At 42.2% G+C, this 66,549-nt stretch overlaps 4 protein-coding genes across 6 annotated transcripts; 2 read left to right on the top strand and 2 right to left on the bottom strand.

Moving 5' to 3' along the window:
* Positions 1-9,252: 9,252 nt before the first annotated feature.
* Positions 9,253-12,661, bottom strand: LOC112223796 (endonuclease domain-containing 1 protein). The gene is made up of 2 exons (XM_024387008.2): positions 11,384-12,661; positions 9,253-10,172 (listed from the first exon to the last, which is right to left on the bottom strand). The coding sequence occupies exons 1-2, from the start codon at positions 11,675-11,677 to the stop codon at positions 9,546-9,548; spliced, it is 921 nt and encodes a 306-aa protein (XP_024242776.1). The 5' UTR covers positions 11,678-12,661; the 3' UTR covers positions 9,253-9,545.
* A 5,929-nt stretch (positions 12,662-18,590) lies between these two features.
* LOC112223797 (UDP-glucuronosyltransferase 2A1-like) lies at positions 18,591-22,190 on the top strand. 3 transcript variants are annotated; one of them, XM_042305254.1, is made up of 2 exons: positions 18,591-18,770; positions 20,270-22,190. In XM_042305254.1, exon 2 carries the CDS (start codon positions 20,279-20,281, stop codon positions 21,884-21,886), a length of 1,608 nt encoding a protein of 535 aa, XP_042161188.1. In that variant the 5' UTR covers positions 18,591-18,770; positions 20,270-20,278; the 3' UTR covers positions 21,887-22,190. The 3 variants fall into 3 exon arrangements, with proteins under 3 accessions (XP_042161188.1, XP_042161187.1, XP_042161186.1); XM_042305253.1 differs by having other exon boundaries at positions 18,591-18,775; positions 20,275-22,190; XM_042305252.1 differs by having other exon boundaries at positions 18,591-18,775.
* A 20,481-nt stretch (positions 22,191-42,671) lies between these two features.
* LOC112223799 (receptor activity-modifying protein 1) lies at positions 42,672-45,529 on the bottom strand. Its single transcript, XM_024387009.2, has 4 exons — positions 45,198-45,529; positions 44,665-44,718; positions 44,100-44,253; positions 42,672-43,206 (listed from the first exon to the last, which is right to left on the bottom strand). The coding sequence occupies exons 1-4, from the start codon at positions 45,232-45,234 to the stop codon at positions 42,960-42,962; spliced, it is 492 nt and encodes a 163-aa protein (XP_024242777.1). The 5' UTR covers positions 45,235-45,529; the 3' UTR covers positions 42,672-42,959.
* Positions 45,530-54,622: 9,093 nt separating this feature from the next.
* On the top strand, positions 54,623-56,144 carry ccr10 (chemokine (C-C motif) receptor 10). Its single transcript, XM_024386322.2, has one exon. The coding sequence runs from the start codon at positions 54,677-54,679 to the stop codon at positions 55,961-55,963; it is 1,287 nt and encodes a 428-aa protein (XP_024242090.1). The 5' UTR covers positions 54,623-54,676; the 3' UTR covers positions 55,964-56,144.
* The last annotated feature ends 10,405 nt before the right edge of the window (positions 56,145-66,549 follow it).

The raw sequence follows: 66,549 nt of genomic DNA, 5'->3' as shown, positions 1-66,549 counted from the left end.
GTTTCTATTGGACAAATTCAGGTATGTTTATCCCCGTTTTATTCTGTTTGCTTCCGTTTAAAACATGTTTTTCAACAGGGTCGGCAGAATGAATATAGCCCTGATCACACGTTAACAGAGTTCACTCTCATAACAGCCAGGTTGTATTCCTTCTCTTCCCTTTGCTGGTGGACTTCAATGCACAACAAATCTGCTGCATATGAAGTTTGTGGAAAACACGTTCCATGCCAAACCTCTACAAACAGCCTACATCACTGTCATCATATTAGCTAAAGTAACGTCATAGTCAGCATAGCTAATAGAACTAGTAGACCCGCAACAGTCATGCAGTAACATTAGTGTACAGTCAGTTAACAGTTACACCGGCGGGCTCCGGTGGCAATAAATTAGTAATACCAAAACTTGACTTGACTTGGAAGAGTTCCAGTGTTGTGTTGGAAAGTCATAGTCAGCTAGCTAACATAGCATCCCTCTGTTTCAGCAGGGTGTTTCAGTAGGCTAAACTAGCTAGCTGCATTTGCTAGCTAAGTAAGTGACAGTGAAAAACATTACAACCTCTCTCTCTATTTCTCTCTTGCTTCTCTGTCATTTTGGAAAAAATGAATTTGTTCAAAACTGTTCAACTATTGTCTTTCTCTCTCTTTGAGAGAGAAAGACACCACTCACCACATTTTATGCACTGCAGTGCTAGCTAGCTGTATCTGTGGAGGATGTCCTGCGGAAGTTGTCATAATTACTGAGTAAGTCTATGGAAGGGGGTGAGAACAATGAGCCTCTTAGGTTTTGTATTGAAGTCAGTGTACCCAGAGAAGGACGGAAGCTAGCTGTCCTCCGGCTACAGCATTGTGCTACCCTACAGAGTGTTGTTGAGGCTACTGTAGACCTTTGCCAAATAATATATTTTAATCAGTATAGTTTTATCTACAAATGATAACTTTTTAAATGTTTTACAATTTATATTTTTATGAAATTCACTGAGGAGTATGGTCCTCCCTTTCTTTCTCTGAGGAGCCTCCACTGATGGGCTACTAACTGCTTACTACACAACATACACTTCGTATTACTTTCTTAGATATAGTAGACATATCTCCCTCGCATTTTACATCATTTATGCAGCAGCATACAAGACATTTTTGTACTCACCTTGTTGTGCTGTGCTCACTTGAACAGGAAGGTGGTGTGGCGGTCCTTCGTTGGCAAATTTTATTGTCAAACTTTGTAATCAAAGTCTGTCATTCTCTGGATTTATGGTGCTTTCAAGACAACTGGGAACTCGGAAAAAAACAAGGTTGAATCATGATGACGTCAGTGATCTTCAGGTCGTAGCTCTAGAAAGAGGCCCAAGTTCTCAATGTACAATTCAAATCAAATCAAATGTTATTTGTCACATACACATCGTTAGCAGATGTTAATGCGAGTGTAGCGAAATGCTTGTGCTTCTAGTTCCGACAATGCAGTAATAACCAACGAGTAATCTAACCTAACAATTTCACAACAACTACCTTATACACACACAAGTGTAAAGGGATGAAGAATATGTACATAAAAATATATGAATGAGTGATGGTACAGAACGGCATAGGCAAGATGCAGTAGATGGTATCGAGTACAGTATATGCATATGAGATGAGTAATGTAGGGTATGTAAACATATAAAAGTGGCATTGTTTAAAGTGGCTAGTGATACATGTATTACATAAAGATGGCAAGATGCAGTAGATGGTATCGAGTACAGTATATACATATGAGATGAGTAATGTAGGGTATGTAAACATATAAAAGTGGCATTGTTTAAAGTGGCTAGTGATACATCTATTACATAAAGATGGCAAGATGCAGTAGATGGTATCGAGTACAGTATATACATATGAGATGAGTAATGTAGGGTACTTCCGGCGCCGACAGAGATGGCCGCCTCGCTTCGCGTTCCTAGGAAACTATGCAGTTTTTTGTTTTTTTACGTGTTATTTCTTACACTAGTACCCCAGGTCATCTTAGGTTTCTTTACATACAGCCGAGAAGAACTACTGAATATAAGATCAGCGTCAACTCACCATCAGTACGACCAAGAATATGTTTTTCGCGATGCGGATCCTGTGTTCTGCCTTACAACCAGTGTAACCGAGTGGATCACATGCAGCGACCAAAAAAAAAAAAAAAACGACTCAGAAAAAGAGGGAAACGAAGCGGTCTTCTGGTCAGACTCCGGAGACGGGCACATCGTGCACCACTCCCTAGCATTCTTCTTGCCAATGTCCAGTCTCTTGACAACAAGGTTGATGAAATCCGAGCAAGGGTAGCATTCCAGAGAGGGACATCAGAGACTGTAACGTTCTCTGCTTCACGGAAACATGGCTAACTGGAGAGACGCAATCCGAAGCGGTGCAGCCAACGGGTTTCTCCACGCATCGCGCCGACAGAAACAAACATCTTTCTGGTAAGAAGAGGGGCGGGGGCGTATGCCTTATGACTAACGTGACATGGTGTGATGAAAGAAACATACAGGAACTCAAATCCTTCTGTTCACCTGATTTAGAATTCCTCACAATCAAATGTAGACCGCATTATCTACCAAGAGAATTCTCTTCGATTATAATCACAGCCGTATATATCCCCCCCAAGCAGACACATCGATGGCTCTGAACGAACTTTATTTAACTCTCTGCAAACTGGAAACGATTTATCCGGAGGCTGCATTCATTGTAGCTGGGGATTTTAACAAGGCTAATCTGAAAACAAGACTCCCTAAATTTTATCAGCATATCGATTGCGCAACCAGGGGTGGAAAGACCCTGGATCATTGTTACTCTAACTTCCGCGACGCATATAAGGCCCTGCCCCGCCCCCTTTCGGAAAAGCTGACCACGACTCCATTTTGTTGATCCCTGCCTACAGACAGAAACTAAAACAAGAAGCTCCCACGCTGAGGTCTGTCCAACGCTGGTCCGACCAAGCTGACTCCACACTCCAAGACTGCTTCCATCACGTGGACTGGGAGATGTTTCGTATTGCGTCAGACAACAATATTGACGAATACGCTGATTCGGTGTGCGAGTTCATTAGAACGTGCGTTGAAGATGTCGTTCCCATAGCAACGATTAAAACATTCCCTAACCAGAAACCGTGGATTGATGGCAGCATTTGTGTGAAACTGAAGGCACGAACCACTGCTTTTAATCAGGGCAAGGTGTCTGGTAACATGACTGAATACAAACAGTGCAGCTATTCCCTCCGCAAGGCTATCAAACAAGCTAAGCGCCAGTACAGAGACAAAGTAGAATCTCAATTCAACGGCTCAGACACAAGAGGTATGTGGCAGGGTCTACAGTCAATCACGGACTACAGGAAGAAACCCAGCCCAGTCACGGACCAGGATGTCTTGCTCCCAGGCAGACTAAATAACTTTTGCCCGCTTTGAGGACAATACAGTGCCACTGACACGGCCTGCAACGGAAACATGCGGTCTCTCCTTCACTGCAGCCGAAGTGAGTAAGACATTTAAACGTGTTAACCCTCGCAAGGCTGCAGGCCCAGACGGCATCCCCAGCCGCGCCCTCAGAGCATGCGCAGACCAGCTGGCCGGTGTGTTTACGGACATATTCAATCAATCCCTATACCAGTCCGCTGTTCCCACATGCTTCAAGAGGGCCACCATTGTTCCTGTTCCCAAGAAAGCTAAGGTAACTGAGCTAAACAACTACCGCCCCGTAGCACTCACATCCGTCATCATGAAGTGCTTTGAGAGACTAGTCAAGGACCATATCACCTCCACCCTACCTGATACCCTTGACCCACTCCAATTTGCTTACCGCCCAAATAGGTCCACAGACGATGCAATCTCAACCACACTGCACACTGCCCTAACCCATCTGGACAAGAGGAATACCTATGTGAGAATGCTGTTCATCGACTACAGCTCGGCATTCAACACCATAGTACCCTCCAAGCTCGTCATCAAGCTCGAGACCCTGGGTCTCGACCCCGCCCTGTGCAACTGGGTACTGGACTTCCTGACGGGCCGCCCCCAGGTGGTGAGGGTAGGCAACAACATCTCCTCCCCGCTGATCCTCAACACTGGGGCCCCACAAGGGTGCGTTCTGAGCCCTCTCCTGTACTCCCTGTTCACCCACGACTGCGTGGCCATGCACGCCTCCAACTCAATCATCAAGTTTGCGGACGACACAACAGTGGTAGGCTTGATTACCAACAACGACGAGACGGCCTACAGGGAGGAGGTGAGGGCCCTCGGAGTGTGGTGTCAGGAAAATAACCTCACACTCAACGTCAACAAAACTAAGGAGATGATTGTGGACTTCAGGAAACAGCAGAGGGAACACCCCCATCCACATCGATGGAACAGTAGTGGAGAGGGTAGCAAGTTTTAAGTTCCTCGGCATACACATCACAGACAAACTGAATTGGTCCACTCACACAGACAGCATCGTGAGGAAGGCGCAGCAGCGCCTCTTCAACCTCAGGAGGCTGAAGAAATTCGGCTTGTCACCAAAAGCACTCACAAACTTCTACAGATGCACAATCGAGAGCATCCTGGCGGGCTGTATCACCGCCTGGTATGGCAACTGCACCGCCCTCAACCGTAAGGCTCTCCAGAGGGTAGTGAGGTCTGCACAACGCATCACCGGGGCAAACTACCTGCCCTCCAGGACACCTACACCACCCGATGCTACAGGAAGGCCATAAAGATCATCAAGGACATCAACCACCCGAGCCACTGCCTGTTCACCCCGCTGCCATCCAGAAGGCGAGGTCAGTACAGGTGCATCAAAGCTGGGACCGAGAGACTGAAAAACAGCTTCTATCTCAAGGCCATCAGACTGTTAAACAGCCACCACTAACATTGAGTGGCTACTGCCAACACACTGTCAATGACACTGACTCTACTCCAGCCACTTTAATCATGGGAATTGATGGGAAATGTTGTAAATATATCACTAGCCACTTTAAACAATGCTACCTTATATAATGTTACTTACCCTACATTGTTCATCTCATGCATACGTTGATACTGTACTCTACATCATCGACTGCATCCTTATGTAATACATGTATCACTAGCCACTTTAACTATGCCACTTGGTTTACATACTTATCTCATATGTATATACTGTACTCGATATCATCTACTGTATCTTGCCTATGCTGCTCTGTACCATCACTCATTCATATATCCTTATGTACATATTCTTTATCCCCTTACACTGTGTATGACAGTAGTTTTTTTTTGAATTGTTAGTTAGATTACTTGCTCGTTATTACTGCATTGTCGGAACTAGAAGCACAAGCATTTCGCTACACTCGCATTAACATCTGCTAACCATGTGTATGTGACAAATAAAATTTGATTTGATTTGATTTGTAATGTAGGGTATGTAAACATATAAAAGTGGCATTGTTTAAAGTGGCTAGTGATACATGTATTACATAAAGATGGCAAGATGCAGTAGATGGTATCGAGTACAGTATATACATATGAGATGAGTAATGTAGGGTATGTAAACATATAAAAGTGGCATTGTTTAAAGTGGCTAGTGATACATCTATTACATAAAGATGGCAAGATGCAGTAGATGGTATAGAGTACAGTATATACATATATAAGATGAGTAATGTAGGGTATGTAAACATGATATTAAGTGGCATTGTTTAAAGTGGCTAGTGATACATTTTTTCCATTATTAAAGTGGTTGGAGTTGAGGCAGTATGTTGGCAGCAGCCACTCAATGTTAGTGGTGGCTGTTTAACAGTCTGGTGGCCTTGAGATAGAAGCTGTTTTTCAGTCTCTCGGTCCCTGCTTTGATGCACCTGTACTGACCTCGCCTTCTGGATGATAGTGGGGTGAACAGGCAGTGGCTCGGGTGGTTGAATGACCGTTCAAAACGTTTATTGCAATGCTTGCAGTTAGCCACTGATTCCTTTCAAACCACTCATTGTTAAATTTTGTGATTTACAACTTGTTGTGTAATGTTTATGTCCAATGGCAGATGAGCACCGATACGTTTTCTCTATAATTTCTCTTCATTATTTCTCTTCATATGACAAAGATTAAAAATGGATTTGCCAGTAGATTGTCGACTTGATTCATGATGATGACTGCTAGCTAAGCTTTTGAAAGTATGATGTTGACATGATCGGTCCAATCAAAGCTACTGTAGATATAACGTGATTTATCTGTGGCCAATGACCTTGAGCCTTCTTGGATGGGCACTTCTATTGTAACTCAATGGCAGCACCCAAGCGGCTTGAATTTCCGAACTCTACCCTTAGATTGGGTGGTGACATAGTGCCCCCATGATAGACAGAACATTGAGCCAATCACGGCGCAACTAGAGAACATTACCAACCCCCACATTCTGTATTTTCTGCTGGCTACTCCCACCACCACAGAAAGCACTGAGCTAGGCTGAAACACTTGCACATTGGAGCTGCCTTACTCAAGAAAGCAGAAAAGAGACCATGTTTGTATGCGGCGTTTTAACTCAATGATTTGTATTCTATATTTGTTTTACATTGTTGACATCACTGATATGTGATGCATATTAAATGCCAAAATAACACGCAAAACAGGCAACCCACCCACAATTGTTTTTGCAAAAGATTTGGGACTCAAAACAGGTGGGGCCTTGCCTCACCTGACCTGAATGACAGGTCGCCACTGGTTATAATACAGTTAGCATACCATTGCCGTTGATATGGCCTGTTAGTGAATTTGCCACATGAAATGTAAACAAACGAACAGGCAAACAGCCTGGGCTACAAGCGCATTCAGCACCAAAGACAGTGATTGGAATTCCCGGAAAAACAATAACCAGTCTATTGTAATAATTTGATGTTCCTGAACAGACTTCCTACAGTCACTGACACCTTTCATTCAACGGGCATCGGACATATTGGCCTAATGAATCTAAAACGTTTCACAGAAGCTGCATGGACAAAAATGTTCAATGTCTGTTGATTGTTATGCTGCTAATAAAACATTGGTTATAGGCTACTGATGAGGCTACACAAAAAAAAATGAAGGTTCCTCATGGGTTTTTGAAAGGTGATGGTTCTATGTGAAACCATACTGACCCTTTCAACGGTTCTTTGCAGTTCAAAAAAAGGGTTCTTCCTCTTTTAGTGGTAATTAAACTGTAGGGGCAGTGGCTCATTCTTTATATTTTGGTGCTTGGTTTGTGCAACCTTAAGTGAGATTGTCATTCCAGTTGATCTAATCTGTTGTATTATGCTATTACAGTATATATGACTATGGCCAATGATGGTGTCCTGTGAAAAAGTCATGTACGGCCTTGTGTCAAATTAAAAACGTTTGACTAAGTCTTTAGTTCTCAAATCTCTCCTCGGGGACCCCCAGCTGTTCCAGAGCTAGCTGATTCAACTTGTTAATAAACACAATAATAAAACCTATGGTATTTTAACAACATAGTATGGCTATTAAACCAGAATAAAAAACAATGTATGTTTCTACAAAGAAACTTTTGAGATTGAGGAAGGTTCTTTAGAGAACCATTCTCCTATAAAACAAATAAAAGGGTTCTATATAGCCAGTAAAAGCATTGTAACCATAGCAGAATCCTTTGTTGGTGCTATACAAAATATATTTTCATGGTTCTTTATAGAACCATAGAAAGTTTTTTTATAGCACCGTACAGGTTCCATTTAGAACCATATGAGCATGGTTCTTTATAGAGCCTTCTAAAAAAGGTTCCATATACAGTGCATTCGGAAAGTATTCAGACCCTTTTTCTTTTTCCACGTTTTGCATCGTTACAACCTTATTCTAAAATTGATGAAATTGTTTTTCCCCCCTCTTCAATCTACACACAATACTCCATAATGACAAAGCAAAAACAGGGTTGTATAATTTTTTGCAAATTTATAAAAGATAAAAACGGAAATACCACCTTTACATAAGTTTTCAGACCCTATACTCAGTACTTTGTTGAAGCACCTTTGGCACGATTACAGCCGCAAGTCTTCTTGAGTATGACGCTACAAGCTTGGCACATCTGTATTTGGGGAGTTTCTCCCATTATTCTCTGCAGATCCTCTCAAGCTCTGTCAGATTGGGTGGGGAGTGTCGCTGCATAGCTATTTTCAAGTCTCTCCAGAGATGTTTGATTGGGTAGAAGTCCTGGTTTTGGCTGGGCCACTCAAAGACATTCGGAAAGTATTCAGACACCTTCACTTTTCCCACATTTTGTTACGTTACAGCCTTATTCTAAAATGTATTAAATTAAAAATGTTGCTCATCAATCTACACACAATACCTCATACTGATAAAGTTAAAACAGGTTTTTAGAATTGTTTGCACGTTTATAAAATACATTTAAAAAAGAGATTGAAAATGGGTTAGCATAACTCTAGCCAAAAAAACAAACATTTTTGAAATATTAGCTAGCTGGCTAGTATTTATGAGGCCAGCAAACACCTTCCTCACACTCTAGGAATGTATTTCCTCCAACTGTATAATGATAAGGTGCCTCTCAGTCCCAAAACACAAGTTTTCTGGAGATTTGTGGAAGAAGTGCTGATGACGTCGCCCTCTGTATATGCGCTATCGGTAACCTGACTGAGAAGAAATCCGCACACAATACATCCCTGACCACCACTTGAAGTGTTCAGCCAGATCTGAACTCAATCAGACCACAATGCGACTTTTGTGCATCTAGACCCGTCTTTCCAATGCGATCTTCATATTCTGATCGCAGAAGTCGAATGTGCAGAACAGCATCTCGGAATGCACAACTTGTCTGTCGTTGTCACTGGATGGGCTATTGCATCAGATGACCACACCGGGTTCCACTCCTATCAGCTAAAATTAAGAATAAGCGGCTCCAGTGGGCACGCAATCACCAACCCTGGACAATTGAGGTGTGGAAAAATATTGCCTGGTCCGACGAATCCCGGTTCTGGTTGCGTCATGCTCATGGCAGAGTTAGGATTTGGCGTAAGCAGCATGAGTCCATGGCCCCATCCTGCCTGGTGTCAACGGTACAGGCTTGTGACAGTGGTGTAATGGTGTGGGGAATGTTTTCCTGGCACACATAGTTCCTTGATACCAATTGAGCAATATTTGAACGCCACACCTTGTAGAATCCATGCCCTGAAGAGTTCAGGCTTTTCTGGAGGAAAATGGGCATCCAATCTGATACTAGATGGGTGTGCCTAATTAACTGGCAACTGAGTGTATGTCATAACTGTTTCCAATGCTTCAAAATGAGACTCTTGTAGTTTGACATTCAGTGACATTTTATTATGACATTTGGGACACATTTCATGTGTATTACATTATTTTGACACTGTTATATATAAAGTTTTACCATAATTTTGATATCCGTGATTTACATCTTACCTAGACTGTTGAGCAATCTAGACAATTTTAGGAGCACGTGTGCTAAAATTGAGGACATACTACTTGATATTAGTGCCAAATTAATTGAAAAAAATGTAATTTTGCTGTCTATGCACACATGATCCATTACATGAACTTGATAATCTATTAGATATGCATATGGTAGATATGGTCATTTTACCCCAGAGCATTGTTCATAAAACACACTGATGACGGTCCCAAATCGCTCCTTCAGGTACATCTCCAACGTATCCAGAGGCATACGCCTTACATCGTAACCCCAGAAACATTTGTGACTGCTTTTGTCAATGGGCACAATCTCTTCTGTGCTGTTTGGGTCATTGCGTCCAATAGCAGCATACGTGGGGAAAACCTTGCTAAGATTAACCTTGTTAAGTAGACTCTTGTTGTACTTAGGACAACAGTAGGCTGACCACATGTACTCCGGCACTGCCACTCGATGACCCTTGATCCAGTGCTTGTTGTCCAGGTAGGGAATAACCCCCGTCACAACGTAGGCCACACCGAGGCAGTAGGAGCCGAGAGTGTGGCTGACCTGGTTCTCCAGTGTCTCCCAGGGCCCGTTGTTGGAGCCAACCTTCTGAGGGACCACGTTGGTCAGGGTGAAGGTGGACAAGCGGTCCTCCTGGGTCCGGTGGTGAAGGCTGGGGTTGAGGTGCCCCCGAGTGTAGGAGGAGTTGGTATAGTCCAGCTGAACGGCCTGGCTGTTCACCACATTCGGGTCCAGCTCACCTAGTGGGAAGGGGGTCATGTTGCCATCCGCTGTGGCGTTGGCTAACTGGAAAGGGGAAATGTTGAGGGTCAACAAAGCATTAAGGGTTAGAAAATGGTAGTTTTTAAGAAGCTATCTTGTGTTGAATGTTGCAGTAAGTGGGGGCTTTCCCAACAAGACAAACCATGGCACAGTACATTTTGGCTTCAGTGAACTGAGAAACATAATTGTCTGCAGATGATGAGGCTCTGTGCCAACCACAAATGTGTCTGTTCTCGTTTTTTAAAAATGAGCATTTCCTCTTTTTAAATCTAGTACAGAACACTCCAGTCATGCTTGTTATTTACAAATAGCATAACAATTTCTTATTTTCAAAATTCTGTGTCATGCATAAACCAGTAGATTGTAATGGCTGTTAAATCACCCTCTGAATCCCAATTTCATTAAAGGGATATTACACTCTAAAATCTAATTTTGTCCGAAGTTTTTATAACTCCAAAGTAGTCTAATGTAAATATTTGAAAATCTGGAAATTATCTGGTGTTTACCTGTTCAATTAATTTTAGATTATAGAGTATAGCTGGATCTACAAAACAGATGGCTTGGGACATGGATTCATCTTGTCAATAGAATACTTTGTAGTCTGAAAACCCCGAACAAAGTTTGATTATGGGGTGTAATGTCCCTTCAAAGGGGAAGTTCAGAATTTTACAATTTAAAGGGATATTTGGGATTTTGGTAATCAGGCCATTTATGTACTTCGCTAGAGTCAGATGAACTTGTGGATACCATTTTATGTATCTGTGTCCATTATGAAGGAAGTTAGAGGTAGTTTTGCGAGCCAATATTAACTAGCGCAGTGACTGGAAGTCAGATATGGTAGCAGATGCCCATATACTTCCAGTCATTGCTCTAACGCTAGTTAGTAAGCATCTCTTAACTTCTTCATACTGGACACAGAGACATACAAATGGTATTCACAAGTTTATCTGACTCTGGGGAAATAAATAAAGGGCCTCATTGCCAAAATCCTGGAGTATCCCTTTAACTTTTAACAGCCACTACAAACATCAGTGAACTTTTGGCACTGCTAGCTAAAAATCAATAGGAGTGATAGGAGCAACCGTGTATTTTCCAAAATGCCATGGCCCAATCAAATGATATCTGCTCAATTATTTGGTTTTACATACTTAACGGTGATAGACTACTTTCAGGGTAAGGAAACATCTAACATCAAGTTTTAAAATACTTAACTTTCCCTTTAAGTAATTTGTTACCTGTGGCTCAAACATCCAGTTTGCTGGGGGCCTTTTCCCTTCTGGCGGGCTGAACATGTAGGCAGAGAACCTTGGCGAGCGTCGTGGGCGGCTGTACAGCGAGGCGAAGTGGTACTGGTTCCCATAGCGCTGACAGATGGGGGTCCCTGACAGACCCTTGGGGGGCCACGACCTGTAGAAGAAGTTCAGACATGGGGCGAAGTCCCCCACATCAGCAGCACAAAGGGACAACCAGCCTCCCAGAGCTAGAAGGGCCAAACCCACAGCATGAAGATATGCCATTCTGGTTAACATGCTGGAGCTGTTGCTGTAGTCTTCCAAAAATGTAAAAGATAGCAACACCCCAAAACAGGACTACAACTAGATGTATTCTTTCCAATTCATGGTGCCCTGTTATTCCAAGCTGATGCGTTTCAATACAAAGGTCTTTCTTACAGCTTCAGAGAAACGTGATCAGAAACTGTCCGCAAAGCCACAGAAAAACAACTAGAGAGGAGACATACGTATCTGCTATAGGTTCTCAATGCGGCACCCCTGTCTCATGCTGTCACACACTCGTGATACTTGGGGATTGGGAGGTTAGGGGTAGATTCATGGTTGACTAAGCGTTTGACTATTAACACTTATGCAAGGAGAGCGAGGGGGTGTTATGAAAGCAGCTTCCTTATTAATGGCACATGAGTCTCACTGAAACAGGAAGGATGCCTGGCCGCCTGGCCTCTTATGCACTATGTCTCTTACTAGAGAACGAGAAGAGCTGAACCAGCAAAGAGGGAAAACATTTTTAGTATGCACTCACATCCCCAAAGTGAGTCTGCTAAATGGAATATATTATTCATATTTTGTCAAGTTCGATTATGTTGATTTCATCTAGGATTCAATCAAAGGAGTATTGTCGACAGTGGGTCTTTAAAGGGAATTTCCCTGTTGTTCTTGGAGCACATTCGAGGTAAACTCTACGTGTGCCGGCTCAAACGCAAATGACCTTTAGAAATCAAGTACAATGTCGACAATGCTTCTTTAACTGAATCACAGGCCTTAGTTAACACAGGTGTTAATCATTGGACAAAAGTTGACGTCATTGCAGAACTGCGTTGTTGTCGAAGGTAAATCCACAGTAGCATGTTATCTCATGGTTAAACATTGGCTTGCACTTTTGAGTTGGTTTAAAGTCCAGTGCAGTCAAAAACAGGATTTTCTTGTGATTTATATACACTGGGTGTATAAACATTAAGAACACCTGCACTTTCCATGACATAGACTGACCAGGTAAATCCAGGTGAAAGCTATGATCCCTTATTGACGTCACTTGTTAAATCCACTTCAGTCGGTGTAGATGAAGGGGAGAAGACAGGTTGAATAAGGATTTTCAAGCCTTGAGATAATTGAGACATTGATTGTGTATGTGTGCAAATCAGAGGGTGAATGGGCAAGACAAAATATTTCAGTGCCTTTGAACAGTGTATGGTAGTAAGTGCCAGGTGCACCGGTTTGAGTGTGTCAAGATCTGCAACGCTGCTGGGTTTTTCACGCTCAACAGTTTCCCGTCTGTATAAAGAATGGTCCACCACCCAAAGGCCATCCAGCCAACTTGACATAACTGAGTCAACATGGGCCAGCATCCCTGTGGAACGATTTCGACACCTTGTAGAGTCCATGCCCCAATGAATTGAGGCTGTTCTGATGGCAAAAGGGGGTGCAACTCAATATTAGGAAGGTGTTCCTAATATTTTGTACACTCAGTATATATCTTCACACTATGAGGTTGAAATAATACTGTGAAATTATGAAAAATTGTAAGAGCTGATTAAAAAGGCAGCCTGAAATTACAGCCTATTTAGGTAGTATGGAGTTTTGGCCTGCCTGGTTACATCACTCGGCAGTAAATTAAGAAAGAGAGTTCCAAACTTCTCCGACAATAACAGTTTTCATTTCCCCCTTCCCACTGGGCACAATTGGGTAACATTTTAGTGAGGGCAATTGATTGATCTTGAGTGCTTTTTCAGTGACACACAACACAAGTATTTTTAATTTTTTTCAACTCTGATTTAATTAACCAAGATTAGAGAGTGTTCACACAAAATATGACATAATGAGACACTTAAGCATGCACGCACGTGAGTTAAAGGGCTTTCACACCAAATTGGCTTGGAGTGATTTTTCCTATGTCTGGCACATTTCCCCCTTAGTTTAGTTAGTTTGGACTGGTGTGAACACTCGGGAGCGTACTAAACAACGCACCACGGTTCGCTCAAAAAGACTGGTCTTGGTCCGATTCCATGGTGCGGTTCAATGCAGATGAGAACGCAGTCCAGACCAAACACAGGAAGGAACCAGAGGCGCGCAATATTATTAGTTGTTTGACGGCGAGCATTTGATGAAATGCACACTTACCATAACTTTATATCTCTGATACATTATGTGAGTAGCAGCATATTTATGAGCGCATCCGAGATGTGGGAGATGTGGGCTATTCTGGGTATATAGAATAGCTTACTGAATATAGGCTATTCACGTTGCAGTTAGAGCGGCTGTTGATCTGTTTCCTCCCGCATGTTATTCGAAGACCAAAACCAAACAAAAATAAAGTTTGGGACACACAAGTGATGCTTCATGATAATCATAGATGGATTAAATGTGAACATTTTTTTCCAGTAAAGAAATTACTTGCATGGACATGTGGTTTTGTTTAGGCATTTTAGTTCGTGTGACATTGTGAAACCAAGCGGGCCAAATAAAAATAGAATTACAACTCTAATTCTAACTATTGATGAGAACTACAGTGCATTCGGAAATGATTCAGTCCCCTTCCCCTTTTCCACATGTTCTTATGTTACAGCCTTATTCTAAAATTGATTAAATACATTTTTTTCCCTCATCAATCTACACACAATAGCCCATAATTTCAAGGCGAAAACAGTTTTTAGACATTTTGGCAAATGTATTAAATATAGAAAACAGAAATTCCTTGTTTACATAGGTATTCAGACCCTTTGCTATGAGACTCGAAATTCAGCTCAGGTGCATCTTGTTTCCATTGATCATCCTTGAGATGTTTCTACAACTTGATTGGAGCCCATGTGGTAAATTCAATTGATTGGACAGGATTTGGAAAGGCATACACCTGTCTATATAGGGTCTCACAGTTGACAGTGCATGTCAGAGCAAAAATCAAGCCATGGAGTCGAAGGAAATGTCCATAGAGCTCCGAGAAAGGATTGATCTGTGGAAGGGTACCAAAACATTTCTGCAGTAGTGAAGGTCCCAAAGAACACAGCGGCCTCCATCATTCTTAAATGGAAGAAGTTTGGAACCACCAAGACTCTTCCTAGAGCTGGCTGCCCGGCCAAATTGAGAAATCAGGGGAGAAGGCTTTATGTTAGAGTGGCCAGACGGAAGCAACTCCTCAGTAAAAGGCATGTGACAGCCTGCTTGGACTTTACCAAAAGGCACCTAAAGGACAAGATTCAAAACAAGATTCTCTGGTTTGATGAAACCAAGATTGAACTATTTGGCCTGAATGCCAAGCATCACGTCTGGAGGAAACCTGGCACCATCCCTACGGTGAAGCATGGTGGTGGCAGCTACATGTTGTGGGGATGTTTTTCAGCAGCTGGGACTGGGAGACTAGTCAGGATCGAGGGAAAGATGAACGGAGCAAAGTACAGAGAGATCTTTGATGAAAACCTGCTCCAGAGAGCTCAGGACCTCCGACTGGGGCGAAGGTTCACCTTCCGGCAGCAAAATGACCCTAAGCACACAGCCAAGACAATGCAGGAGTGGCTTCGAGACAAGTCTCTGAATGTCCTTGAGTGGCCCAGCTAGAGCCCGGACTTGAACCCGATCGAACATCTCTGGAGAGACCTGAAAATAGCTCTGCAGCGACACTGCCCATCCAACCTGACAGTGCTTGAGAGGATCTGCAGAGAATAATGGGAGAAACTCCCCAAATACAGGTGTGCCAAGCTTATAGCGTCATACCCAAGAATACTCGAGGCTGTCATCACTGGCAAAGGTACTTCAACAAAGTACTGAGTATAGGGTCTGGATACTTATGTAAATGTGACATTTCAGTTGTTGTTTTTTATATCAATTTGCAAACATTTCTAAAAACCTATTTTTGCTTTGTCATTATTGGGTATTGTGTGTAGGTTGATGAGGGAAAAAACAAATGTAATACATTTTAGAATAAGGCTGTAATGTAACAAAACTGGGAAAAAGTCAAGGTGTCTGAATACTTTCGAATGCACTGTATGTGTGAAAACACCCTTTAGTGGGGCCTATTGATTGATCTTGAGAGTTTTTTTTCAGTGACACACAAGTGTGTTAGTATTTTTCTGATCTCTGATCTGTGCATTTGTGTATCTGTGTATGTCGTTTGTGAAATGTTGTAGTCTTGGTTGATTCAATCAGATCAGAGTTGAGAAAAATACTAAACACTTGTTTTGTTTCACTGAAAAAGCACTCAAGATCAATCAATTGCCCTCACTAAAATTCTTAAAGGTTCAATGCAGCCCTTAACTCAATACCAAATCATTTCTGGGTAACACTTAAGTAACTTACTGTGATTGTTTTAATTTAAAATGGTAAAAAAGGAACAAGCAACAATTCTCAAGCAAGAATTTAGCTAGGACTGTCGAGAGTGCAAGCCAATCTTTAAAGGGATACTTTTATTGCGCTAGCGTTAGCACAATATAGACTTCCAGTCATTGCGCTAATGCTAGTTAGCATTGGCTCGTGAAACTATCTCTAACTTCCTTCATACTGGACATAGTGTCACACCCTGACCTTAGAGAGCTGTTTTAGTTCTCTATTTGGTTAGGTCAGGGTGTGATGTGGGGTGGGCATTTCTGTTTTATTTTCTATGTTTCTTTATTTCTATGTTTTGGCCGGGTATGGTTCTCAATCAGGGACAGCTGTCTATTGTTGTCTCTGATTGCGAATCATACTTAGGTAGCCCTTTTTCCCTCCTTTCAGTGTGGGTACTTATCTTTGTTAGTGGCACTTAGCCCTGTAAGCTTCACGGTTGTTTCTTCGTTTGTTGTTTTGTTGGCGACATTTAACAAATAAAAGGAAAATGTACGCTCACCACGCTGCACTTTGGTCCACTTCTTACGACGGCCGTGACACACACATAAAATGGAATCCGTTCATCTGTCTCTGGGGAAGTAGAGTTGACAAAATCCCTAAGTATCCATGAGATGACATGCTATTGTGGATTTACCGTCAACAAAAATGCAACTCTGCAATTTCAACATTTGTCCAATGATTAACTCCTGTGTTAACTAAGGCCGCGATTAAATGAAATAAGCATTTTTGACACTGTATGCCCACACAAACAGAGACACACACCCATTGCACCAGCTTGTGTAAATAAAGATTCTTAGTACAAGGGTTATTCCTGATGTGTGTAAAATACAGTGGGGAGAACAAGTATTTGATACACTGCCGATTTTGCAGGTTTTCCTACTTACAAAGCATGTAGAGGTCTGTCATTTCTATCATAGGTACACTTCAACTGTGAGAGATGGAATCGAAAACAAAAATCCAGAAAATCCCATTATATGATGTTTAAGTAATTAATTTGCATTTTATTGCATGACATAAGTATTTGATACATCAGAAAAGCAGAACTTAATATTTGGTACAGAAACCTTTGTTTGCAATTACAGAGATCATACGTTTCCTGTAGTTCTTGACCAGGTTTGCACACACTGCAGCAGGGATTTTGGCCCACTCCTCCATACAGACCTTCTCCAGATCCTTCAGGTTTCGGGGCTGTCGCTGGGCAATACGGACTTTCAGCTCCCTACAAAGATTTTCTATTGGGTTCAGGTCTGTAGACTGGCTAGGCCACTCCAGGACCTTGAGATGCTTCTTACAGAGCCACTCCTTAGTTGCCCTGGCTGTGTGTTTCGGGTCGTTGTCATCCTGGAAGACCCAGCCACGACCCATCTTCAATGCTCTTACTGAGGGAAGGAGGTTGTTGGCCAAGATCTTGCAATACATGGCCCCATCCATCCTCCCCTCAATACGGTGCAGTCATCCTGTCCCCTTTGCAGAAAAGCATCCCCAAAGAATGATGTTTCCACCTCCATGCTTCACGGTTGGGATGGTGTTTTCGGGGTTGTACTCATCCTTCTTCTTCCTCCAGTGGAGTTTAGACCAAAAAGCTCTATTTTTGTCTCATCAGACCACATGACCTTTTCCCATTCCTCCTCTGAATCATCCATATGGTAATTGGCAAACTTCAGACGGGCCTGGACATGCCCTGGCTTCAGCAGGGGGACCTTGTGTGCGCTGCAGGATTTTTATCCATGACGGCGTAGTGTGTTACTAATGGTTTTCTTTGACACTGTGGTCCCAGCTCTCTTCAGGTCATTGACCACGTCCTGCCGTGTAGATCTGGGCTGATCGCTCACCTTCCTCATGATCATTGATGCCCCACGAGGTTAGATCTTGCATGGAACCCCAGACCGAGGGTGATTGACCGTCATCTTGAACTTCTTCCATTTTCGAATAATTGCGCCAACAGTTGTTGCCTTCTCACCAAGCTGCTTGCCTTTTGTCCTGTAGCCCATCCCAGCCTTGTGCGGGTCTACAATTTAACCCTGATGTCCTTACACAGCTCTCTAGTCTTGGCCATTGTGGAGAGGTTGGAGTCTGTTTGATTGAGTGTGTGGACAGGTGTCTTTTATACAGGTAATGAGTTCAAACAGCTGCAGTTAATACAGGTAATGAGTGGAGAACAGGATGTGAGAGCCGGAATTCTTACTGGTTGGTAGGTGATCAAATACTTATGTCATGCAATAAAATGCAAATTAATTACTTAAAAATCATACAATGTGATTTTCTGGATTTTTGTTTTAGATTCCGTCTCTCACAGTTGAAGTGTACCTATGATAAAAATGACAGACCTCTACATGCTTTATAAGTAGGAAAACCTGCAAAATCGGCAGTGTATCAAATACTTGTTCTCCCCACTGTATGTCTCTTTATTATGTTTAGCAATTCTTTCTATTGCTTTGTTATAGAATGTTGTTTCCCTGAGAATGCCTGTTAGCAGTTTATCTCAGTCACAGCAGGCTATGTTTTTTTATATACCTTGAGGTGGGAAACATTGTTCAGTGCATGGAAGGAAATTGAGGGGGTGGAGTCAGGAAGGGATGGAAATGTTGTTGCAGTGGGGAAGAGAGGCTGCCTAGTTGTCCCCCCCACTCTCTCTCTCGCTCTCTCACACACACACACAAATCTGCTGTCCCTTGTGAATAGACATTCTTTTCTCCCCTCACTTTAACCTCTCCCACATTATACCACATACCAAGACTGCCAGCTCCAGTAAGGATCAGAAGGGGCTCAAAGTACGCTGCTGCTCAGAGCTTGTGAAGTAAGGTAGGCTACAATGTTCTCTTCCTTCTCTTATCTTGACAATAACTCAATATCTTTGCATACGATATTTGATATAGCCACTGGATCACTTAGGTATTTTTAATTCCTATTTGTGGACTGTTGGATTGTCTCTTCTTCATACATTTACTGTATTATTTTAATGTGCTTACAGGACCATTTGAATAGGTAGTGTTGTCTTTTAAATGCATAGTTCTCTGAGTTAAATGTTGAGGTTTACCCCTTTCCCCCCATGGGACTTTGGTGAAGAGGATATGTGCTCGACCATTAGTGGTCACTTGGGGACCATGCTCTTGTATGCTGGTGTTAAGTCCCCCCTCTGCTGCAGTGTATGCCCTAGATAATAGGGAATGTGTGGTTGTATAGGAGATTAGCCACAATATGCATTTCATCAGGACTTTAAACTCAGTTCATCTCTTGACAAAAAGTACATAGCCTACTAAGGCTGAAATGTGTAATCCACAGTTCCAGTATTTTGCTTAGTTGCGTAAGACGAGAACATCACTAAGTGCAACATTCTCTGCCAGTTACCTTTTTTTCCCCCTTCTATTTCTTTTCTTTTTACAAGAAAGAGTCATGTTTTTCCCCCAATCTGAGCATTGTAGCTTTACCATCAGCAGTATAAGGATTACTTATGGACCATGACTTTGAAATGAAATGAAATGAAATAATAATTTCTGCTCTTAAAAGCCTGCTATATAAAATGAAGTGCCCTTTAATATAGACCACATGTAAAATCCAATAAATCAGATTTTTAACATGAATAAAGACTTGCTAAAGTGCCAAAGTTCAACATTTTGGCATGTCCCTCTGTGCCTCCCCCCTCCCCCATGACTTTATACTTATTTTGTTGCTTTGACATAATGATTATTTTTAAGGTAAAAAAAAAAAAAAAAAACCTGTCCCTCATTTGAAGGTCAACACTGTTATGTGAACTTAACTTTTTCGATAATATGGTGAAACTATTCCTTTTTAAATATATATTTTTTAAACATTGCACATCCACTATGAAAATCATAGAGTAAAAGCAGGTCAGCTGGTTCTACTCTTTTGTCCATTTTCTGGTGTTTTGTGGTGGAAACTGAGCGGGTCGAGCATATCACGTCAACCTTGTTACCCAAAGATAGACAAGCTAGAAATGTTGTAAGATAATTATTTGGGTGAAGCTTGCATTCAATTGCCCCTCCTTGTTGCATACAACAATCTTCCATTCCTCCTGGCTGATTATGGCTGATTTAAAAGGACATCGTCAACCCTGTTACTTTCTTTGGAACTGAATAGGCACTTACTATAGTTTTTATTTTTTAAGATGTGAAAAGTTTTTTTCATTAAGTTGAACATGTGCTCTTTCTGACATAATGTTAAAATTATGTGAAATAAAAAGTATACTTTTTTTCACAAAGTTGTACTACCCAAAAGGGACTAATTTCATGCAATGAACCTAATACATTATGACATCATTCCCCTCATTCTTCCCAGAGTAGAACAATGAGTGGCCTGAACGGGGTGACCGGTTTCGTCCTTGCGGTTTCGGTGGCCTTCCTCGGTGGCCCTCCAGGGGCTCTTGGGGGCAACATCCTCATCTTCCCCTTGGATGGCAGCCACTGGGTCAACATGAACCTCCTGATCGAGGGACTTCACGCCCGGGGTCACCAGGTCACTGTGGTGCGCTCGGCCAGCAGTTGGTACATCAAGGAGTCGTCGCCCCACTACCGCTCTATCTCCATCACTGTGCCTGGGGGCATGGACATTGAAAAACAAGACTTCTTTGCGTCCTTCCTCGTCAAAATGCTGCAGATCCAAAGGGAAGGCGCATCGCCTTTGGCTTTTGTGTCCTTCTACTCGTACATGCTGTCGGCGTTGTCAGGAATGCACCAGCAGGCCAGTCAGTTTGTGGTGGAGATGTTTGAGAACAAGGCTTTGATGCAGAGCCTGAGGGATAGCCAGTACGACGTGGTACTCTTGGACCCGGGGCTACCCGTCGGGGTCCTGGTCGCCCATAAGCTTGGGCTACCCACTGTCTTCAATGTTCGCTGGATCACCAGCGGAGAGGGGCATTTCGTGGTGGCCCCCTCGCCCATGTCCTATGTCCCCACCGCTGGTTATGCCTCTTCGGACAAAATGACCTTCTGCCAGAGAGTTGGGAATGTGTTCATCTACCTCCTCAACATGATCATTGATATGTTTGTGATCAGCCCACACTACGATAGGCTGGTGAAGAATTACTTTGAGCCAGGTACAAACTTCTACCACCTTCTGCAGGGGACGGACCTCTGGCTCATGCGGGTGGACTTTGTGTTCGAGTTCCCCCGGCCCACCATGCCCAACATTGTCTACATTGGAGGCTTCCAATGTAAACCCTCTAAACCTCTACCGACAGAGCTGGAGGAGTTTGTCCAGAGCTCGGGAGAACACGGGGTTATCTTGATGTCACTGGGAACTCTTGTCAAAGGCTTGCCCGTGGAGATCACCTCGGAGATCGCCGCCGCTTTTGCCCAACTTCCCCAGAAGGTCATCTGGAGGCACATGGGCAAGCAACCCATCGGCCTGGGCAACAACACCCTGCTGGTCAATTGGATGCCCCAGAACGACCTCCTGGGCCACCCCAAGGTCAAGGCCTTTGTGGCCCACGGTGGCACCAATGGCCTTTACGAAGCCATGTACCACGGGGTGCCGGTGGTGGGGCTTCCGCTGCTCTTCGACCAGTTCGAGAACGTCTTACGCCTGGAGGTGCGTGGAGCGGCCAAGGTGCTTGAAGTCACCAAGATCTCCAGCCAGAGCTTCTTGGAGGCTGTACAGGAAGTCCTCCACAATCCGTCCTACAGGACCAGTATGGAGCGGCTCTCAAGCCTGCACCGGGACAAGCCCATGCATCCTCTGGACACCGCCCTCTTCTGGATTGAATTTGTGATGAGACACAAAGGGGCCGCCCACCTGCGAACAGAGTCTTACAAGATGCCCTGGTACTCCTATCATTCACTGGATGTGATTGGATTCCTACTGGCTGTTTTGTTTGTGCTGGTAGCCATTACTGTGGGTTCAATCTACTTCCTGTGCCTCAGACTATGCAGGAAGCGTAAACCCAAACAGGAGTAACGATTGGCTCTTGAATACAAGTGACCTCACTTCTTACCATATGACTGTGAACAAATAAGTTCCCCTTTTTCCTCTCAAACATGTATTTTGGTACGCAACAAGACAACAACAGGATATCTTCATAAAGTACCAGTGTTTTTATAGGTTTACATGTATAAAGAGAGCTCACTTTGATTTTTAGCATATATTTTGCATTACCATTGTGCTTTAGCCTTATAACTTTTAAACTCCTATGGTGACTGGGATGACTGTGAGCACTAGAGTTTGATTCTTTATGATGAAATAAAATGGTTATAAATAACGATATCTGTCACCTTTATTGTGGTGTACCATTTGCTGGGAGATTTTAAGTCACTGGTGTCTTAGACCTAGGACAGAACCAATCCTAACCTGAGATAAACACATATGATATCAATGTATGATTTATGAAAAGTTCTCAAGTTCAAGAATCCAGCCCATTTGGAATAGCAGTAAAAAAATATGTAAATACATACACATGGATGCAATACAAAGGCTAGACTAATGGCTGTGTCAAAATAGTTGAAAATATTGGTGGGATATTTACATTAGGATGAAATTGGAGACTGTATAAAAGTTTGTGGGAGTTTTTTAAAAATAGTCACATGATCCATCCTGCCAGGAGTTAAGCTCTCTCTCTCTCTCTCTCTCTCTCTCTATGGTGTCAATGTGTCCACAATCCTCCCCAAAAGGGTTGTCTAACTTCCAGTAATCTGGCTCTCTTCCTCCCCCAGGTCTGCTCAACCAGTACCTATAGGAGTTGATGATACAATTCAGTTATTTGGTAACACTTTATAGTGACTCTCATAAATAAGCTTTAACCGTAGGATGTATTGTAAACATGGCGCCCCAAGAATTCATATGCCGGGTCAAAATGACCCGATAATGTAATATCTGTGTTTTATTTATATGGGTCTAAAATATTATCCATTTTGTGGAACATAATTATTTTGAGTGATGATTCGCACCTTTCAATAATTATTTTATTGTTTGACATTTTTTTTGTCACTCTTCAACAGTTTGATATACATTTCAATGATAACATATTATGAAAATTCACAACAACTATTTAAAATATTAGCATATTTTTCTTCAACCTTTTCATAAGTTTCACATTCAACCTTTTAGTGTGAAGAACAAAAGAAAACCACCTTAAGCATGATTGATTATATTTCCAAAAATGTATTTGAAAATCCAAAGTTCATCATCAATATAAACGACAACATTAACAATTGTGAATTTAGAAAGCATGAACACTAGAAGGAACAAAGTGTGCGTGTGTGTGTGATGCTTACTTATGCTGTGTTGTTGTAGCATTTGCTGTCATTAAATGTGAAGGACTGTATGTTATCAAATCAATTCTCTATTTGTAATTGAATTATGCGATTAAACTAATCATGTAACTTTAATTAACTAGGAAGTTGGAGCACCACGGGAAAATGTTTAAAGAGTCTCTATTTCCCAAATTCATTCTTCAGATATTTTCTTATCTTATCGATTAGTCACATATTAATGTATTATTACCTCATCAGTCATATTCTGAATGTTGCAAACCCTTGGATATCTGCACGAACCCTAGCATAGATCATGAATCAGCGATATACAAATTGGCTTAATTATTTATTTACTAACTAACTTAATCAATCTCAGAATTACATAAACACACACACAATAGGTCATACATTGGTTACTATGTTATTCAAATAAAAAGTCCCTAGTGGACGAAACCGATATGATGGCTTGGTAGACAAGGGAAAGGGGTGGGGACAGCTCAAGAGCGGGAAACTCAGAGCTGGTAACTACACTCATAGAAATTGCTAATACTTTGAACATGAACAACCACTCATTCGAAAAGAAATTGCAATTGACATGTTTACGAGTGTATGCCTTTGCTGTCCCTCTCTGCGATCGCCGGTCCGCTGCTGGATAGTCAGTCGACAGAAAGCCTCTGGTTTGTCCATCAGAGATCAAAGTCTGTTGTAGGTTGTTATAATGGATACTTCAGAGTACCATTCGGAAATGTTCTTAGGACGGATGCGTTTACCAGACTAAAGTATTTAAACAGCTGCAGCCTGAATAATTGGTCTTTAGTTTGTAGATTTCTTCACTATTTCAGAATGGGGATGACCTCCACGTTCTCTGATCTTGTCCTTTGGTAGGGTTGCCAAGCATTTCAACATGTAGCGACAGCTACAGGTTTTCTGATCTAATGTACATTTTGTTGGGAGTCCTTTATAAGCACTCGCCTTGGAGGGCGGTTCCATGACGTTTGGGTATAATGTCTGTTCTCACGGAGACGTGGCCATTGGCTAGTTAAAATGTTATATGGTAACCCATACTCTCATTTAGAAGGCTAACATCACATTTCATCTTTTCAAAAGTATTTCTATACTCAATAATTTATTTTATACAACATTCAGATGCAAACACCATAAATGAGAAGCATATACAAACAAAGAAACAGTAAAGTGTGTCTCCTGTCCTTCATGAGGTCACCAAATGAAACAAACTGGACATGGCTGTCCCTTAACCACGGTCCATTTCAACTGCTTGGAATACAGAAATACTGTTAAATTATTCAACCTTTTAATGTCAAAGTGTGTTCCACCATTATATTCCAATCTCGAACACTACAGAGCATAGAGGCAGCGTATTTTACGACGGCCATAAAGTGCAACCACTGCAACCTGATCCTTCAGATCTTCACAGGAGAGTCTTAGTCCAAGCATGTGACGGTGCTCTTTGCAGACGGGTGTGTTTGCACTGAGAACACCAGCAGCTCAAATCAAATCAAATTGCATTGGTCACATACAGTACACATGGTGCAGATGTTATTGCGAGTGCAACAAAATGCTTGTGCTTCTAGTTCTGACAGTGCAGTAATATCTAACAAGTAATGTAACAATTCCACAAAAACGACCTAATACACCCAAATCTAAGTAAAAGGATTGAATAAGAATGTATACATATAAATATATGGATGAGCGATGACTGAGCGGCATAGGCTAAGATGCAATAGATGGTATAAAATACAGTATATACATATGAGATGAGTAATGCAAGATATGTAAACATTATTGAAGTGGCATTATGAAAGTGACTAGTGATCCATTTTTTAAAGTGGCCAATGATTTCAAGTCTTTATGTAGGCAGCAGTCTCTCTGTGTTAGTGATGGCTGTTTAACAGTGTGATGGCCTTGAGATAGAAGCGGTTTTTCAGTCTCTCGGTCCCAGCTTTGATGCACCTGTACTGACTTCACCTTCTGGATGGTAGCAGGGTGAACAGGGAGTGGCTCGGGTGGTTGTTGTTCTTGATGATCTTTTTGGCCTTTCTGTGACATCGGGTGCTGTAGGTGAACTGGAGGGCAGGTTGTTTGCCCCCGGTGATTGTGCAGACCGCACCACCCTCTGGAGAGCCTTGCGGTTGTGGGCGGTGCAGTTTCCGTACCAGGTTGTAATACAGCCCGACAGGATGCTCTCAATTGTGCATCTGTAAAAGTTTGTGAGGGTTTTAGGTGACAAGCCACATTTCTTCAGGCTCCTGAGGTTGAAGAGGCGCTGTTGCGCCTTCTTCACCACACTGTCTGTGTGGGTTGTCACGCTGGTATAAAGGATTTGGAGATAGGAGCAGGAATACACAACAGGGGTTTTAAAATACACTGAAAACAAACACGTATACAAAACACTGGGCTGTACCCAAACAAAAGAGCGAGGGTAAACCTCGTTGAATGACACGGGACGATACCCATAATACACAGTATATAAAGCACATATAATAGCTGCATCAACGCCTAGGTACTCACACGACAAATGGACATGGGAACAATAACCGACAAGGACAGAGGGGACAGAGGGCACATACAGTTGTAGTTGGACGTTTGCATACACCTTAGCCAAATACATTTAAACTCAGTTTTTCACAATTCCTGACATTTAATCCTAGTAAAACATCACTGTCTTAGGTCAGTTAAGATCACCACTTTATTTTAAGAATGTTAAATGTCAGAATAATGGTAGAGATAATCATTTATTTCAGCTTTTATTTCTTTCATCACATTCCCAGTGGGTCAGAAGTTAACATACACTCAATTAGTATTTGGTAGCATTGCCTTTAAATTGTTTATCTTGGGTCAAATGTTTTGGGTAGCCTTCCACAAGCTTCCCACAAGTTGGGTGAATTTTGGCCCATTTCTTCTGACAGAGCTGGTGTAACTGAGTCAGGTTTGTAGGCCTCCTTGCTCGCACACACTTTTTCAGTATAGAATTGAGGTCAGGGCATTGTGATGGCCACTCCAATACTTTACTTTGTCCTTAAGCCATTTGGCCACAACTTTGGAAGTATGCTTGGGGTCATTGTCCATTTGGAAGACCCAAGCTTTAACTTCCTGACTGATGTCTTTTAGATGTTGCTTCAACATATCCACATAAATGTCCTTTCCTCATGATGCCATCTATTTTGTGAAGTGCACCAGTCCCTCCTGCAGCAAAGCACCCCGACAACATGATGCTGCCACCCCCGTGCTTCACGGTTGGGATGGTGTTCTTCGGCTTGCAAGCATCCCCCTTTTTCCTCCGAACATAATAATGGTCATTATGGTCAAACAGTTCTATTTTTGTTTTATCAGACTAGAGGACATTTCTCCAAAAAGTACGATCTTTGTCCACCTGTGAAGTTATCTGTCTTTTTTATGGCAGTTTTGGAGCAGTGGCTTCTTTCTTGCTGAGTGGCCTTTCAAGTTATGTCGATATAAGACTCGTTTTACTGTGGATATAGATACTTTTGTACCTGTTTCCTCCAGCATCTTCTGACAAGGTATTTTGATGTTGAATATATGGTAAGACACATATTGTCTGGGATTGATTTGCCGTTTTCACACAACGTTACGTTCATCTCTAGGAGACAGAACGCGTCTCTTTCCTGAGCGGTATGACGGCTGTGTGGTCCCATGGTGTTTATACTGATTTCTTTTGATTTTCCCATGATGTCACGCAAAGAGGCACTGAGTTTGAAGGTAGGCCTTGAAATACATCCACAGGTACACCTCCAATTCAGTCAAATTACGTCAATTAGCCTATCAGAAGCTTCTAAAGCCATGATATAATTTTCTGGAATTTTCCAAGCTGTTTAAAGGCATAATCAACTTAGTGTATGTAAACTTCTGACCCACTGGAATTGTGATACAGTGAATTTTAAGTGAAATAATCTGTCTGTAAGCAATTGTTGGAAAAATGACTTGTGTCATGCACGAAGTAGATGTTCTAACCAACTTGCCAAAATTATAGTTTGTTAACAAGAAATGTGTGGAGTGGTTGAAAAACGGGTTTTAATGACTCCAACCTAAGTGTATGTAAACTTCCGACTTCAACAGTATAAAACATACTAATCAGGGGAAATGGAAACCAGGTGTGTGTAATCAGACAAGACAGCCCGGGGTTGATGATAATGAATCCCGTTCAGTGAAGCCTAGAAAGCCGGTGACGTAGACCTCTGGAACTGGTGAACAGAATGAGCAGCAGTACGGGGGGATCCGTGACAGTACCCAGGGACCAGGCACCACTGGCCTGAGGAGAGACACATGAAAGGTCGTGTTAATGCGGTAATCAACAGGGAGTTGTAAACGGTATGTTACCTCATTAACACTCCTCGGGGCTTTAAACGGCCCCACAATCCATGGGCTAGGCTTCCGGCAGGGCAGTCGGAGGGGAGGTTCCGGGTGGAGAGCTAGACCCGGTTGCCTGGGGAGAAAACAGGCGCCTCACTGCGGTGGCAGTAGGCCTGTTCCTTGTGCCGATGCACGGCGTGCTGGAGATGAGTGTGCTCAGCGTTCCAGATCTCCTCAGCGCACCGAAACCACTCACCCACCGCAGGAGCCTCGGTCTGGCATGGATGCCAAGGTCCCAGCACCAGCTGATAGCCCAACACACACTGGAAAGGAGTGAGGTTAGTGGACGAGTGGCTGAGGGAATTCTGGGCGTACTACGCCCAAGGAAGAAAATCTGCCCACTCCCCTAGCCGATCCTGACAGTAACACAGCAGGAACCTGCCCACCTCCTCGTTGACCCTCTCCACCTGCCCATTAGCTTGAGACCGATACCCAGAGGTGAGACTGACCGTGACCCCCAGGCGTTCCATGAACGCCTTCCATACCCTTGAGGTAAACTGAGGGCCACGATCTGACACAATATCTATCCTCAGGGATACTGTAGTGCCAGAAGACGTGCGTAAAAAGGGCCTCCGCAGTTTGCATGGCCGACGGAAACCCAGGCAGAGGAAGGAGGCGACAAGCTTTGGAAAACCGGTCCACAACGACGAGAATGTTGGTGTTCCCTGGGGAGGGGGGAAGGTCAGGGGCAAAGTCCACGAGAGGTGAGTCCAGGGTCATTGTGGAACCGGCAGGGGAAGGAGCTATCCATAAGGGAGGTGTCTGGGTATCTTAGACTGAGCACAGATGGAACCCGGAACCCGGGGTCTCCACTCCCTGACTCTCCTCTGCGAGACAGGGTGTCCGCCTTCACATTATTCAAGCCTGGCCTATAGAAAATCGTGAATTGGAACTTGGCGAAGAATAGAGCCCACCTGGCCTGTCTCGGGTTTAGCCTCTTCGCTGCCCTGATGTACTCCAGGTTGCGGTGGTCCATCCACACCAGGAAAGGGTGTTTGGACCCCTCAAGTCAGTGCCTCCACGCCTTCAGAGCCTTCTTGACCGCCAAGAGTTCCTAGTCCACTACGTCGTAGTTCCTGCAGAGCCGCAGCTTTAGAGGGGTTCCGGTACGCTGGGACAGCACGGCCCTGATTCCTACTTCGGAGGCATCCACCTTGACGATGAAGGGGAGTGAGAGTAAGGATGTGCCAACACGGGAGCTGTGGTGAAACGTGCCTTCAGGGTCTCGAATGCCCTCTCCGCCTCTGCTGTCCAACAAAGTCACTGGGGACCTCCTCTCAGCAGGGAGGGAAGAGGCGCGACCACTCCTTGATGTCTCTCTGGAAAGCAACCCTTTCCATAATTTAGTCTACCTTGTTATCTAGAGACTGGACATTGGCGAGTAATATACTAGGAAGCGGTGGGTGGTGTGCACGCCTCCTAAGTCTGACCAGGAGGCCGCTCCGTTTACCTCTTCTGCAGTGACGTTGTTTTGGGTCTGCCTCTGGAATCAGATCAAATGCCCTGGGTGGTGGTGCGAACAAAGGATCCGCTTCGGGCAGAGCTTGCATCTCTTCCTCTTCTGGCCCTGGCTGCTCTGAGTGGTGGTGGCATGGCTCTCTTTCATCACCCCACATCTTTTCATTGACTCAGTTCTTCTATGGAGTTGGGATCTCTGCAGCACTCCAACAATCAAGCCTTTATGGTACAGGCAGATGGAAGCCACTCCTCAGTAAAAGGCACATGACAGCCTGCTTGAAGTTTGCCAAAAGGCACCTAAAGGACTCTCAGACTATGAGAAACAAGATTCTCTGTTCTGATGAAACCAAGACTGAACGGATGGAATGCCAAGTGTCATGTCTAGAGGAAAGCTGCTCATCCACTGTGACGAAGTCGTTGGGGATGAACCTTCCCCTACAGTTTGCTAGGAAAATGTCCCACACATACCGGAAGGCTGCCAGGTGGTCCGTTGCTTCTTTGAACACTCTGGTACTCTTGTCATCAAGCCTCACGTAGTGTCGGATATCCTCATATCTTCTGACCGAGATGGTGGCCTTATACTTTGGATTCTGCAGTGCACCCAAAACTAGCTCTCATGTGGAGACATCCCACCTTTTCTCCAGGCCGGTGAGGAGGGTTAAACCAATAAAGGCCTTTAGTTGCTCTTTGTTGACCTCTCTCCACTCTGTCCCTTTTGCTGTCGCTTTTCCCCGTCCTTCTAAATTTGTACACTTTAGGACCTCCTCAATGATGTTGTCACTAATGAACAGCTCGCAGGCAACTTTTGGTGACACAACTGTTGACCCTGGCACAGGCCCTGGGCAGCTCCTCAGGATGTTATGGCTTCTGGTCCTGCCTTTAGTGTGGGGGGGTGTTCACTCCAGTAAGACCCCTTTTTACTCAGCTGGACTACCAGGTGCATCCACAACTCCAACTTGACCCACAGGCACGCAGTCTGTATCATCTGAATTGGATACCTCATATTCTGAGTCAGAGGCGCCAATGGCTTCCTCATCCAGCATCTGTAAAAACATTTTGGTTGTATATCTGGCAACATTCTTATGAAACTCCTTTTTTAATTTACCTTTATTTTACTAGGCAAGTCAGTTAAGAACAAATTCTTATTTTGAATGATGGCCTAGGAACAGTGGGTTAACTGCCTGTTCAGGGGCAGAAAGACAGATGTGTACCTTGTCAGCTCGGGGATTCGAACTTGCAACCTTTCGGTTACTAGTTCAACGCTCTAAACCACTAGGCTACCCTGCCGCGCTCAATGAGTTAAAAAGGACAAATAAAAACAGTGATTAATGAACATTTCAAATCAAGATATTTAATACATATTTTATGAAGTACTTTGATTTTATTGTTGTAGCAATAGAAAGGTCAGTTTGACGAGTGCAACGCAGTGAATTCCATAGGAAATACATACGGGTCATATTTTGCCCACATATGAAAACTTGGGGTAGTGATACAGCAAAAACATTTTTTAAAGTGAGACTCAGCGATATGATGTTGCCACGGGTAGCACCGCAGATATTCAGAACATGAGCTTTTAAACCCACCCCTACCATAAACTGCCCTCTTATGATTTCCATGTGCCATATATTTTTCAACTGTGCTGTGATGTTTCACATACATTCTGAACCTTTCTAATCGCATAGTATCTACATTGTAAGTTAAAGATTAATATTTGTACTAAAAGCATTATTATATTGTTGATTGATTGACTTTACAAATCTCCCTAGGGTTCATTTTAGGTAAATGTCGTGATTTTTCAGCGATTCCTGAACCTGTGACCAGAAATAAGCTTCATATGGTTAATACCAGAATAAGTGATATAATGATTCTGTCTCTTCATAGCAGAATCTGCAAAACTGAGATGGTGGTATGCCCCATATACATAACATTCTGTTGGTGGCAAAATGTTTGTATAATAATTTAAATTGAAAAACTCAAAGTTTGAATCAAGCATTGTTTGGTCTATCAGTTCATTAACCATGTGGCACATTGAAAGTCTCTTCCCAACTATTTTGCAACTTGCATGGCGCAGATTTCAACATTTTGGTCTTCCCACATTTTGGTCCTCCCACATTTTGGTCCTCCCAATGCTGCAATGAGTTGGTTGTAAATTTGGATAGAGCAAACATTTACATGTATTTTTGTTAGCTGCACATGTGACATAACTTGGCCTGTCCTATTCATAATATCATTAACAAAGATAATTCCTTAAAAATCCAGAAAGGACGAAAGTTTTTTAATGAAATTTGTATTTTTGACTTTTAACCATAATATCTGTTGTAAGATTTGTTCTATTTTTTCTGGAAGATGAAACTGGAATTGCAACTAGCTTTGTATGGCTTGTTTTGAAAATACTTCAAATGAACTGAAAGTGAGTGGTCGCTTCAACTGAGCTGATTGTTGCAAAAATTGGCCCAATTTCACTGTTAGCTTCAGGCATTGTTATATTTATTTAATTTAACTGAGAACACATTTTCATTTACAGCAACAATCTGGGGAATAGTTACAGTGGAGAGGAATGAGACAATTGGAAACTGGGGATGATTCAGTGGCCATGATGGTATTAGGGCCAGATTGGGAATTTAGCCAGGAGGACACCAGGGTCAACACCCCAACTATTACAATAAGTGCCATAGGATCTTTAGTGATCAGAGAGAGTCAGGACGCCTGTTTAACATCCCTTCTGAAAGACAGCACCCTATACAGTGTAATGTCCCCAATCACTGCCCTGGGGAATGGGGAAATAATTTGTTTTTAGACCAGAGGAAAGAGTGCCCCCCACTGGCCCTTCAACACAACTTCCAGCAGCATCTGGTCTCCCACTGAGGGACTGACCAGGACCAACCCTGCTTAAATTCAGAGGCCAGCCTGCAGTGGGATGCAGGGTGGTATGCTGCATCATTAACTCTTAATACATATGTGACCCGATTCAAGAAACTAAGGATATGTCGCAAGTCACGACTTCACAGGACAGCTGTTTGAATGTAAAAAATATATTTTTAATCAAATTGCTTTTTTTCCCCAGAAATGCCTTGTGTTAAATTATGAGCCTAGTTGGTTTAGCCACAGAAAAAGAGGGCAACCTTCCCGCTAGCCATGATTGGCTGAGATTATGAGTGGGCTGGACATGCCGAGAGATGAGTTTGGATTGGTCTGCCATATAGCATGCGTCTCTCTATTTGAGCTGTTCTAGGTAATCCTGTCAAACGCAGGTTTTTTTTAAATGAAAATGTATCACGTAGTAAAACGTCATAAACCTAATGTCAAGTTAAAGTGTACTGTTTAGTGGTTAACATTAGCTGGCTGGCTCACTAGCTAACATTATGTGTATGCTCTCCACTTTCTGGAGGACCGAGTTTTGAAATCAGTGGAATTTGAGTATGATAGCTAAGGAGATGGAGAAAACACCAGTCTGGATTACATAGTCAAACTAAGGGCAACCATGCATGGCATCAGACAGGAGACGCGTCCAACCGTGACGTATACTGGTAAGATAGTCTAGCTAGCTACATTTTCAGATATTACACACTTCTAATTTTGACTGAAAGTGGTTTCATTTCAAGTGTACTGTTAGCTAGCTAACCTTAGTTAGCTGGGTCACTAGCTAACGTTATGTGCATGATCTTATTCTTCGTATCTCAGACACATTTGCCTGACTAGTTATAGCCATAGAACCTGGTTGGTTAGCTACCTACAGATTCATGCAGGGTAGTAACATCATGAGTTGTGATTATGGTCCATTGTTTAGCTAGCTAGCTATGTGTCTTAACAAAAGACTCCACTCTACTTTTGACAAAGTATTTTTATTTCAAGTTAAAGCGTACTGTCAGCGAGCCAGCCAGCTAATTTTAGCTGGCTGACTCGCTAACCATCATTACGTCATGCATTGGAATTCATTGTTTACCTAGCTATCTAGCTACATTTCAAAATACTCTCATCTTAGTGTGCCAGAGCGCAGAATAACTGATGCATTTTTGAACGCTCAACACCCCTTGAATATGTCTGGTGTCAGTAAACGTTGGCAACAAAGTGTCATTCAATTGTTGCCAGCAGCACAGTTAGTCACCAATCCTCTGGATAACATGAAAAAAGCCTAACCAGCTCTGCTAGGGGGAGTAAAATGGTCAGAGTGGGGTGTTCTCTCATTATGTCATTATTTATGTCATTATGTCATTCATTATCAGGAAGTAGCTAGCCAATGTTTTTTTAAAAATGTTTTAACTAGGAAAGTCAGTTAAAAACAAATTCTTATCTACAATGACGGCCTAGAAACAGTGGGATAATTGCCTTGTTCAGGGGCAGAATGAAAGATTTTTACCTTGTCAGCTTGAGGATTCGATTTAGCAACCTTTCGGTTACTTGCCCAACGCTCTAACCACTAGGCTTCCTGCCGCCCCAGTTAGCTTGGGTGCTTGACTGTCGTTGTGAGGTCAGGGTTTTTGGGAACAACCCTACTTATTGGCCAGAGTGTCCAGTGTGCGCTCTGAATGCGAAACACTCTGAATTTACAAAAGGACAATCTGACAGCACAGTTGCAGTCACCAACGCTCTGGATAACATACTGTAACAGCCTAACCAGCTTTGCTAGGGTGAGTAATGTTCAGTGAGCTGTTCTCTCTCTCTTAGATGTCTGGAAGTAGCTGGCAAGTTAGCACAGAACGCATGGATCAACCCTTAAAGAGATGGGTGGGGCTAAGGCTTAAGAGGGTGTGAACAATGCTGAATGGGTGTAGACAAAGAAGTATGTTGTCAATTTCACTTTTGCTTTTGATGTCTTCTTTTTGTTTACAATTCTATACATTTTGCTTTCAATTGTTTGTTTTTTGATTTCAACATCCATTATTTCACCCGCCCTCGAAAATATCATGTTTACATTCTCAACTTTATTTTTCATGTTCACGATTTATTTTATTTTGAATTCAATACATATGGCGTGAAATTGACCCCTAAAAGAAGGGCTCTCTTCAAAATGGCAAATCTCGAGTTCAAGTTTGAGGACCAAATAACTAAATATATTCAGGAACAAGAATTGGCAACGTCACAAATTCATGACATTGAGAAAGTACAAAAGTACTTTTTTTAACTAGTAGATAACTTTTGATTCTCTCATCTAAAACTAGCTAGCTCGCATAAGTGATTCCATTCCAAGCACAGAGGAGTTATTCTATTTGATAGAGCAATGTTAGATTCCCTACAAGCCTTTTATTCAAATAGTAATATACAGTGCCTTGCAAAAGTATTCACCCCCTTGGCATTTGTCCTATTTTGTTGCATTACAACCTTTAATTTAATATGTATTTTTTATTTGGATTTCATGTAATGGACATACACAAAACAGTCCAAATTGATGAAGCGAAATGAAAAAAATTACAAAATGTGTCACATGATCTGTCACATGATCTCAGTATTATATACACCTGTTCTGAAAGGCCCCAGAGTCTGCAACACCCCCAAGCAAGGGGCACCACCAAGCAAGTGGCATTATGAAGACCAAGGAGCTCTCCAAACAGGTCAGGGACAACGTTGTGGAGAAGTACAGATCAGGGTTGGGTTATAAAAAATATCTAAAACTTTGAGCGTCCCACGGAGCACCATTAAATCCATTATTAAGAAATTGAAAGAATATGGCACCACAACAAACCTGCCAAAAGAGGGCCGCCCACTAAAACTCACGGACCAGGCAAAGAGGGCATTAATCAGAGAGGCAAGAAAAGATCAAAGAAAACCCTGAAGGAGCGGCAAAGCTCCACAGCGGAGATTGGAGTATCTGTCCATAGGACCACTTTAAACCGTACACTCCACAGAGCTGGGCTTTACGGAAGAATGGCCAGAAAAAAATAAGCAAACACATTTGCCAAATGTGGGAGACTCCCCAAACATATGGAAGACGGCACTCTGGTCAGATGAGACTAAAATTGAGATTTTTGGCCATCAAGGAAAACGCTATGTCTGGCGCAAACCCAATCTGAATACCATCTCCACAGTGAAGCATGGTGGTGGCAGCATCATGCTGTGGGGATGTTTTTCATCGGCAGGGACTGGGAAACAGAATTGAAGGAATGATGGATTGCACTAAATATAGGGAAATACTTGAGGGTAACCTGTTCCAGTCTTCCAGAGATTTGAGACTGGGACGGAGGTTCACCTTCCAACAGGACAATGGCCCCAAGCATACTGCTAAAGCAACAGTTGAGTGGTTTAAGGGGAAACATTTAAATGCATTGGAATGGCCTAGTCAAAGCCCAGACCTCAATCCAATTGAGAATCTGTGGTATGACTTAAAGATTGCTGTACACCAGCAGAACCCATCCAACTTGAAAGGAGCTAGAGCAGTTATGCCTTGAAGAATGGGCAAAAATCCCAGTGGCTAGATGTGCCAAGCTTATACAGACATACCCCGAGACACTTGCAGTTGTAAATGCTGCTAAAGGTTGCTCTACAAAGTATTGACGTTGAGGGGGTGAATAGTTATGCACACTCAAGTTTCGTTTTTTGTCTTATTTCTTGTTTGTTTCACAATAAAAAGTATTTTGCATCTTCAAAGTGGTAGGCATGTTGTATAACTCAAATGATACAAACCCTCAAAAAAATACATTTTAAGGCAACAAAATACTTTCGCAAGCCATTGTATTGTATTCTTTACCTTCAAATATTTCTGTATTTAATTTGTAATATATTTGGAAAAACTTCTTAAAACATATTTTCACTTTTTCATAATGGGATATTGTGTGTTGATGGGTGGAAAAAAGTATGTGGACACTTGCTTGTCGAGCATCTCAATACAAAATCATGGGCATTAACCTTTTCACGTGTGAGTTCCAAATATCTCTAACTGTTGCCCTCCATGAGTTTTCTTCATGCGTGTTATGTCAGAATGCTCTCACTGTTCCAAAAAGTGATTGTTACGCAACAGGACAGTTACCCGCGCTGCCCTCAAACCAAGGCACACTGCCTGCTAATTATTTATAGGATATATTTTTACAAGTCAATTACAAATTATTTTATAACAACAGTTTGAGTTGAGGTGTGTTCCACCTCCGTGTTAATTTACATAAGAAGTAGCACATTTCACTGTTGCGAACAATTTATATTTGAGGCTTTACTGAGAGCCCAAGCACTTCCCTAGTGTTTCCCCAGATCAAGTATGAAGACATTGTGCATCTCGCGTCAGAACAGGCCTTGCACAAACGTTTTCTGACAGCACATTTTCTGGCTGGCGCCCGCATTGCCTTCGTGGTTGTTTTCCTTACAAATTGGACTTTGGACATGTGTGCGTTTCTATCAAATTAAGTGGCTTATTTTCTGTATATCGTGTTGTCGTTTCTGCACACCGCATGTATGTATGGATCTTAATGTATTTACTGTTTTATTCACTTTTTCAAGTACTGGTGACAAATCATGCATTCCAATTCTTGCATAGATAGCAATGGACACATATGATGTGTGTAAAATACGTTTTTTGAATGTTGTACTGATTATGATGAGCTAATGCTAAGCTATTTGCTGGCTACGTGTGGCACAATTTTTGTTGACATTATGCAATGCATTCTGGTTGTCATGTAAGCTTCTGTCAGATCAAAGATGTTATAACACGGGATAGTTCACTCGACTGACTTATGGTGCTTTGACTTTGTTTATTTGCATCTTATAGTGAATGGAATTCTGGGATTAGGTTTTCGCCAAGTCAAACATAAGCAAACATGGCTGCCATCATAAAGAATTTATCTGCTGTTAGCTTAGCGGACACTCATTTCATGGCAGCAAGCTTTACACCACTCCAGCCGACGGTTGGCATTGCGCATAGTGAGCTTGGCTTGTGTGTGGCTGCTCCGCCATGGAAACCCACTTCATGAAGCTCCAGACGAACAGTTCTTGTGCTGAAGTTGTTTCCAGAGGCAGTGAGTGAGTGTTGCAACCAAGGACAGACGATTTTTACAAGCTATGCGCTTCGGCACTCTGAGGTTCCGTGGCCTACCACTTTTCGCTGAGTTGTTTCCACTTAAAAATAACAGGACTTACAGTTGACCGGGGCAGCTCTAGCAGGGCAGAAATTTGACAAACTGACTGATTGGAAAGGTGCTATCCTATGACTGTGCCACGCTGAAAGTCCCTGAGTTCTTCAGTAATGCGATTCTACTGCCAATGTTTGTCTATCGAGATTGTATGGCGGTGTGTTCAATTCTATACACCTGTCAGCAACAAGTGTGGCCGAAATAGCCAAGTTCACTAATTTGAAGTGGTGTCCACTTACTTTTGTATATATAGTGTACATTTTGAATTCAGTCTGTAACACAACAAAATGTGGAATAAGTCGAGGGGTAGGAACACTTTCTGAAGGCACAGTATTTTTTTAAATTTCAACTTTACATGTCTGAAATGTGCTTACCTTTCTAATATCTCTGGAGTGACCTGAAAATAGCTGTGCAGCAACACTCCCCATCCAACCTGACAGAGTTTGAGAGGATCTGTAGAGAAGAATGGGAGAAACTCCCAACTACAGGTTTGCCAAGCTTATAGTGTCATAACCAAGAAGACTCGAGGCTGTAGTCGCTGCCAAAGGTGCTTCAACAAAGTACTGAGTAAATGGTCTGAATACTTATGTAAATGTGATATTTCAGTTCTAAGGCTGTAACGTAACAAAATGTGGAAAAAGTCAAGGGGTCTGAATACTTTCCGAAGGCACTGTATATACATCTGAGACAACAATCATATTTGAAAAAATACTATTTTTGTTCATAGCCAAAACCACTGAACTCAAGGCCTATTTTTTTCATTGTTTCTTTTATCTCAGACAAGCATTGCTGACAGAAAATGTCTGGTGCATCAAATGTCTACAGATTTGACCTTAGTGATGTTTCACTATGTTCTATAGTAGTTGTAAGCACTGCAATGTATTCTATGTATGATATATACAGTTGAAGTCGGAAGTTTACATACACTTAGGTTGGAGTCATTAAAACTTGTTTTTCAACCACTCCACAAATTTCTTGTTAACAAACTATAGTTTTGGCAAGTCGGTTAGGAAATCTACTTTGTGCATGACACAAGTCATTTTTCCAACAATTGTTCACAGACAGATTATTTCAGATATAATTCACTGTATCACAATTCCAGTGGGTCAGAAGGTTACATACACTAAGTTGACCGTGCCTTTAAACAGCTTGGAAAATTCCAGAAAATGATGTCATGGCTTTAGAAGCTTCTGATAGGCTAATTGACATAATTTGAGTCAATTGGAGGTATACCTTCTCTGTATTTCAAGGCCTACCTTCAAACTCAGTGCCTCTTTGCGTGACATCATGGGAAAATCAAAAGAAATCAGCCAAGTCTGGTTCATCCTTGGGAGCAATTTCCAAACGCCTGAAGGTAATACGTTCATCTGTACAAACAATAGTGCGCAAGTATAAACACCATGGGACCACGCAGCCGTCATACCGCTCAGGAAGGAGATGCGTTCTGTCTCCTAGAGATTAACCTACTTTGGAGCAAAAAGTGCAAATCAATCCCAGAACAACAGCAAAGGACCTTGTGAAGATGCTGGAGGAAACAGGTACAAAAGTATCTATATCCACAGTCAAATGAGTCCTATATCGACATAACCTGAAAGGCCGCTCAGCAAGTAAGAAGCCACTGCTCCAAAACTGCCATAAAAAAGACAGACTACGGTTTGCAACTGCACATGGGGACAAAGATCATACTTTTTGGAGAAATATCCTCTGGTCTGATGAAACAAAAATAGAACTGTTTGGCCATAATGACCATCGTTATGTTTGGAGGAAAAAAGGGGAGGCTTGCAGGCCGAAGAACAACATCCCAACCGTGAAGCACGGGGCTGGCAGCATCATGTTGTCGGGGTGCTTTGCTGCAGATGGGACTGCTGCACTTCACAAAATAGATGGCATCATGAGGGAGGGAAATTTAGTGGATATATTGAAGCAACATCTCAAGACATCAGTCAGGAAGTTAAAGCTTGGTCGCAAATGGGTTTTCCAAATGGACAATGAGCCCATGCATACCTCCAAAGTTGTGGCGAAAAGGAGGAAAAGGACAACAAAGTCAAGGTATTGGAGTGGCCATCACAACGCCCTGACCTCAATCCCATAGAAAATGTGTGGGCAGAACAGTAAAAATGTGTGCGAGCAAGGAGGCCTACAAACCTGACTCAGTTACACCAGCTCTGTCAGGAGGAATGGGCCAAAATTCACCCAACTCATTGTGGGAAGCTTGTGGAAGGCTTCCCAAAATGTTTGACCCAAGTTAAATATTTTAAAGGCAATGCTACCAAATACTAATTGAGTGTATATAAACTTCTTACCCACTGGGAATGTGATGAAATAAATAAAATCTGAAATAAATGATTCTCTCTACTATTATTCTGACATTTCACATTCTTAAAATAAAATTATGATCCTAACTGACCTAAAACAGGGCATTTTTACGAGGATTAAATGTCAGGAATTGTGAAATACTGAGTTTAACTGTATTTGGCTAAGGTGTATGTAAACCTCCAGGCTTCAATTGTATATTAATAGCAGATACAGGAGAAATATCAGGAACAGTCATGTTAACAGTAGCCTATACTTCAGCATGTAGGTCTATCTTGAGGTGCTTGCAGGCCCACAAGAAAACACATCACTTACCGTGTGTTCGTGGGTCTTTGGTTCTGTCTTCATGTTGTGTTGAAGGGATAGATATTCAGTACATATGGAGAAATATTCAATACATATAGAGGGATCTGAGAATAAAGATCCACAAACTGGAGGGGAAACACAGAAGATCCTTGTAGACAGGTAAATCAAATCAAATCAAATCAAATGTATTTATATAGCCCTTCGTACATCAGCTGATATCTCAAAGTGCTGTACAGAAACCCAAACAGCAAGCAATGCAGGTGTAGAAGCACAGTGGCTAGGAAAAACTCCCTAGAAAGGCCAAAACCTAGGAAGAAACCTAGAGAGGAACCAGGCTATGTGGGGTGGCCAGTCCTCTTCTGGCTGTGCCGGGTGGAGATTAAAACGGAACATGGCCAAGATGTTCAAATGTTCATAAATGACCAGCATGGTCGTATAATAATAAGGCAGAACAGTTGAAACTGGAGCAGCAGCACGGTCAGATGGACTGGGGACAGCAAAGGTACCTCAGACTAATGTTACAGTGAATGGTCCAGTTTGGAGGTGTGAGACATTTATAATGGTGTTTATTACCCCCCATGGCTCTCCTTTAAACAGGACGGGGAGACTTGTTTATGGACTGGCATTTGGTTTCTCTGTTATTTTTCTCTGTAAGCTAGTGTATTTAGTATGTTTTACACTGACATCCTCATTTACACTCCATGTTATACATGTAGGATATCATAGTTTGGGTTTAATATATTTAGTACGTCAGTTATACTTATGTAAGATATGGAGATTTCATCCATGGTGGGCATAACCAAAGGTATCTACATTCAAATATACTTTTATCTTATTTGACATGTTTCCTTTTCTTGCATTTTCACCATTATAATAAAATAATACATTCAAATTGAGAAAAATATATGTTAATTACAGTAGACCCAAAACTTACTCCAACAATGACAAACTATTTGCATTTGTAGTTGAAACTTGGTAGAATGAAATATGTACAGATAACTGCCAAAATAATGGAAAGTCTGAGGGATACAAAGTATATTGACAGCAGGGGCTTTCACACAGGTGTGGTTCCTGAGTTAATTACGCAATTAACATCCCATCAATATTTTGGCCATTTTGCCCCCATAGGATGACAATGCCCCCAACCACAAGGCACGAGTGAACACTGAATGGTTTGATGAGCATGAAAATGAAAAAATTGTAATATAAAAAAAAAGTAATAATAAAAAATAAATAATATGCCATGTTCGTCTCAGTCACCAGATCCCAACCCAATTGAAGACATATGGGAGATTCTGGAGCGGAGCCTGGTACAGCGTTTTCCATCATCGTCAACAAAACACAGATTTATGGAATTTCTCATGGAAGAAGTGTCACAGCCCTCCAATAGAGTTCCAGACACTTGTAGACTATATGCCATTGTGCATTGAAGCTGTTCTGTCTCGTGGCCCAATGCCCCAAGACACTTTATGTTGGTGTTTCCTTTATTTTGGCAGTTACCTGTATGTGTATAATGTACCTAACTGCATACACGGTTGACTGGAGTCGTCTTTACAGCTTTGAGACAGTAGGTGGCGCCTTATGCCATCTCGACATAGCCTCAACGTACAGCTGTGAAATGTCAAACGGCCGATTGTCAGCAGTGCATCTAACCACAACAGTGGGTGAAACTGTGAGTTTAGATAAGAGAGAGAATGCTCTTTCTCTAAGGTTTAATCACCAAAAGGAATTTGCCCTGTTCCAAGCAGTCCGTATTTCCCCACTGAACTAATAAGTATGTGAAAGTTAACAAGGCTATCGTTATTTAAACAACCACTTAATCTTTCTCTCTCTCGACAATGCAACTGGATTGGCCCATGGTGAGCCACTGTATTCATTCAGAAAAACGGTGAGAACTAGCTTCTTGATTATTCAAATAATAAGTTACCCCTCTCTGTAACTCAAGTTACTTGATATACGCACCTCTTCACAACCACACCAGCACAGGAAACATCATACAATGGTAGTCTTAGCATTGAAAGTAAAGGTACATTTGCTATTGCACTAAATTATAGTGTAATGAAAGGCTAGTTTGTGCAGGTACCACAGCACTAGAAGTCCCGATCCAGGACTGGACTACTGCCTAAAGATCTTGGGTTTCAACAACTGGCTGTATGACATGAATGAGTTGGATGCACTTCATTGATTCCCAGTGTTAGGCAGTGCTCCAACAGAGATATTTAGCAGCACACAATGAACACTCCAACAGACCAATAGCAGGTTTGGTTGGCTGAGCACAGTATGTTATATTAGTCACTGACTATATGACAGTCACCCAGGGGGGTTCAGTAGGAAATTGGGCTGGCTGAAGCTGAACTCTGACCTAATTACCGGACCTGGGTCAAATACTTTCATTTGATTAATCTTGGGGTTTGTTCTTTTGGGACTATTCCATTGGTCCCATTGTAAACTCAATCAAGTGCATCTGAAGTATTTGAAAGTATTTGACTCATATGTATGACCTAGGTCTGGTGATTCTACAATGTATCTGCCACGCATTCACTCTCATGCATAAGGTAAACAGTGTTCTCAAAGATTGATTCAGTGTTAATGGCTGCTATATACCTTCTCTGAATCATTCCCTAGAACCTCCCAGCAGGAGACCAAGGGAAGACAATGTATAGGTATAGCACGAGCTATAGTGACACTGGGATTAGGGGAGGGTCAAAAAAGTGTCCAGAAAACACGATGTCCCTGTAGTTGCGGTTGATATCCGGCCCCCTTTTCACTTTTATACTGAGAGACTGTTGTGGATATTATTTCTGTCCATTTGTTTTGTGGTTTAGTTTTATTTCAGTGTACATGACAGCTAAATGTGGGGGGGGGGCTTTTGAAGAGCAACCCCAGTGGCTTAAATGAGGTATAGTATAAAGTAAATATGTTAATAGAATATGTTAAACTTAAATATAAATATGACTACAGACCATCTACAGTAAATTCATTGTAGGTACTTATTGCCCTTATACTGTATTACAATATAAATATATTGACATGGGGTTGTTTCAGAATAGATACAATTATAATATATTTTTTGTGAAAGAAATAAGTAAATGTATTTTGCAACATTACAAATATACAAATAGAAACAGTCTTAATATACATACAATAATCATATTTTAAAAATAAACACATTATAAGAAAATACTTAGAGGACATTTTTGATAGGGGTTGTTTCAGGAAGGGACCTAAGACACATTCAAACAGCACATATTCAACATTTCCAACTTAGTCGCAGATCTTGCTCTTCCAGACCACTAGGAAAACCAAGACGGGGATGAGACTGACTGGAATGAGGGTAAGGGTAAGCACAACACCGGAGGGGGCGTCAGGAAATAACTGCTCCTCCTCCGGACATGCCTGGAAGAAGCTGGAATGGATCTGGATGAAGAAGTCTTGCACCACTTGGTTCGGGAAGTAACATCCTAAGTTGGTGGTCAAGTTCTCGATACATCTGGTCAGCTCATTGTATGGTCTGCCGTGGAGAGATCAAGTCAGGTTTTTACAGTAAATGCAAAGTAACTCTGTTAGCTAATACATTTTACAGTAATTATAGTTTTTTTTACTCATTGAAGACTATTGGAGACTTGAGTTATTCTTAATTTTTTTTAGGGCAAGATTAAATTGGTTATGTATTATCAGATATTTATACTATCGTGGTAATTGTCGTAATATTTGAGAGTTGAAGAATGATAGAGTGTGCATGCACACCTGCCTGTGTGCCTGCCTGTGTGCGAGCCCGTGTGTGTTGCAGAGTGTGTACAGCCTCTATACACCCTCTATCGCATGCTCTCCACTGTCAACTAATGATCACTTGCCGACAACGTGTGACTGAATGCGTTTCCTCTGCCCATGCTTTAGAGGTACTTGCTTCAACTATTCTATTTCAAGTAACTCCATGTGCTGTTACTGTTTACGTTGAAAGTGGAAGAGGTCTAACCAGAGAGGTCCAAGTATAGAGATAAAACTATTTGTTCTATGACTCCAAGTATGAAACTAATTCGGCACCAATTGAACCAAAGAGAGCGATGTAAGTAGTAAAGTCTGTGCAGGTTGTTTTAACCAGTTATAACTAATGTAAGGAGATTGAACCAATAATCTAACAGTTTGATGTGATTCAACCAATACTGGTGATGTAGATTACATCTAAAACAGGAAGTCAAACAATGAATTTGCGATGGAACTATATATGTAATGTAAAAATGAACCAGATCTGGTCACATTTGGTGTAAAGATGCATTTGAGTTATTTGGTTCTGTATTCTGGATGTAGATCGCATTTTAATACTAAGTGTAAATAGGGTCAAAGAGTAGTAAGCATATAATGTTTGAAAGCAACATTTAGTCAGAAAGCAACATTTAGGTATACCTGATGACTTGGTCCCATTCACACCAGAGTTCCTTGTTGATGTCTGTCATTCCAGAGTGAAACTGATTCCAGCATAAAATGTAGCTGAAGTGTTCTAGGAGGCTCTCATTGCAGTGGCGAAAAACAGCGGAATACTCCTGATCCTGAAAACTTTCTAGGGGTACAACCAGAGAGAATATATATCTTACACCATCATGACACATTTTACCCCATTTATAATCCACCCATCCAATGTATTGCCTACGCATAGATGAAATCAGGTATCTATACAGTATTGTTGCAATGTTGGGCTGACACTATCTGGCCAGGGTAAAATGATAGAAGTGTGTCACATTATTACACCTAATACCTTGTCAAATAATCTATTAAAAAAAATATATAAATATATATATATATATATAAATATATATGTACATATATTTGAACTGTTGATTTGGGGAAAAAATCCAACCACAAGGGACAATATAATACAAATTGATTAGGAAGATACATCATGCATTTGAATTAGGTACTATTATTTTGCCAAAGGTAAGTAAAATGCATTAAAGATCATTTGAGCACTTACCGTTATCTTCAAATGTTACATTGGATGAGACATTGCTTTGTAATTGAATTTCACCTGGAAATTAAGAGGTGTTTAACATTATTGTGTTAAAAAAATGTGGTAGTGCATTGTCACGTGTGGTCAAATATGCCTTCAAATATGTCTTCTTACTCCCACTAACATACAGAGTTTGGCTTAGTTACACCTTTGATTACACCACCGTGACAAGGCAGCTACACAACAAGAAGAAGCAGCAACAAGGAACCACCAATACCATTGTATCAGAAGTCTTGTCTTATCACTCACACACCACCCAGACAGCAGACACTTAATAGCAAAAGGATAAAAACATTGTAATACATCAATGATGTATTGTAAGACTTGTCATAAGCATGCTTGACCCCTTTATATTATCTTATGATCTTCTTATAATGATTTTGACTAAATAACAGCTCCCCATGCAGTATATTAGCCACATAGAAATACATCACACATTATAAGGTTCTTGAACATGCCTGTTAACTTTCAGTAAAGTGTTACCATAGGATACATACCTAAGACGAGGACAGGGAAAAGCAGTAGGAAGATCATGGTGGAGAGAGGACACTGGAGAGCCCCGGAGCCAAATTAAACTCAAGGACCAGTGAGTAGCAGCCAAGAGTGTCAATACGCTGTTCTCTTCCGAAAGTGAACAGGAGTGGGTTAAAGAGCGAGACCTAAGCCCACCCATGTTTTTCCAGCCATTGTTCACAGAAAAGTGCTGACGAAACATCCTACTGTTCTGTTGGTGTTGATTTCATGGCTCGATGGACACCGACTTTGGGGTGGCATTTCCCCTAGGTACAGATCCATGATAAGCTTCCCCTTCCTCAATCCCAACCTTAACCATTAGCAGGGGAAATGTAAAGCTGACCCAAGACCAGCGTCTAGGGGCCACTTCAACCTACACCAAGAAGTTTGCCCAAAAAGTTTGCCCACCCCTGCTCTAAAGGCACGTAACAATCTCTGTCTTTAACCCTTCCCACATCCACTCCCCTCTGACTCCTTACTGGCAGCTTCATTAAATAGTACCCTCAAAACCCCAGTCTCAACGTCAACAGTGAAGAGGCAACTCTGGGATGCTGGCCTTTTAGGCAAAATTCCTCTGTCCAGTGTCTGTGTTCTTTTGCCCATCTTAATCTTTTCTTTTTATTTCCAATCTGAGATATTGCTTTTTCTTTGCAACTCTGCCTAGAAGGCCAACATCCCGGAGTCGCCTCTTCACTGTTGACGTTGAGACTGTGGTTTTGTGGGTACTATTTAATTAAACTGCAAGTTGAGGACTTGTGAGGCGTCTGTTTCTCAAACTAGACATTCTAATGTACTTGTCCTCTTGCTCAGTTGTGCACCGGGGCCTCCCACTCCTCTTTCTATTCTGGTTAGGGCCAGTTTGCGCTGTTCTGTGAAGGGAGTAGTACACAGCATTGTACGAGATCTTCTGTTTCTTGGCAATTTCTCACATGGAATAGCCTTCATTTCTCAGAACAAGAATAGATTGATGAGTTTCAGAAAAGTTATTTGTGTCTAGCCATTTTGAGCCTGTAATCGAACCCACAAATGCTGATGCTCTAGATACTCAATTAGTCTAAAGAAGGCATGTTTTATTGCTTCTTTAATCAGAACAACAGTTTTCAGCTGTGCTAACATAATTTCAAAAGGGTTTTCTCATGATCAATTAGCGCTTTTAAAATTGATTAAACTTGGATAAACTTGGATTAGCTAACACAACGTGCCATTGGAACACAGGAGTGATGGTTGCTGATAATGGGCCTCTGTACGCCTATGTAGATATTTCATAAAGAATCTGCCGTTTCCAGCTACAATAGTTACAACATTAACAATGTCACTGTATTTCTGATCAATTTGAGGTTATTTTAATGGACAAAAAATGTGCTTTTCTTTCAGAAACAAGGGCATTGCTAAGTGACTCCAAACTTTTGAACGGTAGTGTATATTATTATAATATTTTTAAATGTAATGTCTCGTGATCCGGATTGATGGCCCGGCGGGCCGGATACTGCCCACGGCCCATACTTTGCTCCCCTTGCTTTAGAGAGACAGGCCTCTCTTGAATCAGATAATCCACAGGGAATTAACGATTTGTATACACTTGTGGGAACAAATATAGCAATTTTGCAAGCTGTTACTCTACGGTGCTCTATACTGGGTCCAAAAAATGTATCGGAGTCACAGTACAAAGTAAGAAAATAAAAAATTACAGTTTTAGGGATATAATTTCAAAAGGCAAAAATGTGTGTGTGTCTGCCTTTGCGAGTGCGGGAGTGAGTGTGTGTCCACATGTGCGTGCGTGGGTGTGCGTGTCTGCATCATTCTGCTTGTGCACCAGTATGTGTGTGTCCTCATGTTCCTGCGAGTATACAAGTGAGTATGTGTGACGAGAGTCAGGGGTCCATTTGGGCGTAGGGTCCATTTGGGCGTAGGAGCCACTCGGGCTAGTTTCCTGCATCTGATTGCCAGGGCTCTTGAGAGATTTCCCCTACGCTCAACGGCTCAGAAGACGACTCGCCCAATGGAAACAGGAAGTTGGATGGACATGAAAGATAGCCGTGCTTGTTAAAACAAACACAAATAAAACATACAAGAACCACACAACTGGGGCAAACATGTATGCAATGCTGGGGCGTACACTCACTCACATGCAAATAGTTGCACACGCAAACACACACACACACACACACAAAATCAAGAGTAAGAATTTGCTTAACAAGTCACATAATAAGTTGCATTGACTCACTCTGTGTGCAATAATAGTGTTTACATATTTTTCAGGACTACCTCATCTTTGTACCCCACACATACAGTACAATTACCTGTAAGGTCCCCCTCAGGCGAGCAGTGAATTTCAAACACAGATTTAACCACAAAGAGCAGGGAGGTTTTCCAATGCCTCGCAAAGTGGGACACCTATTGGTAGATGGGTAAAAAGGAGACATTGAATATCCCTTTGATCATGATGAAGTTATTAGTTACGCTTTAGATGGTGCATCAATACACCCAGTCATTACAATGATACAGGCGTCCTTCCTAACTCAGTTGCCGGAAAAGAAGGGCGCTGTTCAGGGATTTCACAACTAGGCCAATGGTGACTTTAAAACAGCTACAGAGTTGAATGGCTGTGATAGGAGAAAACTGAGGATGGATCAACAACATTGTAGTTACTCCACAATTACTAACCTAATTTACAGAGTGAAAAGAAGGAAGTCTGTACAGAATAAAAATATTCCAAACATGCATTCTGTTTGCAACAAGGCACTAGAGTAATACTGCAAAAGATTTGGGCAAGCAATTTACTTTTTGTCCTCAATACAAAGTGTATGTTTGGGCCAAATCCAATACAATACATTACTGACTATTTTCTCTATATTTTCATGCTATGCCTATACTGGTAATCATGGGAGGAAACTTTGGTTTTAGAAGTGTGGGGGACATTTATATATACAGTATATATATTATATTTTTGAAATCCAGTCAAATTAACACTCCAAACAGCCTACCCGGCCACTCGGAGGTGTCCGCATGGTCCTAAAGCACACCGCTGCCTCGTTTTGTATCACATTCCAATGATAAAACTGGGGGGAGACAAAAATCCATGTCCCCGTCCCCAGTGAAAGTTGCTCCCCTGCTGGTAATCGTTAAGGACTGGGGAGTTTTTCAGGATTAACAATTAGGAATGGAGCTAAGCACAGGCAAAATCCTAGAAGAAAACCTGGTCAGTCTGCTTTCCACTAGACACTGGGAGATTAATTCACCTTTCAGCAGGACAATAACATAAAACATAAGGGCAAATCTACACTGGAGTTGCTTAGCAAGACAGTGAATGTTCCTGAGTGGCCGAGTTACAGTTTTGACGCAAATCTATGGCAAGCCTTGAAAATGATTGTCTAATAATGATTAGCAACCAATTCGACAGAGGTTGAAGAATTTTGAAATGAATAATGGACAAATATTGTACAATCCGGGTGTGAAAAACTCTTAGAGACCCAGAAAGACTCAGGGCTTTAATCACTGCCAAAGATGATTCTACCATGTATTTACTCAGTGGTGTGAATAGTTATGTAAATTAGATATTTTTTGTATTTCATTGTCAATAAATTTGCAAACATTTAAAAAAAAAACATGTTTTCACTTTGTCATTATGGGGTACTGTGTGTAGAATGAGTCAAGGGGTTTGAATACTTTCTGAAGGCACTGTAAGTTACTGTGAATATTCACAGTAACTTACTTTCCACACTATAACAAGTAATTGCCTAAGGCATTAAAGAAATTGAGTAGTGGCTACTCAGACATCTCCAATGGGCAGTTGAACTCAAATCATAAAAGTGGTACTAACTCATATCAATAAGATTTCTTATCACTTAATATTTTTGAGTACTGTTAACAAATATTAAGTTATTGAGTAAATATAACTTTGTGGTGTGCTAATCTAAAGGTATTGAGTTTTTACAGTTTATGATAATTATATATTTTAAAGTCAATATAACTATTATTAAATAAGCTGTTCTTACTTACTTCTTACTTGTTTTAAGTATTTACTTAAAATAATAAAGTAGTAGTCAGACACATTGATATTTGAGTAAAAAACACTTTATTTATCTGTATTGTGCTGATAATTATTACATTTGTGCAAGTTATAAATTCCTAATAGTGCCACCTGGCTCTGTTTTTAGAGGATTGTGTGTAATTCAACATTTTCAGATTTGTATTATACTTTTGCACAATGTTGTATGCTAGTTTGAAGAGAGAAAAGTATGTTTCTAAAATAGTACTAAGCAGTTTGATGTGTTATGAGGTGCAATTGATCATGATGAACGGATATCAAAATAATGATCAACAAGGTCATGTGCACCACTCTGAATGACAGAGGCTAATGCAGCATCATGTAATAATTACTGCTCTACCTCCAGTTACTGCAAGAGAATGAGCACTGTGCTCAACAATGCCTGCTAAGGTGGGCTAAAATGACAAATTGTTTAATACATTAAACAATGTTAAACATTAATACACAACCAAGCAGAACCAAGCAGAACGACTTAGTAGTTACACCTGAAAAACGTGGAAGGAAGGTAAATACTTTAAGCAGACATTTAACATTTTTTGTTCGAAGCTAACATATGGACTTTTTTAAGCTAGTCATACCAAAGATGATTTGCAATTTGATTATGAATTTTAAGACCCCTTAAGTTATCATTTATCTTTTTTTTTCTTAAAAATGTTTTTTTATTGGATGAAACATAGAATTTGCCATTACTGCTATTAGCCAATAGAAACACATTAAATAACAGATTCACTACATGGACAACAGATAGACCCACAAAGAATCAAAGGAAGTTTGTTCTGAAGTGTCTGTCCTATAGCTTAGCGATATTAGACAGGAAACTTTTTTTTATTTTATTCTACATGTATTTATTCCCTTATTTTAGGCACTAGACTATCTCCATATATACATCCATTAAATGTTTAACTGGTACCGGGGACCTAAGACGAGTCTTGTGAGGCTTATTGGCATCCTAGAGCAAAACGGAGAACATTGTGTTCGTGAGTCTCATCTTTCAGTAGGGTGGTCATGATAGTTTGTAGGCCAAACCGTTCGGACGCTACATACGTTTATGTGAGAAGATGTCTCATGGTCTGACAAACACTACTTTATCTCTGCCACCTTTCACCGCAGATGAGGAAGGGCGAATGTTGGCGCATGAGGTGGATTGAGACGCAGCCCTTGCAAAAAAACAGATATCTCTAGCTTATTAAACAGACAAATTATTATGTTAACTAGATTTCCGCGAGGCGCAGAAATTGTAGGCCAAAGGACCTTAACTTGCAAGATGTCAGGAGAACAGCACTCTGGCACTCAGGAGCAGGTTGTGGCAGTCAACATTGAAAGACATTGTTTAGGAACCCCTCTCGAAAAGGAGGGCCTGGAATGTTAAGGGTGTATAGCAAGTGGCTTCATTGTGTCTACTTCCTGCATAGGAGAACTCATAAGGGTGTGACGACTGATGTGGTATGTTGCTCTACATTGAGGTAGTTAACATCGTTCATAGTGTATTGGGGTGGAATAAATTCTAGGTTTCAGTGCGACTAATGGGTAAGTTTGACCATCTCCCCATCAAGAGTTTAAGAATGCAGGTGCAATACTCCTGAGACCCTAAATAAATAGTAAATTCATAGCAGTAAAGTTTCCAAAACAGAGCACTTTCAGTACAAACCCAAAAGTGTGATGATGATGCAAAACACATCACAAATTTAGATTTTGAATGAAAGTGCTCTATCTTGAAACCTTACGGCTGACATGCACCATGTTTTGGGACTATAACAACATTGCACTGATTAACAAAATACTCAACAATGCTTTTGAAAAAAATATCCCTTTAAGTCATTCAGAGACATTGACATTTGGAGTAAACAATACATGTAGGTAAGATTGGCATTCAAAACAGCTTGTAGACCAAATGAAGGTCGTTCTTTGGTTCCCATCAACTAGACAACCACAGAGTACAGAAAAAACAAGGGAGGTAGAGAAAACAAATCAGTGGGGCCAGAGCCTAACGAGAAACCACATCTCACACTTCGGTGAACTTGAAAAACATTTCCCATTTGCAAAAAAAAATAAAAGAGACAGAAACACAACACTTTGGTGTCTAACCCTATCAGCAAATGGCAAGCTGCAGTAGTGAAACATTAGCTTGCTGTTCTATGCCGCCGCAGTAAAGTAGCGGGCATGGTAATTATGTATTTCAGTGCAGTGGTGAATTTGATGCACAGCTCCCGTGGGAAATTTGGAGGTACACAAATCATCTTCTATCCATTTTATAGGGCAAAAACATCAGATAACATTTTCTGCTGTTGACATTTGAATAAGCTGTCAAAAAAAACTTTTTCAACTTTAAATAAAACAAGCTTTGAAACCCTGTTGTTGATTTGTGGTTAAAACAGGGTTAAAATGTGACAAAAACAGTACAAACTGATTAACTAAGTTCTGCGTGTTTTATTCAACAGGGAACTGACCATTGGGGACAGATCAAAGGTATAAAATGAAAGTTCAGATAAAGGTAATTAAGGTAAAGCGTAAATCAAGACAGTTTATTTGTGGGTTTTATACCTTACTAAGAAAAGGGCTGCAAACCAGGCAAATATTTAGTCAATCTGGCCCGATGTTGACCCAACCAATTTCTGCCCATAGAGTTGCATACTGTATATTCTATCACTTGCACAGTTCAGTGTAAGATTTGCCCTTAGGGTGCTCCCTTAGGGGAACACTGTTCATAGGGGTCAGGCAGATTAGTGAAAGGTTGTGAACTGTCATGATCACAGCTACCAGGTAACACCCATGTCCTAAACCTCCCATGCACTCTAAACCCTCAGCCACAGTGCACCAAGTTAAACCAGTATGACCTAAACATGACCTTGAATACTATACAACAAACAATAAAAACACATGTTGTTGTGAGCCACTTACCTTATACATGCATTATAACACATATTTCTACAGGCACTTATAAGGAACCAATTAGCTTTAATGAATGTTTACAGAATTTTTCATCATGCTTATCTTTGACATTTCTGCTGGATATAAAAATGATAAACATGATAGAGTTTCTGAATTGAGTTCACAATAGTACTATTTTGTGAAATGATGTCTAAAATAGATAGTAAAATCATAAAGATGAATCTCCGTATTACATTATGTGACTGTATGAAATGTTTTTACATAGGTTGCTACTGTAGGAAATAACCTTTGCCAAGCAACTTTTGACCCCCAAAAACAAATTTGAACGACAAACATCCTTTTTGTTGACACTGTGGTGCATGTCTTCAGTGTCATGAAAAGTTTGAGGGGCATGGGGTCAGCAACATCTTCTTTGATAGGCTATAGACAAACATATGGTAAAGGTGTGTGTCCTAGAGATTGACATCTCCCAAACAAGTCACTGCTACAGAGGAGGGCTTCAGGACATGTCTGTCACTGTTGACAGCAGAAGTAAGTTTTGAAATGAATGGACACTAAGAAATGGGTATTACATTGTTCAAATATAGTTGATTATCTTTGTGGGTAATGAAATCTTTAAATACATGTATCGTTCTGCAGAAATGAGTAAGTATATTAGGAAAAAGTTACGTGATGTAATAAGATAAATGTGCCAAGTGTTCCGTGGGATATGTGACAAAATAATATCACATTACTCTTACTTTGAAAAGCACTTATTATTAGTATTATCATTAATATCGTAAATATACTTGTTGATGATCCTTGCTGCTATTCGAGTGCAATGCAAAAGTAGTGATGATTATGGTCACACCTTCACAACTATGAAAGAAGGTAGTGTGGTTGATTCTCCAGTGCGCTTCATTTTCTGACTAATCCATAGACTTTTCAGAGGGTTTATTGTTTTAGTACCAAATTCACTCAGCTGCCAACGTAATAGCTATGAATTGTTCAAGTTAGAATGAATTTGATTTGATTTGATAATTGAATTAGTTAAATTCTTCTTTTTAAGTCTGACTTTTCACAACAATTTTAAACTGTACTATCTAAATTGATATTATAACAGTTAGTAGAGTAGTATAACGTTGCATCTGTTGCAAAATTGGTGGACATAATATCGACACATTGCGTAATACATAGGCTAAATTGAAGTAGGCTATTTCTTAATTGAAGTTCAATCATGCACACTTGGGGGAGATTCTGAAAAATCTTCCACTTAAATCGAGTTTTCCCTTAGCCATGCATTGACGTGAATGTGGGACTCCCGTACATGAGAGTTTCACCAAAGAGGAAGTTAGGATTCGCCCCTTAGGCCCTTGACTCAGAGTTTATTTGACAGCAGTGAACATCTAGCATAATGTTCAAGGGTGTAATAATACATCTTCTTCATCTGTTTAATAGCACACTTTGTAAGCATCCTAATTTTAAGTTTAAAAAAGTAAAGTATCTATCAGGTGGAGCAAATGCATGTTTATTGATTTAATGTTAGGATATAGATAATCTTATCCTCTTGATTCCATCTCAATGTCTCATAAATAATTCACAAACAAAACAATTCTACAACAACAAACCAGCCCTTAGTTTTTCAACAAAAAAGTTGATTATTTTTAATTCATAATTTGCTCTCTCAGTTTCCTCTTACCTTTCTTTGAAGTCGACTATACCTGTTTCCACCTGAAGCTAAAGTCACGAATGCAATAAATAAGAAATATTATCTACAACTAAAACACAGCTAATTTCAGTTATCAGGTACATGTGTCAGAGGTGTCATGGAACATGGTGGTGGCAGAAAGCTAATTTAAAGGCTTGTATCACGCGACAGTGACTGATTTCTATACATTTAGTCAACCCACGGTTTCCCTTTCACCAACGAACTGCAGCTGGTGGCACGCAACCTATTCTCTTATGACTGAAATATAAGGCTGCTTACTCAAACCACACAAAATTATCAGGGTGTTCGTGACAATGTTTCAGCTCTAGGTTATTGAAATAGGAATATTTACACTATATTTGTGGGGCTGTGTACACAATACAGTGTCCCTATGGCGTTGTGTCGCTGCAGCCTATGGACAAGTGTGTGAGTATGGTAACTTACCTAAGTTGTCAACGGTATGGATAGAAAACAGCACTCAACCCTTTGGGACAAATTTGTATTGGTATATGTGCATAATGACTCATTTGTTTATTTGCTTCATTTGATTATGCAAACACACATTTGTAAGATGTAGAATAAATATGTACTCGAAAGGACTTGTAGTTGGAATAAGTTGTCTCATCTTTAAATGGGTTACACAGCATAAACCATTTGAAGATGAATCCTAACTTTTTTTTTTAAATGTGTGGAAGTTAGACCTGAATACCAAGGTGTAAATCCTATCTCTCACAAGCCTCAACTTGGCATTATCTTACAAATATCAATAGCCTACGAAGCTTGTGGATAGGCTAACTCTCTGTGCTGCTGTGACTGATTTGTCATTATGTTACCCAGATATGGATCTCACAAGCTTTTTTGGCATGGATTACGATCACAGCCTGGTGACAGGGGACTACTTTGACTACAACGACACTTCCACCAGAGGCTACGAGCTGATTGAGCGTTGCGAAGCCAGCGAGCAACAGCTGACCATCAAGGTCTTCCAGACCTGTGTCTTCCTCCTGGTTTTTCTCCTGGGCCTGCTCGGCAACTCCCTGGTCATCGCCACCTTTGTTCTCTACCGCCGCCTGCGTCTCCGCTCCATGACTGACATCTTCCTCTTCCAGCTGGCCCTAGCCGACCTCCTCCTACTCCTTACCCTGCCCATCCAGGCTGGGGACACCCTCCTGGGCCACTGGGCCTTCGGCAATGCCCTGTGCAAGGCAACGCATGCTAGCTACGCTGTCAACACCTACAGCGGGCTGCTGCTGTTGGCCTGCATTAGCGTAGACCGCTACATGGTGGTGGCTCGGACCCAGGAGGTGCTGAGGCTACGTAGCCGCATGCTGACGGGTGGCAAGCTGGCCTCGCTGGGCGTCTGGCTAACCGCCCTGCTCCTTAGCCTGCCCGAGATCCTCTTTTCCGGGGTAGAAAGAGAACAGGAGGGGGAGGCGCACTGCGGCATGAACGTGTGGGTGGAGGAGAGCTGGCGGGTTAAGACGGCCACCCGCTGCGCCCAGATTGCCGGCTTCTGCCTGCCCTTCCTTGTCATGGTAGCCTGCTACTCACTGATTGGCCGAGTGCTGTGTGAGGGGCGGGGGCGGGGGGGCTGGCGGCGCCAGCGGACCCTGAGGCTGATGATGGTGCTGGTGGCCGTCTTCCTGCTCTTCCAGCTGCCCTACACCGTGGTGCTCTCCCTCAAGGTGGCAGGGCCAGGGGCTGCCAAGCAGACTTGCGATCAGTGGGCTGCCACACTGCTGAGGGAGTATGTGACTTGCACCCTGGCATATACCCGCTGCTGTCTCAATCCCCTCCTCTATGCCTTGGTGGGTGTCCGCTTCAGGGGCGACGTTCTGAAGCTGCTCCACGGCGTTGGCTGCCTGTGCTGGGCCGTGTCTGGGCCTCACCTGGAGAGCTGTACCTCGGGGTCACCCTCCTCCCTGGGCTTAACCACGCTCTCCCCCCTGCCGCCCACCTCACCTCTGCTCCTACCCCCCGACACCCTGGCACACAGAGTCAAATATCAGCCTCCCACAGCAAGCCATCCCTCTGGCCCGACCAAGGTGTTTCTCTTCCCTAGTAGGCCTACCCTGCCCTCAGATGGCCTGCTTCAGTCCACTGTCTCCAAAACCAAACCGGTCTAAACCAATCTTTGTATAGCTTGTGCGATCCTTATCAGGACTCACTTTTATAATTCATGTTAAGATTTGCATTAATCGATAATTGATTCTATTCAATTGTATTTCACTATAGTGTCCACTTTTATAATATATCTTATGTGCATTAATTGTGTATTACTGTAATCAAGCAGTGCTTGTGGGACTGTGACTGTATGTTTCCACTTGTGACAGCTCTACCTGAATTTATGCTATAAAAAATAAAAAAATATGAATATGCTTCATGTGATATTTTGGCCCGAATTTCTATTTAATATTAATATATTAAATAGAAATATATAAATATAATATTTGCCTCACTTATCTTTGTAACAGAAACATATCTTTTTGAAAATAGTACATACACTAATACTAAAAATACTAAATATAGTATGCATGTATGTACTACAATTTTACAACATAAGGTTGTAAATTATTATTATTAATGCCAATTTAATATTCAATGGTTGATGGAACATGTCTGAAATAAGTATTATGTGAAGATATGTTCAAACAAGTGCAATATAGACAGATATGTAATGTATCTGTACGTCTGTCCTCATATATTATAGAATCATGTAGTTATGGTGTGTCTTTAAGGCCAACTGTTTAAACAAAATGTGTAGCATGGCATTGTTGAATACTGGTTTCTGATTGGCTTCAAGGGCATTCTATTTCGCTATAACACAGCACGGTAGAATTCAATGGCTATAGTTGATTCTTACATGTTGAGCTGCTTTTGAAAGCAAAATTAGAGTTGAAAACATTATTGGCATTGTTGAATTCAATTTTCATAACAGCAATCTAGGACTGATTGGTTTTGTTTGATGAACCAGCAAGTCTGTTTGTTTAGTTAACAAGGCAACTACTGTAAAAGTGCTAGCTGCTTCATTACACAACACCGTTCAGGTCTTTGCGTGTCAAAAAATATACACGTCAAATAACATTATTTGACCCGTAAAATAACACTATTTGACACGTTAAATAAGTTTTTAATTTGACACGTCAAATAACACAGTTTAATTGTAGAATGTTGTGTTGGACCGCAACTTCTGAGGTAGCTAGCTAGCACCAATAAAACCTGCCTGTCATCATCTAAAATAACCCTAATTTATAAAACAGTTCTTATTTGCTTAATGTTCGACCCCATCGATGTGAAGCTAGCCACAATAAGGATTAGCCACAATAAGGATTAGCCACAATAGTGTACTTTGCCTTCAAAATAAAAGTATATCATTGACAGCGATGCAAATGAATACAAATAGTAGTATTATGCCATAATTGAATAGATCATGCTAAACGAGGATGGAATGTTATATAAAATCAACAAAAGACAATACTTTGTTAATTCGACAAAAATCTGTTGAAATCACACTATATTTATTAGACTTTAGAATTGCATTGGAGGCCTGCTACGCTTTATCTGCCAGGTCAGGTCGCAGTTGCAAATGAGAACTTGTTCTCAACTAGCCTACCTGGTTAAATAAAGGTGAAATAAAAAATAAAATAAATACATGTTTATTTCACTGTACAGCCTTACCTATGGATTGTGGATCAATGACATGGGTTATTAGACTACTCAGTGACACCCAGAGAACATTAGCGTCGTAACTCTTATTGTGGGACTCTGAAACAACTGTGAATTGAGCCAAATGTATTGTCATGTGTATTGAACACTATTCCAGAGGAAAAACAATACAACCTGGATGTTTTGGAATCTGATAACTCTGAGAAGGACATTGTGAAAAAAATATCTTGGGTATTGACTAGACTGATACTCCATGTCATTGAGCCCAAATCCTTAGGTAAAGCATGTACAGTGCAATATGAATGTCAATGCACACAATAGGCTGACTGGGAAGGTGATTTCACACAGTCACAGTCCGGCGATGAGCTACAACGCTAATGTTTGCGTAAACTCTTCACAGTTGTGTTTTGTGGGTTTCACCTAGTAGACTGATACCCCATTTCATTGCTTCACATTATCTAGTCAAAATATGGCATGATTCCACCAATTGTAACCTTCTGCATTACTTTCAAAGAGGTGCTTTTATTTGGAAGGCAAAACGCAAATTCAAAAAAATATTGTGCCTAATCTTTATTGTGGCTAGCTTCACAACACATAACCTGGTCTGGTCTAGCCTCATGAAGGTAGCTGACTGCTTATAACGTTAGCTTTGGGTAACACGTTTTAGTAGCTGGCTAGCTATTTAATTTCATTAATTGAAGTTCAATTTCAATAGGCGAACAACATGTGGCTACCTAGCTAATACTCACTGACAAGGATTCCTAAAACACTGCTAAGAATTATGAACATGACTGCAGCTTCTACAGGTCATTGTTTTCAGGCTGGTTGTATTGGTGCTAGCTAGCTACCCCAGATGTTTCGGTCCAACACAACATTCTACAATTAAACTGTGTTATTTGACATGTCAAATTAAAAGCTTATTTGACAAAGTATTAGTATGGAAGTCCAAGAGTTTCAAATCGTTTTACCCGGAACAAGTCTTAACACTTGCAATTATTTTTCACTTGCTTGTTTCAAGTGTCACTTGATTTTGTACACATGATTTATTAACCTGTCCAGTGTGTGTTGACAGGTGATTTGTTATGGGCATTTTTACACGCGTTCATTACACCTGTTCAGCCTATTGGGCAAGGACTGGCGTTTTTGTAGTTGTTTTTTGATAATTTGCCAAAAACAACTTATTTGGTAGCTAACGTCACATTTTGAGATTTTTTCAAGCATTTATGTATTGAAAAAAAGCCCACAAAGGCTTCATAATTCAGAAAGGTATTTTTTTCTTTTCAATTAGCTATCCATAATTTTCCTTTGAAGTATCAAGCTAAGTATCAAGTATATACAGTGCCTTGCGAAAGTATTCGGCCCCCTTGAACTTTGCGACCTTTTGCCACATTTCAGGCTTCAAACATAAAGATATAAAACTGTATTTTTTTGTGAAGAATCAACAACAAGTGGGACACAATCATGAAGTGGAACGACATTTATTGGATATTTCAAACTTTTTTAACAAATCAAAAACTGAAAAATTGGGCGTGCAAAATTATTCAGCCCCTTTACTTTCAGTGCAGCAAACTCTCTCCAGAAGTTCAGTGAGGATCTTTGAATGATCCAATGTTGACCTAAATGACTAATGATGATAAATACAATCCACCTGTGTGTAATCAAGTCTCCGTATAAATGCACCTGCACTGTGATAGTCTCAGAGGTCCGTTAAAAGCGCAGAGAGCATCATGAAGAACAAGGAACACACCAGGCAGGTCCGAGATACTGTTGTGAAGAAGTTTAAAGCCGTATTTGGATACAAAAAGATTTCCCAAGCTTTAAACATCCCAAGGAGCACTGTGCAAGCGATAATATTGAAATGGAAGGAGTATCAGACCACTGTAAATCTACCAAGACCTGGCCGTCCCTCTAAACTTTCAGCTCATACAAGGAGAAGACTGATCAGAGATGCAGCCAATAGGCCCATGATCACTCTGGATGAACTGCAGAGATCTACAGCTGAGGTGGGAGACTCTGTCCATAGGACAACAATCAGTCGTATATTGCACAAATCTGGCCTTTATGGAAGAGTGGCAAGAAGAAAGCCATTTCTTAAAGATATCCATAAAAAGTGTCGTTTAAAGTTTGCCACAAGCCACCTGGGAGACACACCAAACATGTGGAAGAAGGTGCTCTGGTCAGATGAAACCAAAATTGAACTTTTTGGCAACAATGCGAAACGTTATGTTTGGCGTAAAAGCGACACAGCTCATCACCCTGAACACACCATCCCCACTGTCAAACATGGTGGTGGCAGCATCATGGTTTGGGCCTGCTTTTCTTCAGCAGGGACAGGGAAGATGGTTAAAATTGATGGGAAGATGGATGGAGCCAAATACAGGACCATTCTGGAAGAAAACCTGATGGAGTCTGCAAAAGACCTGAGACTGAGACGGAGATTTGTCTTCCAACAAGACAATGATCCAAAACATAAAGCAAAATCTACAATGGAATGGTTCAAAAATAAACATATCCAGGTGTTAGAATGGCCAAGTCAAAGTCCAGACCTGAATCCAATCGAGAATCTGTGGAAAGAACTGAAAACTGCTGTTCACAAATGCTCTCCATCCAACCTCACTGAGCTTGAGCTGTTTTGCAAGGAGGAATGGGAAACAATTTCAGTCTCTCGATGTGCAAAACTGATAGAGACATACCCCAAGCGACTTACAGCTGTAATCGCAGCAAAAGGTGGCGCTACAAAGTATTAACTTAAGGAGGCTGAATAATTTTGCACGCCCAATTTTTCCGTTTTTGATTTGTTAAAAAAGTTTGAAATATCCAATAAATGTCGTCCCACTTCATGATTGTGTCCCACTTGTTGTTGATTCTTCACAAAAAAATACAGTTTTATATCTTTATGTTTGAAGCCTTAAATGTGGCAAAAGGTCGCAAAGTTCAAGGGGGCCAAATACTTTCGCAAGGCACTGTATATATATATTTAAAAAATGACTCTTTCCATCCACCAAATCTAATTTTATTAGTCACACGTGCCGATTACAACAGGTAGACCTTACAGAGAAATGCTTACTTATGAGCCCCTAACCAACAATGCAGTTTAAAAAAAAATACAGATAAGAATAAGAGAAAAGTAACAAGAAATTAAAGAACAGCAGTAAAATAACAATAGCGAGACTATGTACAGGGGGGAACCAATACAGAGTCAATGTGCGGGGGCACCGGTTAGTTGAGGTAGTATGTACATGTAGGTAGAGTTATTAAAGTGACTATGCATAGATGAGAACAGAGAGTAGCAGTGGTGTAAAGAGGGGGCGAGGGGCACTGCAAATAGTCTGGGTAGCCATTTGACTAGATGTTCAGGAGTCTTATGGCTTGGGGGTAGAAGCTGTTTTGGACCTAGACTTGGCGCTCCGGTACCGCTTGCCGTGTGGTAGCAGAGAGAACAGTCTATGACTAGGGTGGTGGAGTCTTTGACAATTTTTAGGGCTTTCCTCTGACACCGCCTGGTATAGAGGTCCTAGATGGCAGGAAGCTTGGCCCCAGTGATGTACTGGGCTGTTCGCACTGCCCTCTGTAGTGCCTTGCGGTCAGAGGCCGAGCAGTTGCCATACCAGGCAGTGATGCAACCAGTCAGCATGCTCTCGATGGTGCAGCTGTAGAAACTTTTGAGGATCCATACCAAATCTTTTCAGTCTCATGAGGGGGAATAGGTTTTGTCGTGCCCTCTTCACGACTGTCTTGGTGTGCTTGGAACATGTTAGTTTGTTGGTGATGTGGACACCAAGGAGCTTGAAGCTCTCAACCTGCTCCACTGCAGCCCCGTCGATGAGAATGTGGGCGTCTTGAAAAAAAAAGTAGCTACTTTTCCAAAACACCATTTGTTTGATGAATAAATTAAAGCAATAGTAGTCACTATACTTACCAAACCACAAAGGCTGAATTAAAATGTTTTCTAAAGAGGAATTTATAAACTGTTACAGAGGCAGCGGGGGAAGGACCAGGGTGCACAACATTTGAGATAAATAAGCTTCTTGTGCGTATGGAAAATGTCTGGGATCTTTTATTTCAGCTCACGAAACATGAGACCAACACTTTACAAATCTGTCGTTCTGCCCCTGAACAGGCAGTTAACCCACTGTTCCCAGGCCGTCATTGAAAATAAGAATGTGTTCTTAACTGACTTGCCTGGTTAAATAAAGATAAAAAAATAAATAAAAAAATAAAAAAATGAGCCGCACAACGAACTTCCAATGGTGGCGAGAGGAGGGAGGCGGAGCAACTGCTCCCCAGCCGCGGCTCGAGCCCCGCTTCGCACCCCAGCCCGACCGACCCAGCCCTTAGAGCCAATCCTTATCCCAAACTTATGGATATTTTTTGCCAACTTTCCTTACCTACATTGTTATAACATGCCAGAGGCTGTTCACCTTGGAGACCTGCTACGGATATTGGTATGGCCCAGCTTGAGATTTACACTCTCTACCCTGGTATTTTCAAGGGCCAGGGAGAGCTAACCAGATGCGCCGAATCCGCAACGCTTTCCAGGGCTTGGGCCCCTCTCTTGGGGCTACCCCATTCCTGGGCGCCCTGCCGTTCACAACGAAAAGAGAACTCTCCCTGGGGCTCCCGCCAGCTTCTCCGGGTCGGTCGCAAAACCGCACTGGATGCCTCGCGGCGCCCGTCTCCGCCAGTCCGTGGACATTCTGAAAGTAGTTTGAGGTCTGTAGGTAACATAACCAATTATACAGTTATATTATAAATTATAAAGTTAGAAAAATGTATGTTCAGCCGTGTGAGATGAAAAATGACAAACTAAAGTGTCACGCCCTGGTCGAAGTATTTTGTGTTTATCTTTATTTATTTGGTCAGGCCAGGGTGTGGCATGGGTTTTTGTATGTGGTGTATATGTATTTAGATTCGTGTTACGTTTGTTCATTAAACATGGATCGCAATCTACACGCTGCATTTTGGCTCCTTCACACCTAGAAAACCGTTACAGAATCACCCACCACAACCGGACCAAGCAGCGTGTCAACAGGCAGGAGCCGCAGGAGAAGCAACAGAGGCAGCAGCAGCAGGAGCAGCAGCAACTACAGTGGGAGAGGCTGCACTACTTGGAGAAATGGACTTGGGAGGAGATTCTAGACGGGAAAGGACCCTGGGAACAGCCTGGAGATTATTGTCGCCCCAAAGCCGAGCTGGAGGCAGCAAAAGCAGAGAGGCGGCATTATGAGGAGCTAGCACGGCAGAGCAGATGGAAGCCCGAGAGTCAGCCCCAAAAATGTCTTGGGGGGTGGCTCACATGGAGTATGGCTATGCCAGGTAGGAGATCGGCGCAAACTCCCTGTGCCTACCGGGGGGCTAGAGAGACCGGGCAGGCACCGTGTTATGCAGTGGTGCGCACGGTGTCCCCAGTGCGGGTGCATAGCCCGGTGCGGTATATTCCAGCTCCTCGTATCGGCCGGGCTAGAGTGGGCATCGAGCCAGGTAAGGTTGGGCAGGTTCGGTGCTCAAGAGCTCCAGTGCGCCTGCACGGTCCGGTCTATCCAGTACCACCTCCACACCCCAGCCCTCCGGTAGCAGCTCCCCGCACCAGGCTTCCTGTGCGTGTCCTCGGTCCAGTACCACCAGTACCAGCACCACGCATCAGGCCTACAGTGCGCCTCGCCTCTCCTGCGCTGTCGGAGTCTCCCGCCTCTCCAGCGCTGTCGGAGCCTTTCTCCTCTCCTGTGCTGCCGGAGTCTCCCGCCTGTTCAGCGCAGCTAGAGCCTTCTTCCTCTACAGCGCTGCTGGAGTCTCCTGCCTGTTCAGCGCAGCCAGAGCTGCCAGCCTGCATGGAGCAGCCAGAGCTGTCGGTCTGCATGGAGCAGCCAGAGCTGTCAGTCTACATGGAGCAGCCAGAGCTGTCAGTCTGCATGAAGCAGCCAGAGCTGTCAGTCTGCATGAAGCAGCCAGAGCTGTCAGTCTGCATGGAGCAGCCAGAGCTGTCAGTCTGCATGAAGCAGCCAGAGGTGTCAGTCTGCATGGAGCAGCCAGAGATGTCAGTCTGCAAGGAGCTGCCAGTCTGCAAGGAGCTGCCAGTCTGAAAGGAGCTGCCAGTCTGCACGGAGCTGCCAGTCTGCAAGGAGCTGTCAGTCTGCAAGGAGCTACCAGTCTGCAAGGAGCTGCCAGTCTGCAAGGAACTGCCAGTCTGCAAGGAGCTGTCAGTCTGCAAGGAGCTGTCAGTCTGCAAGGAGCTGTCAGTCTATAAGGAGCTGCCAGTCTGCAAGGAGCTGCCAGTCTGCAAGGAGCTGCCAGTCTGCAAGGAACTGCCAGTCTGCAAGGAGCTGCCAGTCTGCACGGAGCCGCCAGAGCTGTCAGTCTGTAAGAAGCCACCAGAGCTGTCAGCCTACATGGAGCAGCCAGAGCCGCCAGTCAGCGTGGAGCAGCCAGAGCCGCCAGTCAGCATGGAGCAGCCAGATCTTTCAGTCTGCCAGGATCCGCCAGTCAGCCAGACTCTTCCAGATCTGCCAGTCAGCCAGACTCTTCCAGATCTGCCAGTCAGCCAGACTCTTCCAGATCTGCCAGTCAGCCAGACTCTTCCAGGTCCGCCAGTCAGCCAGACTCTTCCAGATCCGCCAGTCAGCCAGACTCTTCCAGATCTGCTAGTCCACCAGACTCTTCCAGATCCGCCAGTCAACCAGACTCTTCCAGATCCGCCAGTCAACCAGACTCTTCCAGATCCGCCAGTCAGCCAGACTCTTCCAGATCTGCCAGTCAGCCAGACTCTTCCAGATCTGCCAGTCAGCCAGACTCTTCCAGATCTGCCAGCTAGCCAGACTCTTCCAGATCTGCCAGTCAGCCAGACTCTTCCAGATCTGCCAGTCAGCCAGACTCTTCCAGATCTGCCAGTCAGCCAGACTCTTCCAGATCTGCCAGTCAGCCAGACTCTTCCAGATCTGCCAGTCAGCCAGACTCTTCCAGATCCGTCAGTCAGCCAGACTCTTCCAGATTCGCCAGTCAGCCAGACTCTTCCAGATCCGCCAGTCTGCCAGACTCTTCCAGATTTGCTAGTCCACCAGACTCTTCCAGATCTGCCAGTCAACCAGACTCTTCCAGATCCACCAGTCAACCAGACTCTTCCAGATCCGCCAGTCAGCCAGACTCTTCCAGATCTGCCAGTCAGCCAGACTCTTCCAGATCTGCCAGTCAGCCAGACTCTTCCAGATCTGCCAGTCAGCCAGACTCTTACAGATCTGCCAGTCAGCCAGACTCTTCTAGATCTGCCAGTCAGCCAGACTCTTCCAGATCTGCCAGTCAGCCAGACTCTTCCAGATCTGCCAGTCAGCCAGACTCTTCCAGATCTGCTAGTCAACCAGACTCTTCCAGATCTGCCAGTCAACCAGACTCTTCCAGATCTGCCAGTCAACCAGACTCTTCCAGATCTGCCAGTCAGCCAGACTCTTCACGATCTGCCAGTCAGCCAGACTCTTCCAGATCTGCCAGTCAGCCAGACTCTTCCAGATCTGCCAGTCAACCAGACTCTTCCAGATCTGCCAGTCAACCAGACTCTTCCAGATCCGCCAGTCAGCCGGGATCTGCCAGAACTGCCAGTCGGCCAGGATCTGCCAGTCGGTCAGGATCCGCCAGTCAGCCAGGATCCGCCAGTCAGCCAGGATCTGCCAGATCCGCCAGGATCTGCCAGTCAGCCAGGATCTGCCGAAACCACCAGCCAGCCAGGATCTGGTAGATCCATCAACCTGCCTGAGCTTCCTCTCACTCCCGAGCTTCCTCTCACTCCCAAGCTGCCTTAGTCCCGAGCTGCCCCTCAGTCCCGATCTGCTCCTCAGTCCAGTGGGGTTCTGGGTGAGGACTACTAGGCCATGGTCGGCGGTGAGGGTGGACTATCCAAGGACGCGAGGAGAGGGGACTAAGACATTGATTGAGTGGGGTCCACGTCCCGCGCCGGAGCCGCCACCATGGACAGACGCCCACCCGGACCCTCCCTATTGTTTTGAGGTGCGTTCGGGAGTCTGCACCTTAGGGGGGGGGGGTTCTGTCACGCCCTGGTCGAAGTATTTTGTGTTTATCTTTATTTATTTGGTCAGGCCAGGGTGTGGCATGGGTTTTTGTATGTGGTGTATATGTATTGGGATTGTAGCTAGTGGGGTGTTCTAGTTAAGTCTATGGCTGTCAGAAGTGGTTCTCAATCAGAGGCAGGTGTTTATCGTTGTCTCTGATTGGGAACCATATTTAGGCAGCCATATTCTTTGAGTTTGTCGTGGGTGATTGTCCTTAGTGTCCTTGTTCCTGTTTTTGTTAGTTTACACAAGTATAGGCTGTTTCGGTTTTCGTTTCGTTCGTTACGTTTATTGTTTTGTAGTGTTTGTATTTAGATTCGTGTTACGTTTGTTCATTAAACATGGATCGCAAATCTACACGCTGCATTTTGGTCCGACTCTCCTTCACACCTAGAAAACCGTTACATAAAGGGTGTGCAATATACAAGGGTAGTCAGTGGACATTCTGAACCTTGTTTGAGTCCAGTAGTTCACATGACCATAGAGCTATTGAAATTAGAAACACTGAAAATTAATGTCAAATCATGTGAGATGAAAATGGACAAACTAAAGGGTGTGCAATATACAAGAGTAGTCAGTGGACATTCTGAACATTGTTTGAGTCCAGTAGGTCATATGACCAAGGAGCTATTGAAATTAGAAACATTGAAAATTCATGTCAAATTGTGTGAGATGAAAATGGACAAACTAAAGTGTGTGCAATGTGTAGGCTCACTGAATGTACATTCTGAACCTTGTTTGAAGTCAGTAGGTCACATGACCAAGGAGCTATTGAAATTCAAAAATTAAAATAAAGAATTTTAAATAATGAGATGTAAAGCAAAAAAAAATGTGTGTGCGATGTGTGTCTCTGCCATTGGGATAGCTAGAACCAGTTTTGAATGTTTTAGGAGTAATTGTTAAAGAGCTATTGAAATGTAAAAATGTTTATTTGTCACTATGTTTGATGGTCCCGAACTGCTGTGGGTGGACATAAGGAAAACTACTGGAGA

Source organism: Oncorhynchus tshawytscha, linkage group LG24 (genome assembly GCF_018296145.1).
Source record: "Oncorhynchus tshawytscha isolate Ot180627B linkage group LG24, Otsh_v2.0, whole genome shotgun sequence".
Lineage (NCBI taxonomy): Eukaryota > Metazoa > Chordata > Actinopteri > Salmoniformes > Salmonidae > Oncorhynchus > Oncorhynchus tshawytscha.
Note: the sequence above shows the minus strand (reverse complement) of the source record. Positions and strands in the feature narration are given on the sequence as shown.

Excerpts from the sequence above, each read along its gene's own strand:
- LOC112223796 (XM_024387008.2), bottom strand. The coding sequence starts at position 11,677 with ATGTTAACCAGAATGGCATATCTTCATGCTGTGGGTTTGGCCCTTCTA. Across the intron at positions 10,173-11,383 it reads ACTGGATGTTTGAGCCACAG|TTAGCCAACGCCACAGCGGA; the intron begins GTAACAAATTAC and ends TCCCCTTTCCAG.
- LOC112223797 (XM_042305254.1), top strand. The coding sequence starts at position 20,279 with ATGAGTGGCCTGAACGGGGTGACCGGTTTCGTCCTTGCGGTTTCGGTG.
- ccr10 (XM_024386322.2), top strand. The coding sequence starts at position 54,677 with ATGGATCTCACAAGCTTTTTTGGCATGGATTACGATCACAGCCTGGTG.
- LOC112223799 (XM_024387009.2), bottom strand. The coding sequence starts at position 45,234 with ATGATCTTCCTACTGCTTTTCCCTGTCCTCGTCTTAG. Across the intron at positions 44,719-45,197 it reads TTTCCCTGTCCTCGTCTTAG|GTGAAATTCAATTACAAAGC; the intron begins GTATGTATCCTA and ends CTTAATTTCCAG. Across the intron at positions 43,207-44,099 it reads GAATGGGACCAAGTCATCAG|ACCATACAATGAGCTGACCA; the intron begins GTATACCTAAAT and ends TCTCCACGGCAG.